Source organism: Pinus tabuliformis, chromosome 6, assembly GCF_031772625.1.
Source record: "Pinus tabuliformis cultivar Carrire ecotype Pingquan chromosome 6, CPIR1, whole genome shotgun sequence".
Lineage (NCBI taxonomy): Eukaryota > Viridiplantae > Streptophyta > Pinopsida > Pinales > Pinaceae > Pinus > Pinus tabuliformis.
In genome coordinates, this window is record NC_142292.1 from 777,346,031 (window position 1) to 777,418,119 (window position 72,089).

The following is a 72,089-nucleotide window of genomic DNA, read 5'->3' on the forward strand; positions in this document are numbered from 1 at the left end:
TGGTGTGACTATCTGTTTTCTTTTGTTCATGCTCATTATTTTATGGTACTGACATGCAAAAATAATTCAAAGAACAAATAAAGAAGATTTATTAAAAGAATTAGATAATACTGATTCACCCCCCCTCTCAGTATTATTTCCAACAATTGGTATCAGAGCAGGTCCTTCAGAGAAGCTTGATCGCTTGAAGGTAGATCGTTCATCATGAGCAACTACGAGAGAGAAGCATCAATCAAGCCACCGGTTTTTGATGGGACAAACTTCAATTATTGGAAGGTAAGAGTTACTGCCTATCTTCAATCTCTTTGTACAGAAGTTTGGGACATTGTAGAGACAGGCTACGCTTTTCCTTCAGCTACTCCTACAGATGCAGCCGAGAAAAAGAAGTATGAAACAAATGCGAAAGCAGTCAGTACTCTATTAGGATGTATATCTCAATCAGAATTCATGAAGGTAATGCACTATAAATCCGCAAAAGAGATATGGGACAAAATTGTCAAGAGCTATGAAGGAGATGAACAGGTAAAGCGTGCTAAACTTCAAACTCTCAGAATTCAGTATGAGACTCTCAAAATGTATAATGATGAAAGTGTGGCTAACTATTTTCTTCGGGTAGATGAGGTTGTTAACTGTATGAAAAATTTGGGTGAAGAAATAAAAGAGGCTATTGTGGTTGAAAAGGTTCTAAGATCATTGTCCCCCAAGTTTGAATCTAAAGTATCTGCAATAGAAGAAAAGGAAAATCTACGAATTCTTACTATGTCTCAGCTACATGGAATTCTAACTGCTTATGAAATGAGAAAGGGAGGTCCATCAGACAGAAGAGAAGCTGCTTTCAAGGCATCAGGCAAAGGAGATTATTATGAAGCGAGCCACGTCCAGAAGAAGAGGAAGAAGAATCAAATTTTGTCAGAAATCTTAAAAGGGGTTCTGGAAGGTTCAGAGGTAAGTTACCTTTTAAATGCTTTGCTTGTGGAAGAGTAGGTCATTATGCTGCAAAATGTCCTTATAAGGATAAAGGAAAGGAACCTGCTAGATGGAACAAGAAACAGAATGCAAATAAGAAAAGCTACTACACTCATGAAGATAGTGATGGTCTATCAAACAGTGATGAAGATGAACAAGGTAATGAATATAAGTTGTTAATGGCATTTGAAGATGATGATTATATGGATGCTATAGATGTGGATAACCTTTATGATGAAATTACTAGACTCAAGAGATGTATAGAAGAAAAGAACATGATCATTGATACTCTACAATTTCAAATTGATGAAAAGGAAAAACATCTTGAAAAATTAGAAGGTGAAATTGTTGGTCTTAGAAAAGAGATTGAGAAAACAAAAGCTATTAATCTCAAGTTTGTCAAAGGATCTGAAACTTTGGATGAGATTATCAATGTGCAGCGGTCTCCACTAAACAAGACAGGTCTGGGCTATAATGGAGAAACTTCTCAAGCATCCACCTCAAAAAGTTATCTTGATGCAGCAAGAAGAAATGAGCAAAAGCACAATGAAGATCATCAGGTAAAGCAGGGACGAATTACAAACAGAAACTATCAGGGGCAATCCATCTTAAGGGTGAACAAAAGCTACAACCAGCCACAGGTAAAATCTTCTCAATTTGGTTCAAGAATAGATGAGAATAGAAATTACAATCAATTGGCTGGTAGATTCGATAACCGCAGAAGTTTCTTCAATGGACAATGCTTTTCTTGCCATAACTTTGGTCACAAAGCAGCTCAATGTGTTGCATATAAAACGATCATGACTATGGAAGCTCAAAAACAAAGAAGTATGACGGGGATTACAAAAAGGACCTATAACAACTTTTCGGTTCTTGAAAATGAAGTTGAATGTTCTATTTGCAATAACTTTGGTCATGAAGACTCGGAATGCAGGAGCAGGTTTCAGCAGAAAAAGGAACAAGCCTCAAGCACCAAAACATGGAGAATAAAGGAACCTCAAACAGAAAGATGTGGGATATCATTTTATGCAGAGGGACAGGAAAATCTATGGTACATTGACAGTGGATGTTCGAAGCATATGACAGGTGATAAAGAAAAACTTGAGTCTTATTCTACTCTAGAAAAGGGAAAGAAAGTCTCTTTTGGAAATGATACTCCTGCAACTATAAAAGGAAAAGGCATTGCTCAGTTAAAAGAAAAGGTCAAGGCTGGAAATGTTTTGTATGTTGATGGATTGAAGCATAATCTTCTAAGTGTCAGCCAGATGTGTGATCAAAGAACCGAGGTTATATTCAGATCAAATGGATGTCTTGTTCGTGATCTTGATACAGGTAAAACAGTGATCAAAGGAAAAAGAACTCCAAATAATCTGTACATATTTGAAGAAGGACAACAACAATGCTATCTGAGCAAGGATGATGAGCATTGGTTATGGCATCGGAGGTTGGGACATCTAAGCTTTTCAAAAATAAGGAAAGCATGCAAATATCAAGCAGTTCGCGATCTTCCAGATATCAAAATTCCTGACAACACCATATGCAAATCATGTCAGTTTGGAAAACAAACCAGAACTAACTTTCCAGAGAAAGAAGGATCGGCTAGCATGCCTCTTGAGCTAGTACATACAGATACATGCGGTCCTTTCAGGAAAAGAACACCTCGAGGAGAAGAATACTTGATATTATTCATTGACGATTTCTCCAGGTTTGTCTGGTTAGGACTTATGAAGCACAAAGATGAAGCATTCGAAAAATTCAAATCCTTCAAAGCCTTGGTTGAAAATGAATCAGGTCACAAAATTAAGTGCCTCAGATCCGACAGAGGTGGGGAATTTACTTCAAATGAATTTTTCGATTTCTGTGAAGAACATGGGATAAGAAGAGAATTCTCTACAGCAAGAACTCCTCAGCAAAATGGAGTTGTGGAAAGAATGAACAGAACAGTCCAACAAATGGCTCGTGCTATGCTTGATGAGTCAGGAACTCCCGCAACTTTCTGGGGTGAAGCTGCACATGCTGCAGTTGTTATTCTCAACAAGACAAATGTCCGGGTGAACAGCACTCAAACTCCTCATGAGCTCTGGAGTGGTAGGACTCCTTCGGTAAAGCACTTCAAAATCTTTGGGAGCAAATGCTATATCAAGAATACTGATGAGCAGCTTGGCAAACTTGAACCTAGAGCAGATGAAGGCATTCTTCTTGGTTACTCTCCACATAGCAAAGCATACAAATGCTACAATAAAAGACTTGGCAGAATTGTTGACAGCATTGATGTAGTGGTTGATGAGAAGGGATACATTCCTAGGCAAGTACATCATGAAGACATCGAAGAAGATGAAGGCTACCCCCAACGACCGAATGATGAAGAAGAAGAACCTCAAGAAGAACCAGAGGAGAAAACAAGAATAGAAGAAAATACTCCATCCAGATATGTTCAGAAGAATCATCCAGAATCTCAGATTATGGGGCAGAAAGAAGCAGGTGCACAAACAAGAAGAACAGTTGCAGAAGCTTCAAGCTATTTGGCATTACTCTCCTCTACTGAACCACAAAATGTGAAAGAGGCATGCAAAGATGAATGTTGGGTGAAAGCAATGGATGAAGAACTTGAGCAGATCGAAAAGAACAACACTTGGGAGCTGGTTCCTAGACCAAAAGATAAGAATGTTATCGGGACAAAATGGGTCTTCAAAAACAAATTGAATGAAAATGGAGAAGTAATTAGAAACAAAGCCAGACTTGTTTGTAAAGGGTATGCGCAGCAAGAAGGAATAGACTTTGAAGAAACCTTTGCTCTTGTTGCAAGACTTGAGGCCATCCGAATGTTCCTTGCTCTCTCAAGTTTTCAAAACTTCAAAGTATTTCAAATGGACGTGAAATCAGCCTTTCTGAATGGAGACTTGGAAGAAGAAGTGTACATTGAACAGCCAGATGGGTTCATTCTTGGAAATGATCCAAATCTTGTATGCAGATTGAAAAAGGCTCTCTATGGTCTCAAACAAGCTCCAAGGGCTTGGTACTACCGTTTGGACAAATATCTTCATCAACAAGGCTTTTCAAAAGGATCGGCAGATAGCAATATTTATATAAAAGTTGAAAATGACAAATTGCTAATACTTGTTGTGTATGTAGATGACATTATTTTTGGGAGCAATGAAGAAGCTATGAGTCAAAACTTTGCCTTGGTCATGCAGAAAGAATTTGAAATGTCCTTGCTAGGAGAACTGACATATTTCCTTGGTTTCCAAATCCAACAAAAAGAAGGAGGAATCTTTTTATCTCAAACCAAGTATCTCAAACAGATTTTGAAGAAATATGGTATGGAAGATGAAAAACCAGTATGTACACCCATGGTCACAGGATGTAGCCTCAGTGCAAATGATGAATCTGCAGCAGTACATCAACCAACCTACAGATCTATGATTGGAAGTTTACTTTATTTGACAGGTACCCGACCAGACATCATGCATGCAGTTGGAATAGTTGGAAGATTTCAGGCAAATCCGAAGGAGACTCATCTTCAGGCAGTGAAGAGAATTTTCAAATATCTTCAAGGGACTCAAAATTATGGCTTATGGTATCCTAGAGATACAGATCTTACACTTCATGCTTATACAGATGCAGATTGGGCCGGAAGCGTGGATGACAGGAAAAGCACAAGTGGTGGTGCGTTCTTTATGGGTTCCAGACTGGTATCTTGGTTCAACAAGAAACAGAGTTCGATTGCCTTGTCTACAGCTGAAGCGGAATATGTTGCTGCTGCATCTTGTTGCACCCAACTCCTTTGGATGATGCAGACTTTGCAGGATTTTCAAATCACTTGTACACCACCAATCCCCATCTTATGTGATAACACAAGTGCAATCAGCATCTCAAAGAATCCTGTTATGCATTCAAAAACCAAGCACATACCAATCAAGTATCATTTTCTCGGGAACAAGTGCTTGAACAGAAGGTCAAGTTGGAGTATGTTCCTTCTAAGGAACAAGTTGCTGATATTCTCACCAAACCATTGCCCAGGGACACTTTTGAATACCTCAGGCAAAAGCTGGGGGTTGTTGATGCATCATCTTATTGCTGAACCTCTTCTGATTGATGGTACAGGTTCAGGGGGAGCATATAATGCATTGTTGGCATTATGGAGGATGTGCAGAAGGAGATCTTGGAAGTAGCTGCAATATGTCTCTATCTCTTTCATGGTGGATTATGGTTCTTCGTTGCAAATCTGGTTCATTTTCAGGGGGAGCATGTTCTTAGGGGGAGCATAACCCTTTGCCCTTGATGTCAAAGGGGAGAATGAAGCTGAAGTTTTGAGGTTGCCATCAAGTCCAAAGGGGGAGATTGTTGGCATTATGGCTAAAGTGTTGTCCTTGATGGCAACCCATTCAGGTGATAGATCACAGTACTTCAAGTCAGCAGCAGAGATTGATGATCAGCTATCAAATATTGAAGAAAATAAGGGGTACGCAGGTAAACTTTACATAAGGTGCGTACACGCAGGTCAGTGTTACATAAAGTGCGTACATACCCGCAGTTATCCCATTCAGCAGGTGCGTACACCCAGTGCACACATTTCAAGGCAAAGAAATTCACATGTGGGGTTTTCTTATGTTTTACTCTTGGTATTTAGCCGACGGTATTGTGTTATTATGGTGTCGGCTCGTGGTATTGATCCATGATTTAAGGAAGAGCTTTCCTATATAAAGCAAAGGAGATCATTTGGCTTGAGCATGTTTTTGTTGAATATCTTATGAGGGCTAGATCTGGTCTAGATCTAAATAAGGCGAATCTACTGATGGACCGAGATCTCTTCGGCGCATGTTCAGATTTGTAGATCTGACTGTCTGGGTTATTTCTGAAGTCTTGAAATCATCTATGCCCGAAGGTACGCAGGTACAGTGAGAGAAAAGTGCGTACATATGCAGGAACGAAGCGTTTCAGGTGCGCCGGTACGCAGGCACAGAAGGGTTTCAGGTGCGCCGGTACGCAGGCACAGAAGGGTTTCAGGTGCGCCGGTACGCAGGCACAGAAGGGTTTCAGGTGCGTCGGTACGCAGGCACAGAAAGGTTGCAGGTGTGCCGGTACGCAGGCACAGAAGGGTTGCAGGTGCGCCGGTACGCAGGCACAGAAGGGTTGCAGGTGCGGAGGTCCACAGGCAGTTCAATGGACTCAGAGCGAGATACGCAGGCTAGCAGTTGAGCAGGGTGCGTACGTAAGCAGGCGAGCAGTTGAGCAGGGTGCGTACTGTAAGCAGGCAAGCAGTTGAGCAGGGTGAGTACTGTAAGTAGGCAAGCAGTTGAGCAGGGTGCTTACGTAAGCAGGCGAGCAGTTGAGCAGGGTGCTTACTTCTCTTAAAATCTTTGTTTATCATTGATGTGTTCTGGGTTTGGTCCTATTCTTGTTGATCTGGTTACTACAGTTGACTGGGTGATTCTCTTATACTTGATGATCATTTGATGCTTATGGATCCAGTTTGAAATTTTATGAAAAGTGGTCCTTGTAAGAAAAGAAGTAGGGGGTTGTAGCTCCCTTCCAGGAGAGACTGGAAAACGAGAGAGAGAGTTGTAGCTCTCTGCAGGTTGCAGCCTGCGTACTGGTAAAGGACTGCACCAGTACAAAACCATTGTAAAAGGAGTTTCTAATTTGAAAGAAGATAGAGACATATTGCAGCAGGTGGTTTTCACCCACATTGGGTTTCCACCTTACATCTTGTGTTCTTTGGTGTGACTATCTGTTTTCTTTTGTTCATGCTCATTATTTTATGGTACTGACATGCAAAAATAATTCAAAGAACAAATAAAGAAGATTTATTAAAAGAATTAGATAATACCGATTCACCCCCCTCTCAGTATTATTTCCAACAATATATATATATATATATATATATATATATATATATATATATATATATATATGCGAATGGAAATTATTTCCTTAAAAAAATATGAGTAATTAATTTATATTTATATATTTATATATAAAAAAATTGAAATACCTTACATATATATGTATTTATCAATTTTAAATTATTTTGAATATGAAATCTAAACCATTAATATTTAAAATCTAAATGAGGAAATGACAATGGGTTGTTTGTGAGACTTAAGAATTAAATGTAAGGAAAAAAACATAACAATTAAAGTATAAAAACAAGGAATAATCTATTTTTTTTAGCAAACTACATTTTATATATATATTTTTTTTGTTGTTTTCTTAGGTATATTTATGTCTTTTTTTTAAACCATGATGAGAATATTGTATTAAATTAAAATCCACACTTAGATCACGACTTGTATAATAGATGAGTATAATGAAAATATTTCAAGGCCAGCTATACCTATAATCTCATGACCTTCTTTATTCTCAATATCTATTAGCCATTTTACTATCCTAAAAGGACATAGGATCTTTGGAGGTGTCGATTCTTCAAAAGACTAGTAGATACAGAGAAATTTACCCTACATATCAAACCCATTGTTAAATAGTTGTAAGGGAAAGAATACAACTTTATTGATGATATCATTTGCAATAGAATCATTCATTCTCAATCCATGAAATAAGATAATAGTAAAGAAGGCTAGCTTCAAATTCTTGATTAAATCAATAAGGCTTCGCAACTTGCAATCATTAGGAAAAGATCCATGAACAAGGTGATGGATAACCAACTGAGAATTTCCCAACACCAATAAATCTTCATTGTTTACTTCTTTTGCCAAAAGGAGCCCTTGTGGTAATCCATATTCTTGTGCTACATTATTTGCACAATTGCCTAACCTCGAACTATATGTAATGTCAATTGAGGTTAAGAATAACTCCTACTCCTGCCACACCCATATATTTACATCTTAAATTCATGAAAGTTCTCAATTTTCAAATGTATATTTTTAAAATTATAATATAAAGTTGTTTTTATTAAAAAAAAAAAATTATAGACAATTTGAAAATTAGTATTTGTTTTTTTGGGGTTAAATTACATTTTTCATAATTAATATTTCATAAAAAAAATTTAAACAAAAATAAGTAATATTCAAATGAAATCTGTGACCGTTTGCAACAAATACACAGGTGATTACATAACTCTACTTCAGTTTAGTCTCATAGACATACTAACCATAAACCCTTTACATTTTCAAAACAAACCCATTGACATAATAGCAGTAAACCCATTACATAGAGAGGTTTTCGATCAAAATGTTACAAAAAGACAAAAACCAAAAGACACTATCTTTTGCATGTCGATCAATCATGTTCAGTAGCAGGTTTGTTGAGGTTTATATCCCTCTTGCCTGTATTCTCCTATACCCAATCAATATCTATGGGTGCATTTCTACCCATCTGGAGGTCCATGATAATTACCCTCAGTGTTATGAAACCAACTCACAAAAAGATAGAAAAGATAGATCAATGCCTTAGAATTCAGCCTCTTCGAGGGGGCAACCTCCTTTACATTACACAAATGAACAATTCTTGGATGATTCAAATGACAAAACTCCTTTCTATATATAGGAGTCTAAGGAGTCACAATATAACCCAGCTGACCTAACAATAATAATATAAAGCCACAAAAATAACAATGGAGGGATTCTATGGGGTACAGTAATAACAATATGGGGACAATAGGGGCACAACAATATTAATAAGGGATACAACTACAATAGTAATGGGGTAATCACTAGTATTATAGGGACCTAACATGCCTCTCTCCTTCAAAAAAGTGTTGTCCTCAACGCTTGAGTAGTTCTGGATGCTTCTATATAAAATTCTCATCCTCCCATGTGGAATCTTCAGCGGATAAGTTCTTCCACTTGATGAGATACTCCGAAATTGATCGATTTCATAGCTGTCAAGTTCTTGTTTCTGTGACTGCTTCCGGTTCCAATATAATTTTTCCTTCCTTGTCAAGTTCTAGAAATTTTGTTTGAACTGGGAGCTCGTTGCCTATAACCTTCTTTAAACATGAAACATGGAAAACTGGGTGCACTCGAGAAGCTGCAGGAAGCTCCAATTTGTATGCCATAGTACCAATCTTTTGCAACACCATGTACAGACCATAATACTTTGGTGATAATTTATTATCCTTCTTAGCTTGCTTGAGGGACATTTGTTTATATGGTTGTAGCCGTAGGAATACCCAATCACCTACATCAAAACTTCTTTCGTTGCGATGTTGATCTGCCTGTTGTTTCATTCTATTATGTGCCAACACGAGGTTATCCTTTAAGAGTTGGAGGACTTGTTGTTGATGTTCAATGTGATGTTCCACTGCTTGAACCTTAGAATTTTCTCTTAAATATGATGTGATGGATGGTGGTTGATATACATAAAGTGCCATAAATGGGGTCATTTTTGTTGTTGTATGGAAGGAAGTGTTATACCACCATTTAGCCAGAGGCAACCATTTGACCCATTGTGTCTGTTTATCAGATACAAAGCACCGAAGATATCCTTCCAAACATTTGTTTACTATCTCAGTTTGCCCTTCAGATTGAGGATGATAAGATGAGCTATGAGCTAACTGAGTACCAAGACAATAAAATAATTCTATCCAAAAATTTCCAGTGAAAATGGGATCTCTATCACTTACAATAATCTTTGGGTTTCCATGTAGCTTTTGAATTGTTTCCATAAATGTAGTAGAAACTGTACTGGCTTTAAATGGATGTGGTAATGCACAAAAGTGTGCATACTTGGTAAGTATGTCAACTACCACCATGATGACACTCTTTCCCTCGGACTTGGGTAAACCTATGATAAAATCCATTGAAACCTCCTCCCAACGTTGGCTTGGAATGGATAAAGGTTGTAATAGACCCGAGGTCTTAATTGTTTCAACTTTATTTTTTTGGAAAACCAAACATTCCGCCACAAACTTTTTAATATTCGATTTAAGACCCTCCTAAGGGAGAAGTGTGCAATTCCATAAAAATCTTTTGTTTGAGTTGGGAATTCTTATAGAGGTATAAGCAATCTTTGTACCATAACGAATCATTTTTCCAGCTAAATGTATCAAATGTACTGGAATCTTGTTGTAACTTTCGAATAAGTTCCCACACTTCTTCATCATTCTTCCATTCCTCCCTTGCTTCGTTTATCCAATCTGGTTGGATAATAGAAATGGCGCACAACAATGCTTCCACATCCTCATCCTTTCTTGAGAGTGCATCTACCACCACATTTTGCTTCCCTTTTTTGTAGATGATTTCAAAGTCATAACCCAACATCTTTGTGACCCACTTTTGTTGCTCTTCAGAGGATAATCTTTGTTCTAAAAAGTATTTAAGGTTATCATGATCCGTTTTTACCTTGAAGTGTCTTCCCATTAGGTAGGGTCGCCATTTCTTAAGTGCATGTAGTATTGCCAACATTTCCTTCTCATAAATAGCTTTGTGTAAAAACTTTCCCTTGTTTGGACGACTTTCAAAAGCAATGGGTCTTTCATCTTGCATTAAAACAACACCAATTCTATTTCCTGAAGCATCACATTCCACAATTAAGGTTTTTGTGAAGTCCGGTGTAGCTAAGACCAGTGCTTGGCACATTGCCTCTTTAAGATGTTCGAAGGCCTTTGTTGCTTTTGGAGTCCATGAAAATGCATCTTTCTTTAATAATGTTGTTAGAGGTCCTGCTATTCTCCCATAATTCTTAACAAACTTGCGATAATACCTTGTCCACCCGAGAAATCCTCGCAGATGCTTTATGGATGTGGGGATTTTCCATTCCTTAATGGCTTTAATTTTGCTAGGGTCTACCTTAACTCCTTCATGAGAAACAATATGACCCAAATATTCCACCTCTTGTACTCCAAAGAAACATTTGGATCTTTTTGCATATAATTGTTTCTCCTCCAATAGTTGTAGCACCCTGTCAACATGTTCAACATGATCCTTCCAAGACTTGCTGTAGATTAGTATATCATCAAAAAATACTAACACAAATTTTCTAAGGAAGGGTCTGAAAATGGAAATCATCAAACCTTGAAATGTAGAAGGTGCATTGGTAAGGCTAAAAGGAATGACCAAAAATTGATAATGACCCTCATGAGTTCTAAATGTTGTTTTCAGAATGTCTGTAGTCTTCATTCTGAATTGATGATATCCTGAACGGAGATCCAACTTGGTGAAGCAAATTGATCCATGCAATTCATCCAATAATTCATCAATGACCGGAATGGGAAACTTATCTTTAATAATGAGCTTGTTGAGCTCCCTATAATCCAGACACATGCGCCATGATCCATCCTTCTTGTGCACCAATACTACTGGAGCAGAGAAAGAACTTTGACTAGGTTGAATTATACCAGCCTCTAGCATTTCTGCAACCATAAGTTCAATTTCACTCTTTTGGGCATAGGGATATCTGTACGGCCTGATGTTTGGAGGAACACTTCATGGAATCAGATGAATAACATGATCATGATCACGAATAGGTGGGAGACCTTTGGGAGTCTCAAATACCTTGGAATGATTGTCCAAGACTTTTTGGAGATCTGACTCCTAGTACAACATCAACACCTCCCATTTGAATGGAAAGCATTGGGCTAGTCAATACATATTCTCCCATGGATAGATTGATATTATGGCACTTTCCAGAGCAATTTATTGTTCCTCCATTTGCAACCATCACTTGACACTCTGGTGCTGGATATAGGAAGCAATTCAATTATTTTGTTATCTTACAATGAATAAAATTGTGGGTACTTCCTAAATCAATCAACACTATTACATTTTTCTTCTTGATTTGTCCTTTTATCTTGATGGTTTGAGGAGTGGTAATTCCAGCCAATGCATTACAAGATATGGTCGAATTCATTTCTTCTTTATCTAGGCTTTGTTCCTAGAGTATATCCTCTTCTTTTGACCTTTCTTGCTCCTTTTCTTATTCCTTTTCACAATCTATGTAGAATAATTTCTTCTCGGCACACTTATGACCTTTAGTGTATTTGCTATCACAACTGTAACAAAGCCCTTTTGCTCTTTTTTCTTCTAATTGGTGTGGTGTCAACCTTATAGGTTATGGAAGACTAGGGGCAACAACACTTCCATCTTTATAGTTGTTAGTGGTATGCTTCCTGGTTGCCATAATTTTGCTTTCCATTTTTCTTGCTAACCTGAATGCCTTCTCTAATGAATCAGGTTCCAAAAGGCGAACATCATGTTGGATATTATCCTTTAAAGTCCCTATGAACACATCAATCCTATGCTCCTTTGGAATATTTCTTACCCTTATGTTCAATTTTTGGAACTCCTCAATGTGCTCCATTATTGAACCCTTTTGTTTGAGACTTATCACTTAGCTAAAAAAAGTGTTTCTTTTTGTATCCTCATAATGTGCTGTCAATTCTTCCGTAAAAATTGCCCAAGTGATAATTTGTTTACGAGAGCAAAGCCATTTATACCATACAAACTGATTTGGTTCCAAATATAAAGTTGCAATACGTACCTTTTGTGTGTTTTGCACATTATTGAGATCAAAAAATTGCTCCATCTGTAATATCCATGTTGCGGGATCCTTGCCATCAAACTTCCTCATATCGATTTTTGGAATATGGTGGGTCTTCGGTCCAACATTAGAGTCTATGAAATCATGATTAACATTTCTTTTGTTCTCATCACGAGTTTCCTTTACTACCCTTTCACCATTAGTAAGCATTTCTTGTAGCAACTTTATCAAATTTGTCTTCAAATCTTCCATGCCTGTCTTCAAATCTATCTTCAAATCGTCCATCTTAGCTTCCATGTCATTCATCTTAGCTTCTATGCCTTTCTTTAAACAATCCATCTTAGCTTCTACATCTTTATTTAAACCATCCATCTTAGATTTTGTTACTTTTTGTGCAAGTGACAAAATTTCATTTGCATTTCAAAATCCTGAAGTGTTGCCACGTCAATAGAATTCCAACTATAATCCATTAACCATATAACAATACCTTCAAAGAGCCTGAAGCGGGAATAAGCGCAAAGGGTGGAATGAGGAGGATAAATAGGAAGGGAGAAATAAGGAATAAGAAGGGGATAAGAATAATAAAGAAAGGGAGGAGGGCTAGGAAACATTAATTCAAAATAATAATAAAAATTCAAAAAAGGAAAAGACTCGAAGAAGAACCAAGAGCCATGAGTCATGGGATATTAAAGGACGAGGACAAATTATTAGTGTCATTGATTTCAAGTTTGGTCTCATCCATTGAGCAGGCTTTGTTCGCTTGTGAATCTACTTCCACATGCTAAATCTAAATATTTGATAGAACTCTTTGGAGTAGAAGAACTTTACCAACCTTCTACTCTTTGGAGCTGAAAAAGGGAATTATCTTTTGGGTTGTTTTTTTAATGAGACACTGAATAGTGAGATGCTAGTTTTCTAGGATAATGATGTATTTAATTTTTTTGTTTTTGGAAATATGTAAGTATTAAAGAAGATCATACATTTCTGTGATCCATAATGAATTAAACAAAGTCTTTCGGTAGAAATCACATGAGAGAATTTTTTGGCCGACGCATTTCAAACCAACGAATGTGGTTCATCATCAGAACTAGATGAAGAGGTAGACCATGGCAAAGGCTTAAATAGAGAGCAATGTAGAGACATAATTTCAAGTAACAGCGATATTTGAACAATAGTATTTAAATTCTAATATTAACTTATTAACATATTAAAAACAAATATCATACATTTTTACTTGATTATTAGTTTTCTTTCCCAAACCCATGCAAATTTAATTTATATTATTCCATCAAGATTAAACAAGAGCCACAACAGTGGCGGAAGTCCCTGCCGAGAAGGGGAAAGACCATTTACTGTTGACTTGGCTGCTTGCTTAGATGTCCTATTCAACATGAGGACCATTTACTTTTGACTTTGCTACATGTAGTCTCTGACATTTGCTTGATCTGCACTTGAACTGGATCTAAAGATTTAGTCAGAGGCAAAGAGCTCTTCTTTGGATTCAAAACTAAAAACTAGATTTAAGTTCTCTCTTTTAAGATTAAAATCCCAAAAGAGTAATCCATATGCCTGTACCAATATAAATCTCTTAGAAAATAAAAAGATATTGTTATTAAATAAATAAATAAATTTAACAATATATTATATAAACATGAATAGAACAGGCCGACTAACGCAAGCGTTGACAGAAATGGAGACGTGCTTGCAACGATTAAATCTAATTCCCTTACATCCTGCCATGATTTCACCCTTAATTTATCGAGTTGAAGATTTCTTTGGGGTTTTTGGACTACTAAATAATTTTCTCGTCCGAATTGTTTGCATTTAAAGATCGATCACTTCAGCTCTCATAAATGTTTGGGCGTTGACTACATCGAGCGATGAGATTCGAATGCATGATCGGCGTGGGAACACAGATCCACAGGAACCAACAAACATTACCGTTGTATGACTGTAAAAAGGCAGGAAAACGCCATCATTGCAATATCTTGCGGTTCTTGGACTACTGTGGAGCCCCTGAAGACGCCTCATGATTCCAGCCTGTGGAGATCATGGATATCGTCTTGGAGTTTTGCAGTTCTCATTGACGTTATGTCTCCATTTCTGATGAAGTTTAGGCTCTCTGTTAAGGAACCATATCCTAATCATGCATAAGAGGCTTTGCGATCGAGTTCCGTTACTGAAAAATGGTGAAGGAAACAGTCAAGGTTGGCTTTAGATTGACCGCAGTGACATGTATTTGTGTGTGGAAGAGCATTTACACAGCATTTTCACAGAATGCAAGTAAGCTCAAAGCCACATGATCTTAGTTAAGTCAAAATTCCAGAATATTTTGAAGGTTTTCAAATTTCAACTTCAGAAGCCGATAGCTTCAAGATTCGACAATTCAAATCATATTTTGATTAAATTCTACTTCTCAAAGTAGTCGAAAGAGGAGTATAACAACATTTTTGGTTTTGCAGAGCCGTTGGCCATCCGGATCAGCTGCGGCTCATGGGAGAACACACATACCCCCCAGATGAATATGCTATGGGTAAAAGACTACGGTTACACAGGCGGCTCGTCCGCAAACGCCACCACCACGAGCTACATCGCTCCTCAGCTCAAGAAACTCCGTTTCTTTAAGCTCTCGGACGGTCCCGAGAACTGCTACAACGTCACTCGTCTACCAAACGGCCATTATTCCGTTAGAATGTTCTTTGGCCTCAACGAAGACGTTTTGGCCAACCGCGAGCCGCTCTTTGACGTCTCCATTGAAGGAACACAGGTTTATTCTTTAAAGCCGGGCTGAAGCATGAACAACGACCAGGCATATGTCGAAGCTTCAGTTTTTGTCTTGGACATTGCTGCCACTGTCTGCTTTCACAGCACCGACCACGGTGATCCTTCAGTAATGAGCATCGAGATTCTTCAGCTTCATCCACAAGCTTATGATTTTGGGGCTGAGTGGGGGGATGCTGCCATATTCAGGACTGCTAAGCGGGTGGACTATGGAGCAGACCAGAGCGTGTACGGCGAGTCCTACGACAAACCAACTTGCGCTGCATATCAACCGTCCTTTGCATCGAACAACTCGAAGCCGATAATAAGACCCCAATTATTTTCCGCACCAAAACTTTGCATAAACTTAGGTTAAAATGCCAATATACCAAAAATATAACGGTCAAACTACTCGGTCAGCGATCAATCGATCGCTAATAGTCCCAGGCAGGGACTAATAAAATACCCCCTCCTACCACCCATATTAATATTTACCAATTTTATTAATAACTTATTTATAAATAAATAATTTTAATATTAATTATAAATTTAAATAGTATTATATTTTATTAATAATTTATTTATAAATAAATTTAAATTAAAAAGTGAATTTCAAAAATACTTAATTTAACTTGACTTATTATTCATTCATATTATTGTAGATAAAACAAACTAATTTATATGAATTTAATAAAAATATGGAAAAATGTTTTATTTATATTTTATATTATTATTTTTAATTTGAAAATATTCTATCCAGAAAATTTAATGTAACAATTTATGATTTATAAAAATAAATTGATGGTATTGTTACGCTAAAGGATTCATAGTTTTATATTCTAAATTTTATGTTTACTGATAATTATAATAATTTATTTGAAATATTATTTATGTTGAAATTATTTTTTTATTTGGTTTTTGGTTAGGATAGTTAAGTTTTTGGTTTATTCTCACAATTTTCAACAATTTTTTTATTCCATTTTCATTTTCTTCTTTTCCATTTATCTCTCTCTTCTCATATCATCTCCTCCCTATTGTAGTGGTGACTAGCCATAGAGCACGATGTTGTTGTGGTAGTGGTGGTTGTGGATTCACATGTTGGTTCACATGCTACTATAGCATTGAATTCTCAACTCAGTTATTTCATCATTATAATTCTCAAGCTATTAATAAAAAACCAACTTTACATGGATTTACATAGATTTCCAGAGTGACCAAGGAGAATGCATCTTCTCCTCAACAAACTACATCATTCAACCATAACAACATAGTCTTGAATCCCACTTAAAACAAAGACTCTATAATCCGGGTTTCATTAGCACCAAGGCTAGAACTAGTCTATAACATTACTCAAAAGACCCACACAAAGATAGCAAACATATTTTCCGAATTCAATCGCTGTCGACGACCTTCAAACTACAGAGGGTCTACCCAAGATACATAAAACCAGATAATTTTTTCACAACCCGTTAACAAAGTAACTAGACCAAGAAAACCAACCAGAGCTTAAATGTTGCAACCGACCATTGATCATACAACAAGAGAACCAAAAGAGATGACACATGCCCAGTAGAGTGGGCCAAGAACCACCACGTAGACCAACATGCAACGAGGAGGCCACAAGAAATGTCAAGCACCTTGCCTAATAAGTCACAAGTCTTCACAAAAATCATCGAACTGCACCTCCACCCACTAAGCTCTCTAATAATTATCAAAAGAAGAAATATTTGTTGGAGCCCTTGCACTAGAACTAGGAGGGTCGATCAGGTCCCCCTCATCTGATTCACATGCTATGTGGCTTTCTACATGTGCGAGGTGAGAGTCAATGATATCCAAACAAAACCGTTGATTCTTGAACATTCTCTTAACGCCCTCCAAGGATGCAAAAGACATTGTATTTCTCCACTTGTTTGTCCCTCAAGGCTAGGCCTAACAAGGTTTTCATTTGCCAATGAAGAGCCACCAAGTTTAACTATTATTTCTTCTTGCCCCTAATATGCTTAGGGTCAAGAACCCAAACCGACATATCCTCTATGAACTTTGAATCAAAGAAGAATTGTCTTTGACCCCGCTTGTGTCTCGAAGTTGCAAATTTCTTTGTGAGTTTCGAACAAAACAATGCTAAAAAGTTTGGCACCTGAATCATAAGCAAATAGAAAGAAAAAAAATACCTATTCTTTTAAACGAAAAATAAAAATAAAAATTATTTTTACAAAATACTATATTAATAATATTTACTATCAAAATCTTGAAATTGTATCCAATAACCTTAAGTAAGTTTAAAAAAAAACTATTCATATATAATTAACAGATAAATATAATATATATACTACATATTGTATATTTACTATGCAAATCTTGAAATTGTATCTGATAACCTTAAGTAGGCTTAAAAAAAAAATATTCATATGTAATTAACACATAGGTATAATATATATACTACATATTGTATACAAGATAAAATATATAATGTATAATGTTCTTGGATGGGATAGTTGAATAATTTAAAACAATTTCCTATTCACAATACTATCATTAACTTGAAATTGTATCCAATAACCTTAAGTATTATAATATTTTTGCTGCTTAAAAAATTATTTATATGTACTCATTAGTAGATAGGTATAATATACATACCACATATTATATACAACATACAGATATACAATTTATAATGTTCTTGCACCGGATAGTTGAATAATTAAATATTGCCCTGCCATGTTACAGACCTAGGTTCGAATCCATGTTGGGACTTCGAGAATTCAAGCGTCTAGGTTCCAATCCAGGCTGGGACTTTGAATAATTAAATATTGCCTTGCCATGTTACAGACCTAGGTTCGAATCCAGGCTGGGGCTTTGAGAATTCAAGTGTATGTCAAGACAGTAGTACGTTAAGATTGCGACACCCCACGTACGCATAGTCGTGTCCGTAGTTCAAAAGAAAAGGTACTATTCACGTGTCAAATTCTTTCTTCATTAAAATTAAAATTTAGAAAAGTGTAATTTCATCGATAGTCGTTGTAGTATAGTGGTGAGTATTCCCGCCTGTCACGCGGGTGACCCGGGTTCGATCCCCGGCAACGGCGTTCGTTTTAATTTCTGGATATTCCTGTTCTTTTTCTATGAACGGCAATAGTCAATTAAGCACTGCAATACTTTTGGATTTCTAACTTATTAATCAATTTCAATTTAAGCAGTACAACACTCCTGGATTTCTAACATGTCGTGCAATATTATCCAAGAAGATGACTATGTTTATGGAAGTAGTAATTGGTGCAGTAGGTGGGTTGATGGTTTGTGTATTAGGTGACCCCGGTTCGATCCCCGACAACGTCGACCGTTTTAATTTATGGATGTTCCTGCACATTTATTATTAACAACAATAGTCAATTTCAATTTAAGCACTGCAATACTTTTGGATTTGTAACTTATTAATCAATTTCAATTTATGCAGTACAACACTCCTGGATTTCTAACCTGCAGTGCAATATTATCCAACAAGGTGACTATGTTTATGGAATTAGTAATGGGTGCAGTAGGTGGATTGATAGTTTGTGTATTTGGTGGTGTGGATGGAAGAGGGGAGGTGGTTGGATTTGTAACTTATTAATCAATTTCAATTTATGCAGTACAACACTCCTCGATTTCTAACTTGCAATGCAATATTATCCAACAAGGTGACTATGTTTTTGGAATTAGTCATGGGTGCAGTAGGTGGATTGATGGTTTGTGTATTTGGTGGTGTGGATGGAAGAGGGGAGGTGGAGAAGGAGAGAGGAGAAGGAGGTATTTTTTTAAGAGGGGAGGTGGAGAAGGAGAGAGGAGAAGGAGGTATTTTTTTTAATAATATATTATGAAGAAGAAGTAAATAAAGAAGATAGATGATATATCACAATACATTATCTTATTTTTTATTATTTTGGGTAATATCAAGATATGGATAATATGATGCATTAATAATGTGATATCATAAGAAAAGTTTGTATAGATCTCTATAAGCTTAAGATCTTGTAATATTAGTCTAAGTTGAATTGGTACCACATGAGGCCAATCATCAATGTACATAACTAATTTATGGCCTCATAATGAAATTATTGATTTGGTTTCTATGGCATGTCATATCTACCAACTTTAAGTGATTTATTATTATCAACCATCTCTACATCAAGCTAGGGAAGAGGCCCCTAACCAACATATGATTCAATATATGCAAAATAGTAGTCAACAATAACTAGAAAATTTAAACAAAATTTTATGATTAGTTACATGTACATTGATTCAATCATACTAAAAAATATGCAAATAGAATAATAAAATAACAATAATATTACCTTTTTTTATATTAATGGTTAAGAGCATGTGTTTCCTCCTAAGAGGTCACGAGTTCAAAACCAGAGGGGGTAGAGTATGCATGCCTTTGTAGACTTAGCAGTCAAATTGTTGCGTGGAGGTGGGTCCCTTGTCCCACAAACAAGGGGGTCTCATACACCAATTTGGTGTCTGGCTTGACTGTGACCTTAAAATTGGATAATAATAATAATAATATGGACGATTGGTTGGAGCATATCATATAATTAGACACTAATTAGTCTATCCTCACATATGGATACTCTCCAGGATTGAGTACATCATCATGTCCTTACTACATAACATAGCCAAAACATCTACACCCACTAGTCTACAAGAGTACTCCTATTGACCCCTTTTAGGCAACATCTACCCCCACATGCATATAGAAACATCAACCATCATTGTAGAAGCGTAACAAATAAATGTCTTTTGAGTCATCAAATGTAGAATTTCCCACTGTAGATCACCTGATAATGCGATATACTAAAGCAAAATACTAGATCTACTTCTACAATCAAACTTTGCAGAAGCTTAATCAATTTGAGCTAGATCAATTAGAACACATATAATAGAGAAGAAGAAATCATACACATAGGGAAAGCCTCAACTAAAAACCCCGCTATCTGTATTATCATACAAGTGGAAATATGTCTAGATTACACAAAGCATTAGCTCACAAGCTATCTTGCTCTCAGTACAATCCCTCTGCTGCTCATAGACATAATAGACAACACATATGCCTTCCTTCAGTCCTCCAAGCCTCCTATTTCATTGCGCAGTTTTCCTTGGGGTCCCATGCTGCCACCTGTGTGAATTGGCCTCATCACACACTCACCAAACCCAAAAGTAACTACGCAATCTCCAAGGAATGAATTCCTTCTCCATGCAAGAGATATCCTCCATGAAATATTCCTGCCACTGATAATACACTGTCCCATCACCTGAAATGTTATTTATAGCAATGTTATTTATAACATTTCTTGTTGCTATTTTCAACACTCCCTCTCAACAAGAAAGGCATTCAACTCGAACCCGATCCTGAACCTTTGGAATGTTTTGCATGCAACACTTCTCCCTAGTGTTGTTGCTCCAACAACTCTAGAAACAAAAAAAATCTCCCAACTGACCTCCCTGTTGGGCTAGAAAAACCCTCTGATGTTGAAGCTCCCTTTGCCGTTGACAAGTGCTCCCTCTGTGACTTCTAAGCTGCTGCAACACTCCATGTATCTTGCACCGTTACACACCTCTTTGTGCCATCCTGCACTGGTGCAACACTCTTGTGCCTCTCACATTGTTGCAGCCTACTAGCTCTGCACTCTCTTGGGATTCCTGCACTATAGCTCTCTCTGCCGCTCCATCTGTCTGTCTCTACTCACTAAGCTAGTCCTGCTACTCCTCATCGAGGCTCCCGTAGCAAGGTATAATCAAAGAGGTTGGGTACCTTAATGATCCTGCTCCTATTCCAGCCTTCTTGGGATTGTCATTCCACATCGCCCCACCTCCGACCTAGAGGTATGGATGCATGTGATCCCTCTGCCCACTTGGCTTGAAATTTCCCCCTACTGGAGGTCTCTACATGAGTGGATGCCTCCACTCAGTCTCCTCTCGACTTCTCCAGTTGTGGCTGCTCACAACCTCCGGAACCTGCTTCACCAATTGTGGCTCCTCCACAATTGTCTAAGACTTCTTCTGATGCTGCATGTTGAGAGGTAATGTACTCTCCCTCTCAACCACCAAGTCTCCAACAGTTGCCTTGCTCCTCAAGGCTTTGCATGCATCTTGAATCTCAAGAGCATACAGGTTCTTGACATGTGAACCGATCTGCTTCACCTGTCTTGTGGTGACGTGTCTAAGGAAAACCTTTCCCTTACTGAAGACTACATCATAGCCTTTGTCTTCCAGCGTTGCGATCGATACCAAGTTTTTCTTCAGTCCTGGCACATACTTCACATCTGTCAAGGTAATGCGAGTTCCATGCTCCCTCTAAAAAACAACTATGCCTACTCCCGAGACACTATACTTCTCATCATTACCCATCGCTATGAGTATCTGGAGATCTTTCTCCTCCAAGGTACTGAACAAACTCTTATCGCCGATCATGTGGAATGAGGCTCCACTGTGAAGAAACCAACCACATCCGACCATGGATGAAACCATGCATGCGAAGATGGTGAAATCCAACTTGAACTGTGAGGCCAGTGCTTCACCTTCTGATCCTTCCTTGGATCCCTTCTTGGATTTCTTCAGTGGACAATTTGTAGCAAAATGGCCCACCTCATGACAATGAAAGCATCGCACTTTTGATTTGTCAAACTTCTTCCCACCATAGGAAGAAATTGATTTGGGATGAGAATCCTTCTCCTTCCCTTTCTTTGCCTTACTCGCTAAGGCGCAGTTTTCTTCATCCTCCTTGGATGAAGAACCATCTCTGGTGCTTCTTCTTATCTCCTCCTGCATTAGATCTAACCAAAGTCATTCCCAATCTAGCAGTTTCTCTCTTCCATTTATCGAGTCTTGGTAGATATGCTAGCTCTTAGGAAGACCAAGGAGTGCAAGACTCACCATGTCATCATCGACTGTCATGATCCCTACACTTCCAAGCTCATCGCTGCAGGTGGTGAGCTTGTTTAGATATGTAGAGATCGTGTTTCCCTTTTCACACTTGATTTTCCGAAGCTTGTCTTTCAGTGCCAACTTCCTCTACTCGCTGCTATTCTGATATAGATCTTTCAATGTTTTCCACATCGAAAATGGTGTCTCCTTCCCATGGAGGCTCGAGACAATGTGGTCTTGAACTCCCTCTAAGAGGATTCTCCTTGCTCTAGCCACACATTTCTTCCATTCTGCCAATTCTGTAGCATTAGCTGCTGCCGACTTGGGGACTTCTTGATCAATGAAGTCCTTTACACCGTTGTCCTCTAATACTGCTTCCATGCGATCCTTTCAGGCTATATAATTCGAGTTGCCATCAAGGGCATACTCAAGTCTTAAACTGTTGAATGCCATTGGTGAAATTGAGATGTGATAAGAACTCGATTTCTATAATTAGGAACTTCAAAATTCGAACTTCTCCCTTCTTTGTATATTGTTCTTCGCTTTGATCACCTTTGCTCTGATACCATGTAGAATTTCCCACTGTAGATCACCTGATAATGCAATATACCAAAGCAAAATACTAGATCTACTTCTACAAACAAACTTTGCAAAAGCTTAATAAATTTGAGCTAGATCAATCAGAACACATATAACAGAGAAGAAGAAATCATACACATGAAACACAAAAGAATACTCTGGGGAAAGCCTCAACTAAAAACCACGCTATCTGTATTATCATACAAGTGGAAATATGTCCAGATTACACAAAGCATTAGCTCACAAGCTATCCTGCTCTCAGTACAATACCTCTGCTGCTCACAGGCAGAATAGACAACACATATGCCTTCTTTTAGTCCTCCAAGCCTCCTATTTCCTTGCGCAGTTTTCCTTGGGGTCCAATGCTGCTACCTGTGTGAATTGGCCTCATCACACACTTACCAAACCCAAAAGTAACTACGCAATCTACAAGGAATGAATTCCCAAGAGATATCCTCCATGGAATATTCCTGCAACTGATAGTACACTGTCCCATCACCTGATCTCAACTGGGTATCTGACTGAACTAACATGCATGAGTTATTTATGAGAGAATATTCAATTATCTGGAGAACACTAGTTGCATGCATGCATGCATTAACTGACTGAACTCACAATTAGTTCCACAAAATGTTGGAACTAATCTAACTAGACTTAACTTAGATAACTGAGCTAACTAATTACAACTCAAAGTACAAACTCATCCTGATCTCCTTTAATCAAGGGATAACTTCCTCAATCAAAGGGATAACTGTTGCATGTCTTCACATAGACTTCATGTTTGAATTTATTTAACTAATTAACTCAAGATGAATTAATTAATTGTTTTACAAACAACTGCTAAGATCAAATTCAAATTTTACTTCTCAATTTTAGTTCAGGGACTAACTAAATTGGAATCTATTTCCATTTTTCATTATTTGTTGCTATGTCCAACACTGGTACCTGAAATGCTATTTATAGCATTTCTTGTTGCTATTTTCAACATCAAAAGCCTCTCAAAATGTAAACAACTCTAAAGCGAAGGGGAAGAGATGCCCCCCTTTCAACATGCTACATGAATGATCTAGATCAATGCAAAGCTATCATAAATAATAATAGACCATTTGATTAGTTCAGAAATACGAAATAGACTATCTACATAGTACATAATAGGGAAACTAATGCATTTTCCATTAATGGCTTGATGTGCTCCTGCCATGATGATAAGAAACACACATCTAATCTTCTCTGACATTGAAGAATGTAATCTCAAATGCTCCCCAATAACCTAGAATTCACCAAGGTCTATAACAACTACATTGACATATCTATGTATATATTGTAGGCTTTTACCATGTACAAATAATTGCTAAAAACAAATTCTTAATAAAACAAAAATGATGCAATAGAAAAAACACACATAAACATAGGGATTTTACCCTGAAAATCCAAATTGGGAAAACCAGAAATATTTTTTGTGTATTCTTCTTTATAATACTAAAATTCTCTCTCTCTCTCTCTCTCTCTCTCTCTCTATATATATATATATATATATATATGGGCATCCAAAAATCTCTCTCTCTCTCTCTCTCTCTCTCTATATATATATATATATATATATATATATATATATAGATATATATGGGCATCCATAAATCGTTAATCTATTTACCCTGGTTTAGATTACCATTGTAGTTAGTCAACCAAAAATACAAAACCATGGGATAAACCACCAAGCACCACAAAACTGCTGAAGGTGAAAATCGTGTGTCAAAAACCACCAAAATCGTACATGAAAAACAACCCCTTTTTTTTTTAATTTCTCCCATGGGTGTTGCTCCAAACCCATATGCAGGGGGCTTCACACCCCCCACTACGCCCAACACAACATACAAAATGTGAGGATAGTCATGCGAGAAATATAACACATGAAATTTGGTGGTGAAATAAAAATCCTCCTATATTAAATTAAATTAACATTTATTATTAAACCTTTTTCATAAAATATCACCTATTATACTAACTATTATGCCAATTTTAAATAAATACCTTGTCATTAATGCAATGCAATTTCATTTGACCATTTGGTTGTGCCACATTTAAAATAACACATTAATAATGATGATTTCATTAATTCTTTGATATACTACCTGCTCCAATAAATTTGATAAATATTATCAATCCATTGTGCAATGTAAATACCATTGCACAATGTCTATGTTGCACTATATTCAAGGCACCATAATTTTTTTTAGTGTAGTAAAGAGTATGTACTACAAACAATAGAGACAATATTCCAATGCACTTATTCATTGATAACCTCAACTTACTTGCGATAATATTATCATGCTCCTACTTGCCAAATCTTGAGGTTAAGTATGTTCTCATGGAGGTGAACACATCCATGAGAACACATAGTATTCGAGAAGAAACTCTCAACATCAAATGTTAACTAAGAAAATTTTCATGCGAAAATATATATTAAGTTTAAAGTGGTAAAAATCTAAATCAAGGTATACTGATAAATTTACTTTCTTTTTTCTATTAAAAAGGAATGATAGTTATTTCAATAAAAAAATCTAGATATAATATAATTTGCAAATTTGCAAAATAAAGATAAATCCATTGCAAAAGAAAATGATTTGGGGTACTCACAAGAGATAGAGAGTAGTAATGCTTGTATGTGTGAAAAGTACTAAATGAAATTTGAAATGAAAATTCAATTTAGTATTTTAAAAAAAATGTTTATATGTAAAAAGTACAACACAAATATTCTTTTTATAAAATATATTAACTTGTTTTTATGTACATGGTAGGGTTACACATTAGTGCAATTAAAACTATTTGGTGCATCAACATATTTTTTATTTTTTAAATGATATCTTTAATAGTAGTGAATATAGTATTGTATGTATTAGTGCATTTATAAGCATCACTGTCATTTTTTTAAGAAATATATTTTTATAATATGCAAGTTTTTATTTGAAAATATAAATAGTGTGCCTTGGATTATGATGGGTCAGTGCATCTTAGTTATTAATAAACATTGGTGTATGCATATGTTTTTTTATGTATTAAGTGGTATTTTTTCAATGCTCGCTAAAACCTTTGCTAATTGGTGTTTTCCTTAAAGTGTTACAAACTAGTTTGTTTTATTCATGATCCTCTTTGGAATCACTGACAATACAACCACAAATGAATAATGCTTATTAAGATAGAATGAATATGTCTCTAAATCCACTGTGGACAATCTATGACTACTTCACCTACCCACAAAATGTACCTAAGGTGTTTTTTTTTTCTTCCATATATCATACATTCATTTATGAAGCCATCTTTTGTGAAATGATATCTCATTGGTAGGCCTTAACAAATGCCCAACTAAGCAGAAACTCATAATTTATAAGATGGAGGAAAATACGATACATTATGAAGTCATTGTGTCCACCTCATCTCCAAATCCAAAAAGGCAAACCTAGCATCTAAAAAGGCCAACCTAACATCTAAAGTTGAATCATTATTCATGACTAGCTTACCAAAGGACCAACATTAGTTTCTCTAAATTGGATCTTGTAACTCTATATTTGTCTTGAACAACTCCTATGAAAGGATAGGTCTTTGAAGTTCTTGGATAGACAACTTATTCAATGTTAGAAGATATTTTGATGAGCTAACAACCTTCATTCCAACCATATGATTTGAGATTAAAATCCCACAAATATTTCCGAAGGAAGATACCTATCATGCTTAATCTAAGAGCTTGATATTGAGGTATTACAACAACACACCTATCTTGAGAATTACAATTCCAAAGCTTGAGAGCGAGGGATTGCAACAATGCATTGATCTTGTATATAATTTCAAAAAAATCTTTATTATAAATATGAAATATAAAGCCATAAAACATTGAATCTACAATTTACTTTTGAAGGTAGGTAAAAAGAAAGCAAATCAATAATCTTTGGCTCCGAGGCCTCCAATTTAATGGTCTCATTAAATGGCTCTATAATATACATCATAAATATAGGAGGTTCCAAAAGGCACAGAGTTAGATGATTTATTGTTAACCACATCTTTAAAAGAAAGAGGCTTTGAGAATGACCAACCACTTTTTCTTACCATGACTCCACATAAACATAATGCCAATATAAGAGTTGAATCTTTGCAAATATGATAATAAAAACTTCTATTAAATCTTTCGTTTGTTTACCCTCACAAAGGAAATCCTTTATTTGTTTACCCTCACAAAGGAAATTTTGTTGGTTAGCAATTTTATTTCTAGCCAGCTTTCAAACTCTACTTTAAATCCACCACATAACTCATAAAATTCATCCAAATTAATAAGATTTTCCAAGAAAAAGACTTGAACATAATTTGAAATTGACCCTTTGTATCAAAAGCCGAATCACAAAATTATTACACAACACTGTCTTCAAGCACTTGTTATGTAATTATTGTGTTAAACACTTGCCATCCAATCTATACTTATGGACATGGATTTAGTCAAACACTTTATGAACATACACTTTATCAAACACTTGAGTATAATAAATTTGTTGAGAACGATATATCTCTCAGGAATAATGCATGAACCCATATAAGTAGAGGGATGAAGAAATAATGCATGAACCCATAGGACATTAGTCTCAAAACATCAAAATATCATGTGTATGTGATAAAAGCCCATTTGAGGTTATAAAATCATGTGAGGAATGTTGGGAAGATTTTTGAGTTTGTTTAGCATGTGGAAATGAATATGCTAGATTTGATATGGATTTGAAAAGTTCGGGAAGATTTTCAACGTGTCGATGTTGGGGAGATTGTTTCAAAGCATTATGGTTCATAGTTCCATTATATTTTGCTAGTCACATTTAAACAAATTTGATATTGACAAAAATGATATAAAATTGTGGGTGGATGAAAATTGACCAGGTTTGTGAATGGTTTTATGTGGTTTTAGCATATAAATAGAATTAATATAACATAATTATGGGTTTTATTTTATTTATTAATATATTATGGAGTTGTTTTTAGTGTGATTTTATGAAATTTTCGGTGTCAGAATCTAGTGGAACAATTTGTGGTGAAATCTTGATTTGTGTTATTTAAATAGTTTTTTTTACTGTATATATGGATTTAACACCCTGAAAAACCCTTAGGGCACTTTTATTGTGCAAGGGTTACCCATCAAACTTGTGATTTCAATGAATTCTTACCAGATTTTAGAGAAATTAGACCAAAAAAATCCACCAGAAAAGCTTCCAAAAAATCGTATTAAAAATAACTCGATATATTATTATGTTTATTCATAAAGGGGTTTTAAAAGTGTGAAAATAAAGTTAATATATTGTAAGTATTTGTTTGAGAGAGTGGTGAAGGGGAATGTAGAGTAAGGAGTGTGAAAAAAGAGTGTTTGGTAAAAATATAAATTATTTTTATTATAAAAATGTATTGAAGAAAATACCTCAATAATTTTTTTAAGTTTTTATGAATATGTAACATTAGAGAACTAAATATTCTTTGACTAATTAAAAACTTCCAAATTATTTTATATAAAATAAATTAATTTAAAAATTTTATATATAAATAAAAAATAAAAATATAATAAATAGATATTTTTTAACTTATTGAATTTATAGATTCACAATTTTATTCTTAATCTTACTTGGGAGAGAATGTTGATCCTTTCCTTTTATATATATTGATAAAAAAAATATATATATTAAATATAAAAAATAAAAATTATATTAAATATAAAATTTCATTGTCATATTTCATATATAATTTAATAATTTTGAAAATTTAAATAATTTAAATTTTATTGATTTAATTATATATACTTCATTTTTAAGAAAATAAAAATTCATTTTTCTTTTTTCAACAAATTTTTTTCAATAAATAATTTGTTTATTTATTTATTGTGATGGGAGGAAATTACAAATCAGCTAGTTCTTTTTCTTTGATGAGAAGAAACCACAAATCAACTAGTTTTGTATTTGGGTGATATGAAGTAGATTTGTTACCACTCAAACTAGTATTTGGGTGATATGAAGTAGATTTGTTACCACTCTAACTTTTAAGTGTCTACATATAAGACATGGATTTGAACTTAAAATATCTTGTTTCATAACATTTTATTTTAATGCACTTGCCATTTGAGCTGTCTAGGCAACTCAATTTGCTAGCGCTGACAATTAAACTGCACCATAAAATCAATTTGCTAGCACTTCCAATTAAACTGTCCCATAAACTCAATTTACTACAATATAAATATAAATATAAATATAAATATATATATATATATATTTTTAATTTTTATTATATATATATTTTTTTCACAGATTTCAAAAATTTACATGTCGGTTTTTGCCGCAACATCAGCGTACACTGATGATATCAGAACAGCAAAGCATTAAATGTTTGCTCTTGCAGGCACTATTAGCCAAATATTGATGATGTCAGTGTTAATTAATTGCGAGGAACATAAAAATTAAAATTTTAATTTATTCCTAAAGAATATTTTAAAAACACTTGATAAACAATAAGTCAGGATGGCCGAGTGGTCTAAGGCGCCAGACTCAAGTTCTGGTCCTCGATTGAGGGCGTGGGTTCAAATCCCACTTCTGACATTTAAGCTTTTATTCTAAGCGCAGATGTATTGCGTGGGTTCAAATCCCCCTTCTGGCAATAAAACTTGTATCCTAGGCGCATATGTATTTTGCTATAAACGATTGTTTTTGGTTTTTGTTATTTGTTATCCTGGTTCTAGAGCTTTGCAATTTCATTTACGCTCGCTGTTTTCATTTGCCTCATAGGTTGCACGTTTCAGTCATTCTGCAGCGAGCGTGGAGAGACCCCTGCTACAGACTGGACGGTGGGTTCAAATCCCACTTCTGACAATAAAACTTGTATCCTAAGCGCATATATATTTTGCTATAAACGGATTGTTTTTGGTTTTTGTTATCCTGGTTCTAGAGCTTTGCAATTTCATTTGCGTTCGCTGTTTTCATTTGCCTCGTAGGTTGCATGTTTCAGTCATTCTGCAGCGAGCGTGGAGAGAACCCTGCTACAGGCTGGACGTTTTGCAGCGTGTTTAAGTTCCGGTTCACAGGTAGCTGTTTCTAAACTCATTCAATTTTTCGCTTTCGTAGACTGAACAATGAAGCTCTGAGATTCTTGAATTATGCGAGGAGATGGTTTACAGTGGCCCGGACCAGCAATTGCTGGTTCTTGTTTTCAATTTTGCCTGCTTTGTCCGCCATAGCGACGGTTTGCAGGCTCACCTGCTCTGGTTTGCTAGAGCTAGGGTTTCATTCGGATCTTGTGAGTATGGACATGTTTTTTTTTTTTTTGGCTTTCATCCTGTTGTCTGTGGTCTTCTTTTGAGGCATGCACAATATGAGGGTTTCTGATGCGTAGTTATGCCGCTCTGAACATATCATAGAGAAAAATTGAGCAAAGCTTGTTTGTTTCAGTCCACACAGAGTCCAATATAGAAGTTAAAAACACTTGATTTGTTATCTTGCTTCTTACATACTTTGACACCTACTCGATCTATGCGTCCTCTTCTCTTGAAATTAAAATACACGAATTGAATTTGATTCGAATTTAATGGGAGATTTGCAATTCGGGAAGCGAGAGCCAGGTTAGCTGGGCAGGTGAACTCGTGCGACTCGACCACGTGACACCTTCTAGCCTTCCAACCCTTTTTGCGATTACCTGCAGAATGGCCAGTGCTAGGGCCGAGTTTCTCTCTTGTGGACTCGACAGTAAAGCTCTACAAGTCTCAAATTGTGCGAGGAAGTAGTTTACAGTGGTCCGTACTAGCAATTGTTGTCCTCGTTGTCAATTTGGCCTGCTTTGACCACCATAGCGACAATTTACAGTGTCACCCGCTAAGCACCATTGATCTGCTTCCCCAAACATTTATAAAAAAACCATTACCAACCACAACCAATTCTCAATCAGGTCATTCATTCTGACATTCGGACCACTGAACAACCAATTCTCAATCAGGTCATTCATTCTGACACTCAGACCACTGAACGCTTAATTGCTAAGCGTTCAGTGGTCTGAGTGTCAGAATGAATGACCTGATTGAGAATTGGTTGTTCAGTGGTCCGAATGTCAGAATGAATGACCTGATTGAGAATTGGTTGTGGTTGGTAATGGTTTTTTTATAAATGTCTGGGGAAGCAGATCAATGGTTTTTAGTGAGATTTTTGGAATTTTTTTGGTTTAATTTTTCTAAAACCTAGCAGAAATTTATTGAAATCATAAGTTTGATGGTATGCCCTGCATAATCAAGTGTTTTAGGAATTTTCAGTGTACTGAATCTATATATGATAAAAAAAAACCAATTTAAATAACACAAATCAAAATTTCACCTCAATTACACCACCAAAAAATCTAAAAAATCACAAAAATCATCTCGTTTAAAAAAAGATTTTCAGTGTACTGAATCTATATATGATAAAAAAAAACCAATTTAAATAACACAAATCAAAATTTCACCTCAATTACACCACCAAAAAATCTAAAAAATCACAAAAATCATCTCGTTTAAAAAAAGACTATATGATTGACCTCAATTTTCCACAAATTTAGCGGACACTGTTTTTAAGACGGTGGTGAAGAAAATTCATAAATGCATTAAAACTTAATTACCGAAATTATTAATGAATTTAATATTGTTTTGAAGACTATAAATTTGGCCCCAACTCTCACTAATATTTGGCGTCCTTTTACCTCCAAAACCCTCTAAGTGTGCCATTTTTCACTTTCAATTGAGTAGGAGAAGTTTCACCACTGTGGCATAGACGGGCTTGCTTCTAGGTAAATATTCATACACTCCTCTCTCCTCCCTTAATCAGTAGAAACAATCATGAAACTTTCAAAGTGCAGGAGTCGTTTGAATTTTTGTGCTTTTAATGCCTTCAATCTGCATAATCACATAGCTCTTGACCTCAAATAAATGCAATAAAATCCAAAATTCGAGTTCCCCCTCGGTTAAAATGTTTACAGTAAATTTAAAACGGCATGCATTGCCATTTGAAACTAATGAATGATTCAATATTTGAAATATGTTGTGTCAAAGTTGGTAACTACGCACTGGTGGATAAATAGATAGAGGTAATTTCAATTGTCGAGGTCTGTGACACTTCTCCTTGTATTGCAGCCCATGGACTAATTCTGTCAAGAAAGGATCTCAAGTGAAGTGTATCGAATTTTGTTGAATCTTGAATTAGTATGCAACTTTTAAGCAAATTGTTGAAACTTATTTCATATGGTTGGTGGAATTTCAATTTTGAGGTTTAAATTTGGGTGAATTTTAAGAGATTTTTGAGGTTTGAGGAATCTCAACGAACTGCATAGTCATTCACCAAGTTCATAAATAAAAAATCATGACTTCTGTGGCAATTCAAATTTTTAATTTGTTTTTGCAGTTTTCTATTATAATAATATTTTTAGTATGCAACTTTTAAGCAAATTGTTGAAACTTATTTCATATGGTTGGTGGAATTTCAATTTTGAGGTTTAAATTTGGGTGAATTTTAAGAGATTTTTGAGGTTTGAGGAATATCAACGAACTGCATAGTCATTCACCAAGTTCATAAATAAAAAATCATGACTTCTGTGGCAATTCAAATTTTTAATTTGTTTTTGCAGTTTTCTATTATAATAATATTTTTTATGTTTGTTGATGTCAATTTCTTAATATTATATTTTATATTTCATTTTAAAGTTAATATATATAAATATATAAAAAATGTATATAAACAAATTTAATGGCGAACCTCATCCAAACTTCATAAAAATTTTTGAACTCTCCAACCTAATCATTGCTCATTGCTGAATCTAAACTCGAACCCGAACCATCTGAATTTAACTGAAAGTCAGAATGGTTTGAACCATGTGAATTTAACTGAAAATTAGGGTGGTTTGGCACAAGCTATTAATGAAGATTGAGATTGACCATACTTTTATAAGGGCAGTTTTGCATAGCAAGAAAATAAATCACAGTATACTTGCAGAATATGCCAGAGTTACCCGAAAAAAAGGAATATGCCATAGTTACCCGAAACGTAGAGCATTTCGAGTACACTTTTTCATGATGACAAGAAAGGCCTACCTTCCATGGTTGTATAATGAACGGATGGTCTTGTTTCATGGCATCACTAACTACTTATATCTAATTAGGCGGCGAAGAAGGTTCATAGATGCATTGAAACTTAATTGCCGAAATTTATATGGTTTTGAAGACTATAAATTTGGGCTCAGCTTTCGGCAATGTTTGGCGCCCTTTTGGATATACCTCCAAAACCCTATAACAGTGCCGGTTTTAACTTTCGATTTAATGATATTGCCCAGGAGGAAGTGACACAACCGTAGCACAGACGAGTTCGTTTCTAGGTAAATGCATATACACTCCTTAATCAGTAGAAACAATCATAAAAATTTTCAGAATACAGGAGTCGTTTATATCTTTTGTGTTTTTACTGCCTTCAATCTGCATAATCATATAGCTCTAGATCTCAAATAAATGAAATCATAAACCAAAATTCCATTTTTCCCCTCATCTAAAACATTTACAGTAAATTTACAGCGACACTCATTGCCATTTGAAAAGCATAAATGATTCAATATTTGAATTATAGTGTGTCAAAATTACTGGAATAGATGGTGAAATCCATATTGCAGAAGGTCACATTAATACGCTTATTTCGCCCACATTAGGGTCACCACGCATTGTTGGATAAATAGATAGATTGTTTAGATTCTCTTCCGGTTTCCATGGACGTTTCGAACCATCCTTGTTGTTTAAAGAATCCTTATGCGCTGGATCCGGAAGAGAATCTAAACAATGATGTAACTCGCAGAAACTTCAAAGACAAAAAATAGATAGATATCACTCCAAAAATCACCAGGGTCCTTGATATTGCTTTCTTGTATTTGAACCCATGAAATAATTCTGTTAAAAAATGAGCTCAACTGAAGTGGATTGAATTTTGCAGAATCTTGAATTGGTTTGCAACCTCTAAGAAATTTGCTGAAACTTAGGGTTGTTTGCCGCAAGCTATTAATGAAAGATAAAGCATGCTTTTAGAAGGGCAGCTTTTTTACAGCAAAAAAAGAATAATATTATCCTTTGCAGAATATGACAGAGTTAAACAGAATATGATCAAATTAAGACAGAACCTATCCGGACCCAGTTCTACCACGTTGATCATTTCCATCTTTTAGTCTATGTCAGCAATTGGAGGCATGAAGTGACTTGTAGACACTTCTGCTGTAAATACCGAGTGATATGTCGGCGAGACAATGTACACTCTTTTGTTCTGTCAAGAAATGCTCTGTTACGTTTGTGTACCCATCCCAGTTGGCTATGCCATGAGACAATCTCCAGTCCTGATCAAACATCTAAGTGCCCATTACTAGATTTCTCTATCTAGACTGGGATGCTACAAGAGGCTCTGCTAATAGAACCTGATCTCCCAGGATTGACCAACTTGGTTGACACGGTCCCAAATGTTCCCAAAGTACAATATTTTTATTGGGCAAGATTCTTCCTTCAACTATTAATATAAATAATAAATATACATAGGGAATTTTGTAAAAAGAAGTGGGGCACAACCATGATCACCACTAGCACTAGCAAAAAATCAAAATCGAATGGGTTTACAAGCCAAAATCACCCGTTAGTCTAAGCAACATGCCTTGCACAAAATGGGGTAAAGTCTCGAGGTAAAATATTATAGTCAATTGGTCCAAGTTCTAGTAAGCACATAATATCTCAAACATGATTACATAGTATTTAGAATAAGCCTAACCTTGAGTGGCAGATGATTGTGGTCCTTGGGGTTCGGCTTTCAACCTTATGCAGCAGGCTTAGGTTCAGTAATGATCGACAGAGGACATTATTAAGCTTGCTGTTGGTGCATTCATGGAGATAACTCATCTTCCAACTCTACTCCTTCTGCTTCAGAGTAGTATCCCAGTTCTTTTCTTCTCATTTTGCATAATGGTGAGTGTTAAGTCGTGAATCCGCACCTACAAATTGCAGTGTGCTCTAGCCTTCTTAATAGAGTTTCTGGCTTTTTAGAAGATCATATTTGCAAGAGGAGATTTTCATATGAATGTCACGGATACTGTTATAAACACAATAATAGTTATAAATAACAATAATTTAATGAATTAATGAACTGTCTAGGGGCATGAACCCTTTCACTTCGTGACCAGTCAATGCTTATAAGCATACGAGGGTGTTGTACCATCATCATTTTATCATTATTCTTATCCAGTAATACATTTATATATCTACAAATATAATTTTATCTTCCATACAAAAGAGATTGTAACAGATACATATCTTAAGGAAGATCATCACCTGCCGTAATTTGCTACTATGAGAGACATGCTCTGACACTGTTTAACCCATTTTTAGTATATTAGCATTTTTGAGGTTGCTTTGTTTCAAATCAAGGTCAAGAACTTATCCGAAATCATTTTAGGCATTGCTGGAAGAGAAAATAAGCTTTTGTTTTGTATATAAAATATTGATGTCAGAGAATAACTATTTGCTCAATTGAGCACTATTCTTCGTCTTATTTTTTAACTGTTTTTGTTATGTATTTAACTCTAAAACTTCAGATCTATCACATAAAATGTAGTGCAAGATTAAATAACACAAGAGAAAATAGATAATCTTTAAGAAAACTCTTTTGATAACAAAAAAATAGAGAGTTATGTTCACTTGCCTTCATGTGGGCAACCTCCTAGAGCAAAGTTCCAAATATAATAATAATTCTTTACAAATTATTACGTGACCTTCTAGTGAATATATAGCTATCAGTAGAGAACCTTAACTACCTACAAGCTTATTTATAATGAGGGCTTGCTATCTATACTATGTTACAAATGCATTCTCTTTGTTCAAGAATGTAGAGCACCTATCAACAATTTTGTACAAAAATTGCTCTATAGTAAATGCTTGGAATCTCGGTGGCAAACTTCAAAACCATGTGCTTCTCTCTGGGATCTCCCTCCATAGCCATGGAACCTGTTTCCTTGGTAAAAGATACCAATGAAGCATTTGACACATTAAATGAAAACAATTAGTCTTCCTGGCAAAACCATTCTCTTTGTTCAAGGATGTAGAAGTCCCGACAACAATTTCGTACCTTGATCATTAGTATATGTCTCTTTGACTCTTGTCCAGTGAGCATAATGTCTAGGATATGGTAAAATATATACATCTTTTTAAATAATTGAAAACCTTGCGACTTTGAATTAGAGACTCATGAGAACATATTATTTCATTACACTATATTTTAAATTATTCTCGCTACTATTGTGTAGATTTAGCACTTTGTATTTAAAATGCAATTATTGATTAAAATCAATGCTTTCTATTTGATTATATTGTTATTCTTTGCTTTTATCTAATCATGTGCAAATAATGGATTCTTCAAATTTTCTTATATCTACTTCTTCAACTTCTTTGTTGCAGAGCCAAGAACTCATTTTCGCACTCTTGGCAAACAAAAAAAAAACTCAATAGACTATTGTCTCGATAGACTCTATGGCAATGGAAAATACTTTTGCATTGGATGATTCAAAACTACAAGAAACCGATCTCAAGTTATCCAAATTCAATCTATATAGATTGGAACATTTCCTCTATTATCTTAACGACCATCTATTTGACTCATTTGTTGTTCTTCTTCACTCTTGCTATACTGTAGTTGAAATATGACAAGAAATCGTAAACCACTCCCAACATTGCTTGTGTCACCAACATGACGTTGCTATTCATTGCATATTGAATTCACTCCCGACTATCTTCAAGACCTTCACCATGTTAATGCTGTTGAAACATACTTGGAAGGATTGTTTACACCTTCAGTTTTTGCTTCGTCTGCAATTAACTTATGGGGAGATGCCTTTTGTATCAAATGGTTCTCTAAATGGTTGTTAGTTCTAGTTAATGTTTGGCTATTCACAAATGGCCAACAATATCTCTGTTTCAATCAAGATACTCATGGCTATCAATATAATATTTTGCTACATAATTAAAACCCTATATGTGGCCATTTTGAACCACTTTTGTTGCATTGCACAACGGACATTCTAGCTCCAATTGCTAAATCAATTACTCCATGCATTTTTCCATACCAATGGCCATCGATACAATTAGACATGTTGTCAATTCCACAAATTCTATTGGAACAAGGCTTCTTGATCTATGGACAATTTGTCAATGACGATCACGACTCTTTGTTTGAATATATTTGTACACTTGCACCATGGTTTGGTATGTTTGCTATGCGAATAACAATTGCACAAACTTTTTATAATTGTTTCATTTGCAATGACATTAGAGCTATTAATTGCTTAGAGGAACACCTGCATAACAGAAACATTGAGCACAAACAATGTACCAATGATTGACAAGGTTATATTATTAACTTATCGATGCCATATGCATATGGACATATAGAAGGAAAATATTTTGCAATACAATGGATATGTGAAAAACTTGATGTTAACAGGAATGCATAGGCAAAAAATATTTTTTTGAGATTCTATTAATCAAACAATTCATCCAAAGTCTTGTACGTTATGCATATACCAATATCCATGTCATGTTCACATTTCCATGCACTTCTGAAAATTAATAGTTTTGAGAATATCGTCCATAGTGTCAATATACAAGCAATGCTCCAAACAATGTCAAAAAGAAAAACTCACAATTCGATGTTAGGTGTGCCTTCTAGACATCTTGTTGACAAAGAATCTATTCTACAATTTCTTGTACCCAATTGAACTATCAATCAAATGACAATAAAGCATCAAGAAAAAGAAAATTCGTTGGAATAGCTAAACATTGCACTTTGTCAAAACAAGATGATCAATCCTTGGCAGTGCACGCACACAACAAAAAACTAGTATCTATCTCTTTTTCCAAGAGCAATACACCCACTTGCATCAATTGAAATTTGCAATGTGGACATAAGGTGCCTTGCTATGCAAAGAACAAAAAAAGCATGTGCAGTCAAATAAAGCAATTAAGACATATTTGCAATCAATACAAGACACACCTACATATGCATGTTGCATTTGTGACAAATTGTACTTTGGAAAAGATATACAACTCATTGAAAAAATCACATTATCGATAATTCACTATCTCATGCTTGCAACAATGATCAAACCAATCAACCTGAATGAACATATTTGCAAATCTTGTATTAATGCAATACTCAATGAGAAGGTACCTACATTTGCATCACCTTTGCATATTTGTTGAACCTAGAATTGATCTTTGATGCATAGTAGACATATTTATAAGAAAGACTAGTGGCACCAAGAATGCTTTTTTCACAAATAAGACAACTTGGTTACAAACAATCACAAATTGGATTAATAAGCACAATTATAAGTGTTCCTGTCAATTTGGATAGAGTTCAAATAACTCTACCTAGAGATATTGATGAGTGCATAACAATTGCAATTATGCTAAAGAGAAAAATGGAGTACATGAATTCTTATTTGTTTGGGAACATTCAGCCCAAAAAAATGATGGTTGCTTTACATGAATTATGTAACACTTCTCTATACAAAAATGAAAAAATTATAATCAATGATGAATGGAGAAAACACTTTGATCAAAGTAAACAACATCATCAGAGCAATAATCAAACAATGGATCAACTGTATTCACCAAATGAAAATGATGATTTAGAGCCAGAAACTGAAACACTTGTGCATGGTTACTTAGAGGCCCACCTTATCCATGATCTTGATACAAGAATGATACAAATTGCACCTTCTGAAAGATTCCAACCCTTGGGCATTTTCCAAGACAAAATTCTCTATTCAAAACTTAACTTCTCGACATTGTTTTATGAATCAAATCGGTTTATTGATGTTATTAATCGCTTCTCCTATTAATAGATTGCATAATGTGAGCTATTGCACATGCCTACTGACTTCTCAACACATATTACAAATATATTTTTTAAAGCAATTTGTATAGTGATAAACTAGGTCTCTAGCTCAACTTAGATCTCTATTCATAAGGGAGAACAAAAGGGACAAAACCTACTTGTTAAAGATGTTATCACATCGACACATTGATTAGATGTTATTTAGCGATTTGTAGTTGGTATTATAGACACAAATTCTTGTCACTATGTACCCTAATTGCAAAAAACAATGAATTGTTTGGTCAAGTGCAAAATTATTTCTTTATCATAGAGTTCCAAAATAGAGGAACATAGCATGACCATGGATTTCTTTGGATTCAAGATGAACTAATATATCAACATTTGCATGATGCTAATGTTATAACTTTCATTGATCATTATTTGACTTTTCATTCATTAATGTTTCCAAATGAAATGATTCAAATTCAATCTCATCAACACACAAAAACTTGGAAAAAGCATAAACATTCTACTTGTAGATTTGGCTTCCCTTTGCCACCAATTGATGAGACTTGTACCTTACAACCTTTATCCAATGAAAACAATGACAATCAAGCAATGAAAAAAAAACTTTATTTTCTTCTACAAAATAAAGCCTATACAAAAAAGATAACATTTGACATTTTTATGGCCGATATTGGCATTACAAAAAATGAATACATGTTGTATCACTCGAGTTATCTTAAAAAAATCCCCTTGTGATGTGTGGATAGATGGATTTGCAAAAAAAATATCGCCATTGTAGCTAACAACATAGATGCTCAATTCATTTTAGAAGCCTATCCCACAACAATGCACTACAACTCCTATATGACAAAGATGGACCACTCAATGACATCTACTTTCAAACAAATTCGAGAAAATTGCATGTGTGATGGAGGCAAAATAATTCAAACTATTCGTAAACTTGGAAATGTAATGTTAAATATGTGACAAATATCAAGTCGAAAGGTAGTCCACATTGTTCTCTCGTTGCCTTTGTACTCATCCTATAGAAAGATAATTTTCATTAACACTGCTTCAGTTGAAAAACAAACATACATGCTAAAATGACCTGTTCTGTTGCAACAAGAGCTCGATAGCTCTGAAGATATTGTCTACATGACAACCATTGATAGGTATGTCACACAACTCATAGAACTTGAGAAAGTTTTCTTAGTAGAATATGCTTCATCTTATTCAACCACAAAAACGACAACTAAGAAAATAAAATGCCCATGTGTCATACAATTCATTCGATACAATGAACACAGGGATCTGGAAAACCATTATAGAGAAAAAATGAGGCTCTACATCCCGTACAAAAAATCTAAATACACATTAAAGGGGCTAGTGAAACATAGATTGAGGCATACTTGTCCCAACAACATATTGTCAATGCCACTGAAAAATTATTTTCTCGTTTAATCTGACCATGGGGTGATATTGAAGTTACTTCTACTACAATTGCATAAAAAATGAGGAGATATTTATGCTTCACTTCCCACTGGAAGATGGAATTAATACTTGTTCCATTGAAAAATATGATATTCAACATAACCTCCAAGAGAAAATGCAATTTAGAAACATTCAAACTGGATATACAAAAACCAATGAATTCATTAAACATCTATTTGTTTTGGACACATTCGCATATCATGAAACTAGGAGACTAGTAAATCAAGAGCAACAATCAATATTAAAACAAATAATACTATGGAAAAAAATAATCTATGAAAGCCTTCTATTTGTTTATCACTGGAGGTGCAAGCATAAGAAAATCATTCATTGAATAAGAACTTTACAATTCACTAGCGCGACTCTATAATAAAGATTTACAAAGTGACTCTTTGAAAAATGGGTCTGATAGTTGCATTTACTAACAAGGCTACATATATTGCAAATAGTGTCACAATCCATTCAACTATGCACTTGCCACTTTCACCACGTGACATGATGCTATTGACTTCTAACACACATGGTATATTGACAAAAGAATATGAACAACTTAAATTTATGCTCATAGAAGAATCTTCATTAATTGGCTCTTGATTGCTATATAACATTGACAAACGACTTTATGAAATCATGCACATTCCAACTACACCATTTGACAATCTTGACATAATACTCTGTGGTGACTTGTCCCAAGCACAACCTATACGTGATTGTTGGATATTTGAGCCCAATTCTGAAAGGAACTACTCCTTACAATTTTGGGAAATACAATGTCAAAACTTATGAACTAAAATGAGTGACGCAACAAGAAAACAAAGACTTTGTGTCCATTTTAAATAGGACATGTTCATATACTCATGATGATTTTGCATTCTTGAACCAACATTATTATAGATTCCCACCAAATGATTTGATGCTTCCATATCTCTTCTACTTAAACAAGAATGTATAGGAAAATAATGAAAGAATGTTGTCTCTCATCAACACAAAAACAATAACATTAAATGCATATGATAGAACAACTAAGTCAATAAATACAAATTGCATATGAATATCAAAATGCAATCGCTAGCTACCATTGTGCTCAAAGAAAACATGCTTGTTGAACTGATTGGTGACAATTACAATATTCAAGATGGCTTAGTCAATGGTGTTGAAGGTATTTTTAGGGCATTCACAACACTTGAGAATGATGCAATTTGAATTGAATTTGCTGATCCATCTGTTGACACTATTTAGCGAAAATAATGGTCCACTTGTTCAAAGATGGAATAATGTCTAATTGGACACTTATTACCAGAGTTTGTAGGCACAATGAATCAAACAACAAAAATAGTTTCACAAGAAAATAATTCCCTATCTAGTTGGCATGTACACGAACCATACATTGATTATAGGGCTTGATAATAGATAGACTAGATTTTGACCCAAGAGGGGTTAGGCAACATGGACTTGTTTACACTGCACTATCACGTGTCAAAGATATTAAATCCTTGTATTTGCTAAACAAATTAGAACATATAAACTTTTCTCTTAATGACAAAGTCATTGTTGAGTTACAAAGACTTAGAGAAAGTGCTTCTTATTAGCGTGAATATAGCTTACATTCAACTAAAACAAATGAATGTTTGACAATATGTTCATTAAACACACACAACTTCTCATTGCATTTTGAGGATATCATTGCTAACTATGATCTACTGAATGCTAATATCCTTTGTTTTCAAGAAACAAGAACAAAATTATCTCCATCAAATCCAATGTTTGCAAAGAAATATCACTACATACATTTATTGCACTTACATGGGATTCTTCCATACTATACAAAAATTATTGTTGTTGACAATCAACACACTTATACAACAGGCCATATTGAATCAATAATTGCAACTTTTCATCTTGAAGAACATGCCATTACACTTGAAAATATATACATTGCACCAAATACAAGCATTAAAGATATAATTTATTTTATCAAGTTTGCTTTAGAGCATGCACCCAAAAAATATCCAATTGTGTGTTAGAAAATAAAAAAGATAGAAATATTTTTTGATTTTGATAATTACTTGTGATATCTTTGAGTTCTTATTAACTTTCTTATATTCTTCTTTTATCTTTGTTTCATCAAGAAATTACCAAAAACAAACCATGTGGATCAAAGACACCAAATGTAGGCACACTGTCAGGGCTAAAATCCCTCTATAGGGGAAAACCCAATCAAACTCTTCTCCGAGCAAATTCAAGTTGAGATAGACCAAGAACCTAGACCCAAAGACCTTCCTCCTCCACCAAGTCAGCGTTCCAATATGATTCAACAACTTTCAGTAAACGCTTCTTGTCCAACAACTACAACCCAACAACAACCTAGAATTTCGGCCTCCGACAGTTCTAGAATTTCGGCCCAGTTTTGGGCCCTCCAACAGCTCAAAAACTTCACACGAGAGAGAGAGAGAGATAATTTCGACTTCTCATGCTTGATGGAGATCTCCTTCCCTTTCTTCTTCTTCCCTTGAATTTCACACTTTTTCTAGCCCCAAAAGTTTCAGATCGAATTTGATGAGTGAGTGCCTTATATAGGAGTTTCTGCCCCTTAGTTAGGCCAACTTGTCCAGTTTGAGGCCTATAAGAGCTAATTTATTAAAATAAATCTCTTTCTTGAAAAATAGAGCCCAAGAAGGGTCTTTTACATTATGACATGGACAATGATACTTAACATAAACCCTAGAAGGCTTCAATGAAGGTTTTGACCTAAAAAAACAATTGGCCTAATAATGAAACCCATGCTTTAATAAGTACCAACATTTTAAAAAAATTATCCACACTTAATTCATTAGAAAATTTAAAGTGTTAAAAATAAGCTCTCTAAACAAAAAGGGTTGATGCTCATCAACACTTTTCAAAATCAAGATGAAAATCACTAACAAAAAAAAATGTTCACACTTGATACATACAAAATTTAAAGTGTCAAAAATTAGCCCTTTAAAAAAATGTGTTGATGCTGCATCAACACTTTTCAAAATCAGCATAAAAATCACTAACATTTAAAAAAATTGTTCATACTTGATAAATAAAAAAATTTAAAGTGCCAAAAATATGCTCCAAAAAAAAGGTGCATTTTGAATCCCCATTTTTCAAAATCAGGTGATTTTTTGCTACCTCAAAAAAATGGGTACTAGGTAATTTTCTTGTTTGATTGGTAACTATAATTCAACATTTCTTGTACAAATTGCCCAACAAAAACTATGTTCTCCGATTCACTGTAGCTACAGCTGAATGACAGTCACATAGAGAATTTTACCAAAATACAACATGAAATGGCATCGAAGAGCACTCCAATCTACTTGTTCAAAAACATTGTGAGAAATGATGTAAAATGCAATTCACCACTGCACTCTAGATCAAAAACTTTTTCCGATCCTTTGAATGACGAGTTTGCAAAAGCACATCTATTATCTTTTGTCAAATCAAGAACACAAGTATCTTTCCAAGTTATTTGTTTGTTCTATTAACAATAATTTTCCTCCGGTATACAAAATATTGCATCTCACACCAAACATATTCCAAACTAACAAAAACAATTTTCTTTCCTCCTTTCTAACAAATTTGCAACAAATGCAAACTACTTGTTCAACCAACCACAACTAAATGCACACTCTGTAACGATAACGCAATATTTAGTTATGAACACAATGTTGAATGCACATTGGAAACAAATGATTGCAAAATTGATTGAATGTTTCAAATGCCACAGTTAACAAAACATTGCCCAGTTATTGTTGAAACAAGTTTCCAGTAATAAATGCATAACATATCATCTGCAATTTTCCTTCGAATAAAACTTTGTATTTGAGTCTTTTTCACTTTAAAAATTAACAACATTATTACTGAAATCAAAGAACTGTGATCGACAAAAAACTACCTCTTGTGTGTATCAAACATATAGATTTTGACAGTTAAGATATTTGTCCTCTTTGCATTTTTCTCTTATACATTTCCCTGACTCATAATTTATAAATTTCTATAGAGACAATAATGTATACCTCTGTTTTTCTTATAGGCTCTTGAATTATAATATACAAGAACATTATGTTCAATATTACATTATTGGTATTTGTTGAAATGTCTACTGTCAAAGAATGTTCTTTGATGATTGGTTTTTTTTTTTTGAACTTTTGAATCAAACATCTTTCCTTTTGCAAATGAAAACAAAAAATCAAATGGACAATATGCAATATGAGAATTCAGATACATAGAAAATTCTTTTTGGCTCTGACATCATTTTGTTAATTAGACCATAGGATCTTAGTTGCACAACAACACAATATAACTCCAAAAAACTTATTATACCATAGTAATGTATGTCAAATTTATGCTTTTCTTTGTTGCAATACTTACCTGAATTTGCATTTGTTGCAAATTGTGAAGCTACCTTGGGTAAAATAACAAAATGGATAACTAGATGTATGCACATTTTTTGATTTCTGAATATACTGAATGAAGTGCACTTCTGCATTCAGAAAGAAGGCTTTGCAGGACAATTGAGACACTTGTGTTATTTTTTTCCCAGATATTAAATCTTCCTAAAAATTATTTTCCTATTGCTTTGACATTGTTCAAGTTGTATCGATTTGTTGATGAGTTTTTTTGTACAATTAGTTTTTTTTTTTTTTTTGTCCCATTACTAATATATGCAATTACAACTTGAGTTGTTTCTCATTATAGACTCTATTATCATTACTACATTACCATGTATTCCATGACAAATTTTCTTGCATTTTTATAGCTAATTAGTCATGGAACTTATAGTCTTGTCTGAGCTACATGAAGCTACAAATGAGCTAGATCTCTCTATTTTTAGTACCTAGAATTATTTTTTACATTGACCTTCATTTATTTCAAACAAAATATTATTCCTTGTTCTAGGATTCTATGTTCTATTCTTTTAGTGGACTCATGGACTATTGATCATTTGGTCCATTTGTGTGCTTCAAATAGGAGCTCTTTGTCAAAAGTGTCATACATGATGGTACTAATTCTAAACATACAATTGCTTCTAAATCTACATGTTAATCAAGTATTGAATATCACAAATATTTTGTATACATGCCTTGTGTTTATGTTTATAGTCCATTTTTGGCCTAGACTTTCATAGCATGTGATGAGGTCACAGATGTGATATATTCATAGAGTATAACATCTTTGTAATGCATGTATTGAAATAATCATGCATATATATAAATCAGGTTTGCTCTTATAAGTGATTCCTAATAGCTTATAGATGTTCTTGCTGAAATTTGTATATTCATGAACCATATCGAAAATATATTATGATTTTTTTTGACCGTAGCATATGCCTTGATAATTCCTTTTGCTTTACATTTTATGAGTTATGGTTATGCATGGAAAAATTTTGTTCTTTTGAAGTTTTGATGTCAACTACCTTGAATCTTTTCGATGACAAGTAGGCAAGATATGTATTTTACTTTAGACGTGATTTGGTGAGTAAAGGAATATTGTTTTCGTAAGATTGTACATATAGTGTCATTATTTGTTCCATATGCGTCATGAGCATTCATGTGAAATGACATGTTTATCTTCAAGTTCATCTTAATATTTTTTAATTTTAGTTATAAGAACACTCTGGAAGGTAAGAAATTTAGAAAACTATATGTAAACATTCTAAAATATTGATCAAATATATATTCGTTGTCAATAGGAGACAAAAATCTAGTGTTAATCAAGATTGGAAATCACATCTCAGGGATACATGACAGACTTAAGCTATATATCAAATATAAAGAAAAAAAGCTTGGAGATACTACACAATATCCTCTTTATTAAAATGACCACCACTCTCTCTTCTTAGGTTTCATTTCTCTTCTCTTTCTCCTCTTCATCTTATTTATACCATGTTGTTTGTGTTGAAGAATGTAACTAGGTCCGGTCTTCATAAACTGTATTTGAAATATATTTATCTAGAGAAATAAAAAGAAATTATTATTCTTATTATTATGACTTATTAAAGCATGGGTTTCATGCTTGAGTCATCATGTTTTAGGTCAAAGTCCCCGTTAAAAAATTCTAGGTTTTATATTAAGTCATTAGAGTCATTGTCCATTTAATGAGACCCTTATTGGGCTTTGAATCATATAAAAAGAATTACTATTGAGTCAAATAAGTCATTTTCCACCTCCACACAAAGTCGGCCCTTACCTGATCAAGTCAGCTTACATGAGTTTAATTCGAACTCCAAAAGATGCTATAAATAAGGGCATTTCGATTCATTTGAAGGATCACTCACACAAGTTCGATATCCATGAAGAGGTAACATAAAAAGTGCGAAGTGCCAATATAAGAAGGAGAATTACTGAAAAAGACAAGATCAAAGTTTTTGGGACATCTCTCTCTCACACGTGTGAATTCACTGGGCTATTTGCTGGAAGGTCGAAGTGCTGCTTCTAAGTCGAAGTTTTGCTGCTACTACTAGGTCGAAGTTCTGCTGCTGCTACTAGTTCGAAATTTCTAGGTTGAAGATCTACTGTTGCATCTAGGTTGAAGTTATTGTTGGAAGGTTATCATTTGCAGAAGAAGGGAAGAGCGGACTTGGTGGTTGGAGGAAGTCTGTGTCAAGAAGTCTTGGATCATCTCGTGAAACTATTGAAGGAAGAGTTGTTGACTGGGTTTTCCCCTAGATAGGGTTTTTTCCCTGGTTGTCCACCTACATCTAATGTCTTTGATCTTCGTGTTATGATTTTGGTAATTGCTTGATGAACTAAGATAAAAAAATACAACAAGAAAGTTAATAAGAACATAAGAATATCACAAGTAATTATCAAGGTAAAGAAAATATTTCTGCCTTTTTGATTTTCCAACATGGTATTAGAGGTAAGGTGAAGAAGAAGGAAAAAATGCACTTTGAAGATCTATTGAGAGGAGAATAAGGAGTTTTAAGAAGTTTTAATAAGGTTCATCAAAAGGATCATATAAGAAGTCAAGCCTACCATCTTCAAGAACAACATCTAATTCAATGAAGGGAGAAAACAAATTAGAAGAAGCATCCAATTACAGGGCATGGAAAAAGAGGATAGATCTCATCCTTGAGAAGAATAAAGTCTTGGATCTAGTTAAAGGAAAGGTAAAGAAGCCCACAAATGAATTAAGTGATGCTGAAAAGACAAAGTTGAGAGAAACATATATTGGCCATGACCCTAATGGTGGATGTAATAAAGGACAAACTCATCCCATATATATCCAACATAGATTCCACTCAAGAGATGTACGAGGCCTTATCTGAATTATTTACAATCAAGAATCTCGATCAAATTGCAAGTCTTAAGAATGAACTAAGAACTATGAAGATGACAAAGGAGGACACTTGTGACATCCTTCTTTGTAAGGATAGCTATAATCAGAGACGGACTCCAGGCAATAAATGAGATAGTACCTGAAAAGGAGCTTGTAATCACTGCACTTCTAGGATTACCAACATCTTGGAGTTGCTTTTCATCAGGTATCAATACTTGGAAGGAAACTCCTACATTCGAATAATTATGGAATGCATGTAGTTAAGAAGAAGTCAGAATTTCATTAGTAAGAAACAAAGAGAATGAAGAGGAGAAAATTTCAAATGCCTATTCCTCTCATTACAAGAACAAAGGAACCTTCAAGAAGTCTAAAGGGTCTAGAAGGAAGGTAGACCTATCCAAGATAGAATGCTACAATTTTCATAAGATGGGTCATTGTAGAAATGATTGTCTTGATAATCCTAGGAATAAAAAGAGAAACATGGGTCAAGCAAATGTTGTCGAAGAAGGATCTCCAAAGAAGAACAAGACCATAGAATAAAAAATAAAGGACTTATACTACTAAGTCCCTCTACTCTAAGTTTTTGAATTGTTTTCCTTTATACTTTGATTTTTAGTAATTATAGGTTTAACATGCTTTGGAAAAACATTTTTGAATTGTTTTGATAAAGTTATATGTATCCCTCGAGATTGGATTGAGAGGGAGCCCTCACCATTTTTCAAAGATAAGTATCTTATTCCTTGTATTATCCTTTTTATATTTGGTTTCCTTCTCTTATCTAAATGAGGTTGTACTAGATGCTAATAACATTTCCTTTCATATTTTCCTTTTTTAGGAAAAGCTTGGTGATATGCTCAAGGGCTATGAAGATGACCTCATAAAACTAAGCATGACAGAAGTTCTATTGGAATTGATGTCATATAAGGTTTGTCTAGAAAACAAATTAAAGGCATGTTTTAGACCATATTCTTTGTTCTATTCATGATAAAGGTATATTAATTCATTCTAATAAATTAGCTTTACATTACTAACAAGTGTTATGTCTAGGACCTTTGAATCATAAAGATTCTTATCTGGGTGATTAATCATTACATTGAATCTAGTCTCATTAAAATCATCATGTTTGTGGAGCCCTTAAAGGTTCTATGTAAAATCCTAACCGAAGGGTATGTTAATGCTAATGCGAAAAACCCTAGTCTACTTACGGTTACTAATGAAATCTAGAAAATACTATTCTTTTGATGTTTGGGGTTTTGGTAATGTCTTGTTTAGGGGTTTGGTATTTTTATGGAAAGACTAGTCCTTTAGGGTTGGATGGTAATGTATTCCTAGAACTTGAGGTTTTGGTAAATTAGGGTTTATGAGCAAAACCCTTATAATATCTAGAGTAAGCTCCTGGGAATGAAACCCTAGGTGTATGTTTGTCTACTTGATCAAAACCATAGTCTAATCAAGATTGCTATATGTACGACTTTAAATGTAATGATATTTTGGGTTTATCTAATATATGTTGTGCATGATTATGAAATCCTAGATATGCATATGTGTTAACCTAATTGTTGATGTTCATAAGTTCTAGGGTTTGTAACTAAGCCCTAGTAGAAGTTTGGTATTCTAGGATATGGTAATATTGTTTCCAATATGATGATAAAATCTAGGGTTCAAAACAAACCCTAGTAGAAGTTGGTCATATCATTGAAACCTTAGATTGTACAGTGCATGGTTTTAAAATTTATTTGTTGACATCTAAGACTTAGTGTCTTTAAGATGGAATCTAGGGTTTGCATTAAATCCTAGTAGAAGTCTAACATATGAATTCTAAAGTTATTGGATGCATTGTAGAGCTATACTTGTTTGAATTTCTTCTAGGGTTTGCAATATATTATGTAGAGTATGTCATATCTCTGGAAGAAATGTTGAGGCCCTAGATATAATGAAACTGATATTTTGATGATGTGATATGGGGGTTATAACATAACCCAAGCAAGAAGTTGAGGTTTAAAAGTATGTGTCTCTTGCTGATTATGAACCTAACTAAGTTTAGGTATTTGATGTCCAAAGTCTAATACTTCCATGATTCTAATATAGTTAAGTTCATGCTTCTATATATGTATTTGGTTGTACTTGCTATCTAAGTTGTGCAGGTACATAATCTTCAAAATCTTCGTAAGTAAAGTTGATTTGATTAATAAGCATGATGAAGGAAATTATATGAATGATGATGATCAAGATGAATATGATAAGAATGGTTGAAGCCATGAAAGATTCTATGATATCATAGAAAGTAGTTGATCTCCCTAAGTTAAGAGGGATCCTGGATAACATAAAGAGTATATATCCCAAGTTGAGAGGGAGGGCATATTATAGTCATGATGGATACCTTGAAGAAGAAATTGGAGAATGAATATTGAGGTGCTGTTGAAAGAAGAAACCAGAATCCGGTTGTAGAATATGTTGTTTCATGTGAAGTAGGAAAGGAAGCTATATGATTGAGGAATCTTCTGCCAAGGTTTGTTTGGAAAGCCACTAAGTCTTACTGTGATAAATTGTGAAGCAACATCAAGATGTCTATAGACCTCAAAGGTTTGTGTTTACTTATGTATTTGAAAGTTTGGTACTGATTGGAGTTGTGATTGTTCAGGTAAATCTCTCGAAGTTTTGGAAGCATGCTTGATGTTACCAATCTGTTTGATCGAGAGAGATTTGATGTGTTGAGGCTTTGTGTGTAATACAGATTTCCTGGGAGGACATCTGGTCGACCTGTGTGTTGATGTGTAGTTCCAAAAGTAGGGAGGATGGCGTTGGTCATAGAGATTTGAACTTGCATTACACACCTAGTTCCCTGGGTTGATGGTTAGAAAGTAAGCCTGATGGTACTTAGAGAGGCTGAGAGCTTTAGTCCATCTTAGTCCCACCCAAATAGATTACCTTGGTCAGGAATTTAGTCCGTGGCATCATGTGTGCCTAAACTCATCATGGTTCATGTGTTTTGAGATCTTCCATGTACTTGTATATGTATTATGAATACCTCCCTAGTTAAGAGGAAGCGTTGAAGAATGTAACTAGGTTCGATCTTCATAAATTGTATTTGAAATATATTTATCAAGAGAAAGAAAAATAAAGTTCTGTTATTATTATTATGACTTATTAAAGCATTGGTTTCATGCTTGGGTCATCATGTTTTAGGTCAAATTACCCATTGAGGACTTCTAGGTTTTATATTAATTCATTAGAGTCATTTTCCATTTAATGAGACCCTTCTTGGGCTTTTGAATCATGCACAAAGAATTATTATTGAGTCAAATAAGTCATTTGTCACCTCCACACCAAGTTGGCCCTTACCTGATCAAGTTAGTCTACATGAGGGTAATTCTCACTCCAAAAGAGGCTATAAATAAGGGTAGTTCGATTCATTTGTAGGATCACTCACACAAGTTCGATATCCAAGAAGAGGCAGCAAAAAAAGTGTGAAGTACCAAAATAAGAAGAAGAATTGCTGAAAAAGACAAGATTGAATTTTTTGGGACATCTCTGTCTCACAAGTGTGAATTAATTGGGCTATTTGCTGGAAGGTCGAAGTGCTGCTTCTAAATTGAAGTTTTGGTGCAGCTACTAGGTCGAAGTTTCTGGGTCAAATTTCTGTCACTGCTACTAGGTCTAAGTTTATGGGTCGAAGATTTGTTGTTGCATCTAGGTCGAAGTTGCAACTAGAAGGTTATCATCTGCAGAAGAAGGGAAGGGCTGAATTGGTGGTTAGAGGAAGTCTGTGTCAATAAGTCTTGGATCATCTCGTGAAACTATTGAAGGAAGAGTTGTTGATTGGGTTTTCCCCTAGATAGGAGTTTTTCCCTGGCTATTCGCTTACATTTGGTGTCTTTGATCTTCGTGTTATGATTTTGGTAATTGTTTGATGAACTAAGATAAAAGAAGAACACAAGAAAGTTAATAAGAACATAAGAATATCACAAGTAATTATCAACATAAATATAAATTTTATGCCTTTCTGATTTTCCAACATTTTAATGCTTTAGATACTTGTGCATGCTAACTCTCATGGAAACAAGTTCAAGTAAGTTGATTTCTTGGATTTGGAGTCAAGGAGAGTTTATGGAATGGATACTCATGGCATGGTTAGTATAAATAATAAAATGAATTCATTTATTTATATTATAATGATCAAAGCTTTGTTACAACTTTGTAATCCATTGTATAGTCCAAAACCAAGAGGTCACTAAATTTGCAAATGACTATTTTGTCCTTATGATTCAAAAGAGCCTTTTTCCAGTTGGGCATCTCAACGACCTTTTTACAATTTTAAGCCTGCATTTTTAATTTATTACATGGCTGTACGACACTTGAAAATTACATTCCTTTTTCTTTTTTAGAGAATGTATCCAATAAATCACACTGATAGAATGTTATCACAAATATTTTTAGGAGAAAGCTTTAGCCTTTTTTCCACTTATCTTAAACAATTTTATGTGTGCCAATATTTTTCTATTCAATTGACAAGATAGTGCTCTACTTCTTTGATTTTGTGCAAAGTGATGCATTGAAATTGGATGATAATGTTGTTTATGTATTTGAGGTATAATGCTCATCAATTTTTCCCTTTCTACAATACTTTGTCTATGTGAAAAGATAAACTCATGAATTCTCGGCAAGCACTTTATTCTTGCATTCTTTATATCTGGTCTTTCTTTTTTATCCCATGAGTCATGCTAGTAGCTAATGCTTTGGATTCTCTTTAGAACATTCCATCAAAGCAACAACCACCAGGCTCTCTAGCATCTTGTAGACCACCAAACCATTTGCATTATCCTAAATCTGTAGCTTCAGAAGTTAATCATGAGAAAAGAGAACAACCTAGTCCAGTTTCAGTTCTTGACTCTTCTTTAAAAATAAAACACCCAACCCGAAAGGTTTCAAGGAAATGAGCTCAAATATTCAAGGTAAAATTTCAACACCACTAAAGGGTCACACAAGTTTACTCTCAAATCGATCTTCTACTTTTTCCAATTGATATTTTTCAAATTATTTTTTCTTATAACAAGTGAATTTACTGAATATAATCTGATTTCCATGTTCATACTGCAAAATTGCACTTACACATTTGATTACTGAAATTTGATGGATCTGAACAACTAATGCATTAGGCTCAAAATGTTGTACAAGGGAATGCAATATATTTCAATGACCATTACAATGGAGAAATCTAATTTTTTAGTGAAAGAACTTGCAACTCTCCATCTAAAGCTGCAATATTACAATCTTCTAGTTTGATTGAGAATGTGAAATTTGAATGTGTAGATTTAGATGGTATCAATTGTCCTCAAGAGAAACAATTGGATTTAATCTATGTCAAGAATGGCCTTGTTGCCAAAACTTCCAATTGGATTTAAAATAAAATGAAAATCATGGCAATATTCTAGAGAAAATTGAAAATTAGATCTAAACACTGAAACATAAATGCATTATGGGGTTAAGTGATGAGAAAACATTATTTAAATGGAGTGTTTAGACCCCCAACAACAAGAGACACACCCGTGACGCGAGACTTTGTTCAAGTACACACTGCCTCCTATCTCTCCTCTCACTTTCATATTTACTAGAGTCATTAGAGAAATTTTGAGGTAAAAAATGGGTCTTAAAATAAAAATGTACAACCAAAATCAACTTTATAAGAATCAATATGATTCAAGATGATCATTTCAACCATGAAGGATGATTCACCATTTCAACTTGTATTTTCAACTTCTCTCCCTACGATTTTACTCAAATTTTAAGTGGGATCATTCGTTGGATGCAAAATTGATGCAGGTCTACCCTGCAAACCCAGAATCTTTACTCTTCTCATGCATATAAAAAATGCATTCCCAAATTCAACATCCCGTCTATGACTCGAAGTCTGGCAATCTCATCATTGTTATATGCGGAAGCTTCTTTTTAAATCCCTCATTATGGTTATAAACCCATTGCACAGCCAAATCATGTAACAAACTCTCAATCCACTCAACGTTCATATATGGCTGGATTTTAAAATCAAATTTCAATAAAAAAGGAATGTGCCCATGCTTTAAAAATTCAACCTGGCAAATTCGTACCCCACACATCGACCTTTGGCTTCTCGTCATCTCCATTGGATGCTCTCTGGCTCTGCACCGAAACAGAGTTTTGTAAACTCACCACAGAATCACTCAGTAGCTAAGACCTTCACTGTTCCACGCCTTCGATTTGACAATCAAACTGGGTTTTAAAACCTCACTGCCCTTTGTTTCAGACCTGTGCTCTACGCATTGGTTTATTCCAACGTTTGGGCAACTGCATCTACAATCATTTGAATGGAGGAAACTGATGGTCAAACTCCATAACGAGCAATCCACAAACGATCGATGGCTATACATACTCATTTATCACAGCAAAGAACCAAACCCCATATCAATCAACACAACAAACAATCGATGGTTATCACCTACACATCGATTTCCTTTTGCCAAAACGATTTTGTTCAGCTTATAACAAGATCGGTCACATATTTTTTAACCAGTGCTATTCTCCGATACACCACCAATTTCGAATGTATAACCACTGACTATACTCACACCAGCAGCGATTCTACGCAGGGGAAAAAAAACACTTACAGTTTACAGATGAAACATATACTGTTAAGAACCGATTCACTCAGAGGTTACTCCTGCGTACATTCCTGAACTAACTCCATGTGCAGAATCATATCACAAAGGTTATTAAAACCAATCATATTCATACAAAATCGAATTCAACAACGTGCATATGACTGAAAAGTCAAATTCTACAGAGATAAAAACAACAATTACAAAGAGCCTCTTGTTCATGGCCAGATATTCAAAATCCATGGCCCTTTCAGTTGTTCATAGTTTTACAGGAAAACCCATGTCTCTTACCTCTCTCCCTGTTCTATTCTACCAAAAAGAAATTATACATCAGTCACACCTAACTACTTCTTTCCACACAAGAAAGAATTAGTTATTCAGTTATAACTCAACATTTAACTAAACTAGACCACTTTTAACTACCTACCCTTATTGAAATTAACACAAATTTAACAACTAAGCCTTCCTCAAGTCTTGCATTTAGCCACAACATGTGACCACCCCGTCACATTGCTGGCCCGTTCTAGATGCTCCTGCATCAGAGTCGCATGGTTGAAAACATTCATGATCTCCTGATCATGTGCTTTCAAAAAGGAAAGAAGAAAGATAAAAATTCCTCCTGGATCCCAGAATTTGTCTTGGAGTTGTCTATATGCTCTGCTCCTTCGTTTAGGCTGCATGTTAGCTGCTTCCTGCTTCGTCTTCCTTCCCTGGTCACAATAGTTTGGAGCTGAAAACACCGTAATAAGTTTGCCGTTGTGTTCAATTTCATCTTCCTCTTTAACTTCATGAGACTTGACCACCTGCGCAAGATTGTTTTCTTGGAAAAACCTTTTGGTCACATCTTCTCCAAAAGACAAACCAACATTCCGTGTGCTGGGTCCATGCCCTTTATGGAGTTGTGGATCACTACAAAGTATTCCACACATCAAGCCCTCTCCAGGTGGCTCGCGGAATCGAACAATTTCTTTGATATCTTCCAGTCTTATGCCATCAACGCTAAAAAGACTATTACGGAAAACAAAAATCTTGTCCTTGAGGACATGAGCCAAAAGTAAACAACAAAATGCTTCAACGAAAAGCTCAACCATACTTCCGCTGTACTTGGACTTGACTTCGCCCTCAAAACTATAAATCTGGTTCTTACTCCTGCTTCCATGATTTCCTCTTGGACACATATACTTGAATACAAATGGCACAAGTACGACTTCAACTGAAAATAAGCCTCGGTCAACAAAATCATCATTAAAAAGATAAGGTTTGTCCTCCGAAGGAAGCCTACTAACCTCAAAGATGTTAAAAAGGTCATAATACTGACCATGGATGTCATCACAAACAGTGAATTGCTTTCCATTCGGAGAAATCGCCTCCAGCAAATCCTTTACTTGCAATACTATTTGAAATGCACAGCTTCTGCGTATACTTTCCTGATTCTTGAAGTCATCCATCTTTATAAATTCCAATGTTACATTTTCTCCTTCTACTCCATGCTATCGCTCCACCTTTATTGAATGAAAATCAATGGGTTCAACAACCGAATGATTCACCAGATCATTCACTAAGATGGTCTCAATAAATCTAATTTTTTTGACCGCTGTTTCGGTCTCTTCAAACTTTTGGGTGGCATCAGGACCATTTGGACAAATTCTTTTAACTTGCTGAAAATCTTTTAATATTTGATTGTTCACCTCTCCTGATGCTGCCAGCCTTTGCCTCCTGATCTGCTGCAACCTCAATTTCTTTATGTTCTCAGTCTCTGTTTCCAGTCGATCTTCTTGCTGGTCGTCTTCATTAATTCTCCCTTCCTGCTCTAGCTGGTTGCTGCTGTCCAGCTGCTTCTTCCTTTGTCTCACACATCTACACTGTGTGTCTCCTTTCAACAGAGTTTCAACTTGCTGTTATGGACTTTTTTCTTTTATCAACACTTCAGTGTGTTGATTTAACTCCAAAGAGTTTTCAAGTTTTCCCTTTGCATCATCTATTCCAATAATGCTTCCTTGGCCTCCCGAAGTGTCATGGACTACATTGACATCGTTCCCACCAGCTCCTACAGAAGTAAATTCAGATTTTCCATTCTGCATATCAACATCATTATTTACTTCTTTGATGGAATTACTAATTACATTTTCTACTCCATGTTTTGAATCCCCACCAATGCTATTTTTCTGTGTAGACATACCGATATCATGTTCTGTTGACCCTACAGAACTGACATTTATACCCTGCTTATCAATCTTATGTTTGCTTTTTACATTTTTGTTATTTTTCTTCTTGCGGACTACAAAAGCACCATCATTACCATCGGCAGAAATTGGAATGCTTAATGGCATACTTGTTTCAAACATAGAACTACCTGACATGTGGAGCTCGTCATTTTGAGTAACCAACTCCACAGAATTTTCTTCTTGAAAACGAATTCTGGGGCGAACCCAAAATCCAGTTTCCCCAATAAAACCATCTTCAGGCCTGTGGGTTATGGGTCCACGCAGCCTATAGGAGTCGCTTCTCAATCTCTTCTTCTTATCTTTACTGGCGCCATGCTTGCTATCAGTGCAACGGGGGTTTTCTTCCAAAACTGCCACGGCGGTTTCCTCAACAACTTTGTCTCCTTTGCCAGTCTTCAATCCCACCTTTGTGCGGCCTCTTGACCCTTTTTTTCAGTCTTGGCCCCTCCATCGTCTTCACTTTCAGTAGACTGTGGTGGCTCTTCGACCTTTTATTCTTCCTTCATTTGACTGCTCAACTGAGTCAAATGTTTCTCAGCACCGACAACAATACCTGCATTCACCAATAAATTGTTAGTTTTAAAGAAATAGGACCTTTCGGTCTCTTTTGATGCTTCAGGCATCAATCTCCCATCATTTACTTTCTGGACTTCAATAGATCTTGCTTCGAATTGTTGGTTGCTTTCGTCTTCATCCTGCTGATTCACAGTTTCTTTAATGTCCCTACAGACACAACTTCCTTGCGGATTCTGATCTTCCATCTCACTGCCAAATAACTTCTGCTCGATTCCTCTGATTTCGACATCATATCTGTTAATGTCGTTTTCTGTACCTACAGTTACATCATTATTTGAAAATTTATGACATTCATTCAACTCCATAAATGTTAAAAATATTTCATCTCTATCATGCATAGTAACTGTAATTTCTCCTGGATCAGATTCTACAGGTTTTCCTCCTCCATCAGGTTCCTTTAGCCACCGTTCCAAAAACTCGATTTCCCTCTGAAATATTTTTAGCACTTCATCACTACCTTCACTCTGGCAATCTTCCTGAGTTATCCTGGTTTCAACATCATTACATCGAAAACTTTCGTCAACAATTTCATTAAACAAATACATTTGTTTACCTCCTTGGAATTTTTCTTCGGCATTTCCACGTTTCTCCTGTTCCATAACAACTTCGAATTTCTGTCTTATTCCCAACAAGAATTCATTTGTGATTTCTTCCTGTTGTGATAAATCATTACCTTCCTTTTCTGAAAGGAATTCCCTACCAGGCTTTACCTCAAACGTTTCATTTTCCTTTGTGACAGTTCCATCAGACTGCTCACCATCTTTTGCACATCCTGCAAACATACATAAACTATGAGAAAATTTGCAAGACTGCATAGCCTCATCTGCTTCTCTCGCCAACACATCTTCAGATGCTTTTGAACTATCCCAATAGTTCATGAGATCCTCCTCTTTGGTCTCTTCACCTAGAATTTCACCCTGTTCTGGGCCACAAATGGAAACATCCATTTTTAACTCAGCCTCTCTGAGTTCTCCACAACTCAACATCTGCTCGAGCTTCCTTAGCTCTTCTGCCAACTGTATGTTTATCAGCGTTCCTCTCTTTGCGTGTAGCTTCTGCCACTTCATCCTCTTTCTCATGGTCCAACCATGTCTTTGGTCTTTCATATTCTCTTGTAACAACTCCATCAATAACTCAAGATGCACTGCTATCTCAGCTTTCTCTTTCTCATACTCTTCATCAGTCAACTGCTGTCTTATGCCACTTACCTTGGCATCTTCTTTCTCCCTCTTTCTACTGTGGCCTCTTTCTGAACCTATGCTCTCTCCTTTATGACTTTCAGTAGTCATCTTCCTCGCCATGAGTTTCTCACCCATGAGTTGCACCAAGCCTCTACAACAGCAAACTCTCCTGCTGCCACTTACCTCACCAATCCTTCCCTCCGGATCTGGTCTTTTGGTAATCACCCGGTCCCCTACTGGAACCTTTTGAGCATTTCTCCACTGCTCCTTCAGGATTCTCTCATCTGCAACTTTATTCAACCTCTGTTGAATCTTCAGGTTCTGCCACATTCACTTAGAATCCTTTGTTGGACTCCTCTATCACTGCTCTACAACTGTGATCTGCTTCTTCCTGCTGAGACTTTCTTCAATCTGCTTGCAACCTGAACTCTGCAAACAACTTTCAAACCAGAGTCAAATATCATCTGACAACTCACCTTCAAGATCCTGTTGATCTTGCTTCACTTCCTCAACTTCACTTGCATATTTGCGCTGCAATCTTCATCAGTTCCAAAATCTGATCTCAACACATGCAATTAATCTAACTGAAAACTTAAATCTCCACACAGAGCTATTCCAGCTCTGATACCACTTGATGCAAGTCTACCCTACAAACCCAGAATCTTTACTCTTCTCATGCATATAAAAAACGCATTCCCAAATTCAACATCCCGTATATGACTCGAAGTCTAGCAATCTCATCATTGTTATATGCGGAAGCTTCTTTTTAAATCCCTCATTATGGTTATAAACCCATTACACAACAAAATCATGTAACAAACTCTCAATCCACTCAACATTCATATATGGCTGGATTTTAAAATCAAAGTTCAATAAAAAAGGAATGTGCCCATGCTTTAAAAAGTCAACCTGGCAAATTCATACCCCACACATCGACCTTTGGCTTCTCGTCATCTCCATTGGACGCTCTCTGGCTCTGCACCGAAACAGAGTTCTGCAAACTCACCACAGAATCGCTCAGTAGCTAAGACCTTCACTGTTCAACGCCTTCGATTTGACAATCAAACTGGGTTTTAAAACCTCACTGTCCTTTGTTTCAGACCTGTGCTCTACGCATTGGTTTATTCCAGCGTTTGGGCAACTGCATCTACAATCATTTGAATGGAGGAAACTGATGGTCAAACTCCATAACGACCAATCCACAAACGATTGATGGCTATACATACTCATTTATCACAGCAAAGAACCAAACCCCATATCAATCAACACAGCAAACAATCGATGGCTATCACCTACACATCGATTTCTTTTTGCCAAAACGATTCTGTTTAGCTTATAACAAAATCGGTCACAGATTTTTTAACCAATGCTATTCTCCGATACACCACCAATTTCGAATGTATAACCACTGACTATACTCACACCAATCAACGATTCTACGCAGGGGAAAAAAAAAACTTACAGTTTACAGATGAAACATATACTGTTAAGAACCGATTCACTCAGAGGTTACTCCTGCGTACATTCCAGAACTAACTCCATGTGCAGAATCACATCACAAAGGTTATTAAAACCAAGCATATTCATACAAAATCGAATTCAACAATGTGCATATGACTCAAAAGTCAAATTCTACAGAGATAAAAACAACAATTACAAAGAGCCTCTTGTTCATGGCCAGATATTCAAAATCCATGGCCCTTTCAGTTGTTCATAGATTTACAGGAAAACCCCTGTCTCCTACCTCTCTCCTCATTCTATTCTACCAAAAAGAAATTATACATCAGTCACACCTAACTACTTCTTTCCACACAAGAAAGAATTAGTTATTCAGTTATAACTCAACATTTAACTAAACTAGACCACTTTTAACTACCTACCCTTATTGAAATTAACACAAATTTAACAACTAAGCCTTCCTCAAGTCTTGCATTTAGCCACAACATGTGACCACCCCGTCACATTGTTGGCCCGGTCTAGATGCTCCTGCATCAAAAATTTAATTCCACATCCTAGGAGTACCCATGTTGCATACTTTCGATGGACCCTGCTACAAAAAAAATGAGAAATACATGGAAAACATGATTGCAATAATGTTTTTTCATGTATTTCTCATTTTTCGTGTCGCAGAGACCATCGAAAGTATGCAACATGGGTATTCCCTGGATGAAAAATTAATTCCACATCCAATGAGTGCTTCCTCTCGAAATTTGAGTAAAATCGTAGGGAGATAAGTTGAAAAAGTAATTTTATTTTTTATTTTTATTTTTATTATTTATTTATTTATTATTATTATTATTATTATTTTTTTTCTAAAATTTGATGATGTAATCTAATCTCATTTTATTATTTCTACTATTATTTTATAATATTCCTTAGGGGGCCCATTTTAGACTTTAAATTTTCTCTAATGGGCCGACAAGCTACAATTTCCTATAAATTTTCTTCCTCTCGCTATTTCTTTATTGTGGAACTCTCATTCAGACAATTTTAGATCTTTGAAATACTATTCAGTTCAGTTTAGGCTTTAGGATAAGATTGGTATGTTGCTAAGAGGTGGGCCATATCATGCACTGGTATTGTAATGCATTGTAATGTTTGGTAGCCTGGTATGGACTCTCAATGTATAACCTTCGATTATTTCTTCTACCCCAGTTCGACTCTTGACCATGTTACACTTCTGGTATCTATCTATTCTACTGTTCTTCCCAATTACTCTACTTTTACTTGTGATTATGTTTTTTTCATTTTATTCCAAGTCTCATTGATGTCGTTGTGTTCTTAGGTGTACCATTTGCTTTCAAGAGCACATATATATTTAGAAAAGTGGATGTGCATATTAACTTTGTTCCTGGGGAGTTTGCTGGCACTGTTGCTGGATTCTATGCAATTTCCACTTGCCATAAATTAAATCAGATTGTATTACATTTCTTAGGCTCTCTAGTTTTTTGAACCCCGATGATTCAATATATACTTGGTGATATAGATGCCTTCCCAAGGCGATTAGCACAATGAATTCAACTTTGAATTTTTGGGAAACACTTTTGGAGAGTCGTACAATGTGCAACCAAATGTTTATTGTAGAGGGGATGGAAAGAGGAAGAAAGATATATTCTTATGGTTCAACCCTACCACAAATTTCCATTCCTGCTCATTTCCTTGGATGATCACATTCACACACATTTCATTCTCCCTTTATGAGCTTACCATATTTTTGTCAACTTGGAAAGGGAAATTACAGTTGGAGATTCATTCATTTTGTAGGTCACGACGAGGAAAATTTTTATGTTTCGGTTGAAGGTAGAAATAACTTGGGTGTAAGGGAAGATATGCACATGAACACTGAAAACTTGGAAGTGTTGCGCAGGGTAGATGAAACTTGTAAAGTGCCATCCATGGCATGGTATTTACCAATTTTGAGAGAATTTCGTGGTTAAAATTTTTGTAGTGTATTTTGACTTTGAAATTAAAACTTTATTTCATGAGTTTATATTCATCTGAATAAAAAATCTTTTAGTAATTTGTGAAATTTAAAACTTTTAACAATTATGTATAATTTTAATAAGAATTAATAAACATGCATTTATGATAACTCATAAACCTCAAAAAAAAAAACTAAAACCTTCATTAATGTTTCAAATTCATATAAGAGAAAAACTAACACATCATGGAACCTAATTTAATTTATATGTATAGACTATGATTCTGAAACTATTGTTCACCTTTTCTTCACTTGCATAACCACAATTCAAGTCTGATCGCTGACCCTGTCTATCTTTAAATTATATGATATAACTTTTTCTTCTATTGAGTAATGTTTAAGATGGGGTTTGGAGGGACGTGGTTTGCAAATTTTCATCCCACTATTTGTCTTATGGGAGATTTGGAAGTCTCGAAATCATGCCATTTTTAGGGGTATTCCACATAATATTTGAAGCACTGTTACAAAGATACAGGATTGGCTTGAATACATGGAACTGTTGAAGGAAAAATACAAGGACCTGTTGGGGAGACTCATGAGTCCTCTGATTTCATTGTTGGCAGGGTTCTTTTATGAAGCAACTCAACAAGGTAGATGTGGCTGTGGAGCTAGTTTACGTATCAACAAAAATTCACTCTACAAGCTGCACTTGTTTGGTAGCCCGGGTACAAACTCAAGAGCTGAATTGGTGGCTCTTTGGGGCCTCCTTTGGTTCAAAAATCGCAGGCCGATCTAACACATCCATGTATACGAGAACTCGAAGACCATCATTGAGGGAATCTCAGGTAAAACAACCTTTGACCCCCAAAGCTTGGAAATTGGCGGCTTCATACAAATGGACTCATTCAAACATTTTAGAGTTTCACATTCAACATATATACTGAGAACCAAATGTGATGGCAAACTCCTTGTCTAAAAAAGGATTTCTGGACACTAAGGGCTACATGTTTTACACTTTCATTTATGAAGGGATTAACAGGGAGGAGGGGAGAATTGCACTCCCATAACGATTTCAATGGATTTTGTAATCAAAATGTGTTGCTACTAAGTTCTTCTTTGTTTTCCTATCTTTGACATTGTGGTTGGCATAACTCACCCCATATCTAATAATGTGTGCTTAGGATTTTTTTTTGAATATGTTTCGTGGGTTAATTTTTGAACACTTGGATGAATACTCTCTTACATGTGCAAGATGGATATTTGGAAATAATTTTGAAATATGTAATTGAATTTTTGTCCTATAACAAATTTCAGTTTAGTTTTTTCCCTCTAAAAAATAATGATTCAAGAAGAACTACTTTTGTTGAGTTTATGGGTACATATATGTCAAATGGTATGATTCAAAATGAAGCCTATTGCATAGAACATTCACAACTACCTTGATGACATAACAATTCATTAGGGGAATTTTGAGGTCTAAAATGAGCCTCCTAAGGAAATTATAAAATAATAGTGGAAATAATAAAATAAGATTAGATTACGTCATCAAATTTTAGAGCGAAAAAAGAAAAAACTATTTTTTCAACTCGTATTTTCAACTTATCTCCCTATGGGTTTACTCACATTTCGAGTGGAAACACTCGTTGGATGTAGAATTTGATGCTTCATTGAAGTAGTACCCATGTTGCATACTTTCGATGGATGCTACTACACGAAAAATGAGAAATACATGAAAAACGTGATTGCAATCACATTTTTTCATGTTTTTCTCATTTTTCGTGTAGCAGGTTCCATCAAAAGTATGCAACATGGGTACTCCTTGGATGAGGAATTAAAATTTTCATCCAACGAGTACTGCCACTTCAAATTTGAGCAAAACTTTAGGGAGATAAGTTGAAAATACGAATTGAAAAACTAGTTTTATTATTTTATTATTTTTTTTAATCTTTTTACTCTTTTACTCCAAAATGGTGAATCATCCCCCATGGTTGACTTAATCATCTTGACTCCTATTGGTTCTTATCTAATTTATTTTGGTTGTACATTTTTCTTAGGAGGCCCATTTTAGACTTCAAAATTCCCCTAATATATATCTCACTAAGAACCAACATGATATTAAACTCCTAACTATTTTGTAGAGTTAAAAAAAAAAAATTTAATATAGAAAAATATTTTATTAAATATTTATGAAATTAACTTGAGCTACTGAATATAAATTAAATAATTTTATAATGAAAAAAATACTTTTGAAAGTATTTTTTTAATTTTTATTATTATTGTGGTATTCCAGCCCTTTTGAGTCACCTGAGCCATTTAAAAGAACAAATACAATATTATCTTGATCAAATAAAATATCATTTTGATCAAATAACATATTTATCTGCACAGATACAAGCTTTTTAAAAGATTAGCGTGATCAAATAAAAGAATTTTCTGCACAACAACCGGCTTTTTAAAGTGGACATACTTTTTAAAATGGACATGTTATTGATTAAAATTATTGTTTTGAATTTGAAAGTGTATACACCATTGTTTAAATTTTGATGTTATTTATTTTTATTGACCTATAAACTATTGATACTAGCAATATCTATTTAAAACAAAATTCAGTTACATAAATACAAAATCTAAGTTTAGATGCACAAAATTATATGTATAAAATATATTTTATATTTTTGCGGAGTAGTGGTGATTTTTTTTTCCAAATTATTTTCGAGCTTTTATATATAAAATAAAAATATTTATAAAATGAAAATATATATAAATGACAATTTTGATTACAAAGCTGATCTATTTTGTCATAAATGGACAATTTCACATTATTTTTGAGTTTTCATAAATACAATGACAATATTTAAAAATGAAAATTATGTTAAAATAGTTGGACAAATCTAGAAATTTTATTGATAATTTTAAAAATCAATTTTAAAATATAAAATATATAAGTTTAGATGATAATTTTAATAATCAATTTCAGAATATAAAATATATAAGCTTAGGTTCATTTTAACTTCGCAGCTACCAATCTTCGAGAGTGATGGAAGCCTAGATCCATCTTAACTTCACATCTACCAATCTTCCAAAGCGTTGGAAGCTTAGATCCATCTCATCTATAAATCTTCGAGAGCGGTTGAAACCTCCTTTACAGTAAAAAGAGATTTGATTTCTCTTGGTGGTTAGTAGATCCAAATTAAGATGAAACTAAGCTACTATAAAAATAATATGAAAATAGTGATTGTCGCAAGTTGAGGGGCCGTAATGCTAGGCCATGTGGACGAAGACATTTTATGGGTTGTTCTTGTCCTCCACTTGGAGGTGTGGTGGTGAAGTTGAATCCCAGTTTCGACCTGGAATTTTCTCCATTACTCCATCAAGAGAACAATAACCAAAAGTAGGCTTCTCAATAAGCAGGTCTTTATTGCCATTGTAATTCTAAGGGGCTACTGTTCCAATTTTGATCATCATTGCATGGGACTGTCACAACACGAAAAGTGGCAATTATAGCAAAATGACCAAGTAGTGAGTCCCGTGACTATTGGTTATGTGAACGCCATGTAGACAATACCATTGCCCTGAGCCACATGTTCCTTAAAATTCCAGACTGTGATGGCGTCTATTGCTGCGGTGCCATTAGGTGTGGCAGTGGCCGTAGCTACATTGCTAGCAGTGGCAGTGACAACCCTCTTGTGGAAAAGTATCAAAATTAAATGAAAGGGTATGAACTTTGAAGTGCTATTCATTAATATTGTTTTGAATTTACTAAAGTTACATTGATCCTAGGTAACTCAATATGTGGGTGCAATTATTTTGTTAGAATTAATTTTTTAATAAATGATAGGAAGGATATCTAAAACAAAGATGGCAAGACACTGAAAAGACATCCAATATGAAGAAGATGGTATTCCTGTCCAATGTTATTATCTCTTGTTGGTAATTTAAAGTGCTACAATGTGTGATGTAAAATTATTTCTTACTATACTTGGAATAAGTGTTGTAGTTTAGGGAGGAAAGACAAACTAAGCATTTTTAAATTTAAACATATCAACTTTTCATTTATTAATGAAATTCTTTCTCCATACAATATTGTAGGTTGGGAAGGAAAAAAAAACTAAATATTTTTAAATTTAAATATATTAAATATTCATTTATTAATAATTTTTTTCCTCTATTTAAATATAAATATTCCTCATATCTCATTTAAACCTTTTCCACAAAGAGCTATCTCACCTCTCACTAACTTGTTTTTTTTTGTGGGAGATTAAGATGATTTTTAATTACTTTGATATGTAATAATATATGTGGATACCTTTCCAACGAATTACCATGGGACTAAGTGTTAATGAGACTAAATGTCATCCCATTTATGTTCATCCAAATTATTTAAGAAAGAGACAAAAGAGTGTAGTGTCTCTTTGCGTATTGGTAGTAGTCAAACGACTCAATGAAACAGCGATAGGGATGAGGCAAGCTCTTTATTACATTGTTCATTAGGCAATTTTGCCCATGTTTCTCCATCGATTAAGATTCACTTTTAGGAGATTCTAATCCAGAGGATGTAAGGAATAAAATTTATAGGTCTAAAATGTTGGGCAAAGGGCATTTAAAGTAAAGAGATCCCAAAAAGCCAATGATGTAGAATAACTAAAATCAATTAAAGAATAAACAAATGTATATAATATTTTTACTGAAAAACCAAATCATCATGAATGTATTTTTGAATTATTAGATAAGAGTTAAGATAGATTTAGATTATTTAATTCTTTTTGAAATATATTATATTTCATATGAATACTATGGGTCATTTTTATTTTATTTTTATAAAATTATTTTTATTTTATTTTATTTTAACCAAATTAAAATGTTTAAATTACGCTACATTATATTACATTACAATATCTCTACTATATTGTGCTAGAGAGTATCTCTCGTTACAATTATGGAGATAAAGTGAAATGAGATTTTTCAAATCTATTTTTGTCATAAAAATATTTATGAATGACAATTCTTTTAAAATGTTTGGGGAATTCTAAAATTTTTTATTGATAATATTAATATTCAATTTCCAAATATAAAATTCATTATATATAGCAAGTACAATGAGATTTTCATATCTATGGTCTTATAAATTGATATTTTGTATATTTATATAGTTTTTAATTATTTTAAAAGTTTGAAAAATACAATAAAAATATTCATAAATAATATATATGTTAATTGATTTAATTATTAAGAAAAAATTAATAATCAATTTGAACACAAAATTTATTACAAAGATGGAATAAAATGAAAATTTTCCTTTCCTAATTATATTTACCAAAATAAAGCTTAATACATTTATGTTATCAAGTATTTAGAAAGAAGAATAAAGCTTTATCTTATTAAGTACTTAGAAATAAGAGTTTTTTTTTTTTTTTTTTTCAACTGCCACAAGTAGATTTCCATTAATAAGAGAAAATATACATTGAAGTTACAACTAAATTATCTGGCCTTTGTCAAAATATTTGCCAACATAAAATAGTGGCACATTTTAATGAGGAAAGATAGAATTGTAAAGACTAGATGCCAAACCATTATCCTCCATTAGTACAATGAAAACAAGCCTTTGAATAGGGTGAAAACATTCACATAATCAAATTGAGATATTGTAGAGCGAGAGTCATAATGTCAACTAAACACCAAATCGCCAGAGGAAAGAAATGCATCCTGCCAAACAACTATGGTACCAAACACTTAAGAGAGGAAATGCTCACAAAAAGGAGCCAATAACCAAAGTGCCAGAGAATATAGCTCATCCATAAACAAATTGACCCATGTAACACAAAAATTAACTGCCAAATTATCATTTAAGCCCATAGAAGAGAGGGGGTGCAACATCAACCTCACCCTTAATACAAACATCGCCAATTCATAAACAAGAAAAATCTACTACTAGGCTCTAGGAGTTGAGAAACCAAATAAATGATAGGCCTTACCCATATGCAACACAAACCCCATATCTGCTCCATAACATGCACATGAGAATATACACTTTTAAAGAACCATGTATGAACCGCACATTAAAAAAACCAGTACCCACGACGAGCAAAAAAACCACTATATACTCATCAAGTTAGAATTTGAGAGTCAAAAATCTCCATCGATAACACTATAACAAGATGTGCAAAATAGTGACAAAAAACATTTATCCTTGGAATTTAATCATAATCCGATGAAATGATAGTGAGGTCCTAAACACTATCAACAAGTGGGTCAATATGGTCACCAAGATCACCAGGAGGGTCGGTGAGATATCCAAAGGAAGAATTCGAAACGAGAAAGCTTTCCACCTGAGCCAATTTAGGGTCCACATTATCAAGAAAAAATTGTAGATTTCGCAACATGTGCTTAATATCCTCCAACCCATAAAATAATTATAGTTATCAACCTATTTATCTTTCAATATTAGACATAACAATGTATCCATTTGCTAATTCAAAACCAGGGAGTACAAGAAATGGAGGCTCCTCTTCTAAAATCTACCTAGATTCAGGACCCTTTGCAAATATGTACCTATTGTATGAATCTCAGAATCAGAGTGGTAGTGCTATTCCTCAGTTTCTTTTTCCTCGAGTAAAATAATTTCTCTCCTTACTTCAAGAGGAACAATGTCAAAAAATGTTCCAAAAAAGTCAAATGCAAAAGGGGGAGTTCTCTTAAAGCCAACATGACCCATGCCAACCCTGATACTCATCATTCTCTATCGAGGAGGCATGGCAATTATAACAAGAGAGAAAACCAAACAAGTACACGAACCACAACCAAAAAAACAAGAGGACAAAGAAACTATAGACCCTTGATCCCCTGATCATAAGAACAACCAAATTGTCCCCCTAATGCCACACTAGAGGGCCAAATTCGAGAAAATAACCCAATTTAGGTAAACTCAAAGATATAGGACTCTGAAACCCCAAATTCCAAACTAGACTATGATAAAACCCAATATCCCAACACACAATAAGTTCAATTTCTTACCCCACAACACAACGTCTCGCCCAAATTGGGATCCAACAAAATTAAAAGGAGTAGCCCTAAAATAAGTGGTAAGGAAGCCCAAAAACTAATGTCCAAGAGTTCCTAGAGGAGAAACCAACTGAAACCCAACAAAGCCAACACTTTTGACAAGCAATACAACACCCTTATGAATTGTAAAGACACAATTAAACAAAACTAAGATGAAAAATAAATACACCAAGAAAAGGAACCAACTAGAATCCCATAAATCTCGTAGGAGGTGTAACACAATAGAAAACCAAGAAATAATATTACTAAATTTAAGGACACATTGGAGCAAAACAAGAATAACAATAGTCAAAGACAATTGCTCAAACATGAGACAAAATACACCACTGCACCTTAGTAGCTTGCCCAAACAGGACACAATTGAGGGAATGAACACAAACTTTATACGAAAGACTATCGCAACCACATGAAGGAGCAACACATATAACAACAGTGCCAAGCTAGCCTAGGTGAAGGAGGGTGAGGATGCAACCTCACCTCCTTTCTCGTAGGGTACGTACCTCTGCCACCTCAGAACAATAAACTTGCATTTATAATGACTAGACTTGTATTGCGACTTCCAATGTCCTTCATAATGCTATCCCATGCCATAATGAATTATTGACAACTATAGAAAGGGACCTCCTTACATGGAGGCTCCATTATCACTCATATTAACACCCCCATTAGGGGTACTTAGAAAGAAGAGTCAAACTAAGCAATACTTTCATGATGATGATGGTTAACGTCCGCTGAGACCAAATAATGATCTATCGGACCTAAAAGGACAAATTATTTATTTTGATTTAAGATTTTATTCCTATGCTCAAAAAGCTTGGAGAGAAGCCTCCCGAGTTCACTATAATTTTGGCATTGTAAAAGGCTAGGAAGGTCAGTATTGTAACAAAGGTTGTGAAATTGAGATCTAATGTGGTTGTATGCAGGGCACTCTAAGAGGAAGTGGTTTTCATCCTCAATGCTCCTATTCTCACAAATATGGCAGATCCTTTCCATCCATGGCGTTTTAGGAACTACCCAGCGGCCAGTTTCACTATGGAGCTCATGAGAATTCGTTCTAATCTTTGCTATATTAATTTTCTTTTTTGAGCTAGTTAGAATAGAGAGATACTTTTGATCTTCAAGGGTGGGGTTGATGACCTTATTATAATAACTTAATTTTCTTTTAGACGCTAAATCTTTCTCACACCACAATTTTTCTTTGAACTTAGAAGTAACAATATCTTTAATGTTATTTATGTTTTGCAAAGCATCATTCTCATTGATCTCCCAATAGTTTAACCAGGCCCTTGTGTCCTTATGCCATCCTCAGTTAAGCCTTAGGTGATTTTGGCTGGAATTTAAAGCTAGCTTAGGAAGTCTATGATTGTCTATGTTATTGAGCTTGTGCTTGTACATCAGAAACCTGAGCATAGCTAGGCTCTCAATAGAAGAAAGACCTGCTTCTATAAGGAGAATAGGATAGGCTGTATTACTTTTAATTTTCAGGTTATAAGTTATAAAACGCCTCAATCTTCCTCCATGATTCTCTGGAGATGTTGCAGCCCCAAACTTCACAGCCATATAAGATAACAGGAGTGACTAAAGTTTCAAAGAGGAACTTCTTTTTATCCCACATTACGAGGTTTGTTGTTTTACAATTATTTTCAAGACCAAAATAAGCTTTCCATCCCCCATTGATTCTTTTCTCAATGCTATGGTTCCAGTTGAGCTTGTGATGGATATCAACTCCTAGGTACTTGTAAGAATACACTTCCTCCAAGTTATTATTGTCATACGTAAAATTAGCACAAGTGTCCTTCTTAGATTTGATAATCATAACTTTTGTTTTGTCTGTGTTAACAGTCATACCCATGGTAGAGCAGAAATCCTTAAGAAGCACCATCCAACCGAAAAAAATATAATAAAAATATTTAGTGTATTATGTATCAATAATGGGGATTATATAGAACAAAAAAATCCCACCTCCTTATTGTATTTAATGAAAATGATTACAAAGCATATTGAGTTAGATAAGTTTTCCAAAATTTTCATAGAAATCCTCACAACTGGGATCAAATATTATTAATATTTGTGAAAAGTCCCAAAGACTTATGTTATATATATAATGGATTACTAATAAGATTTTTAATTTTTAATTTTTTTTTTTTGGAAACTCTAATAATAACAAGTAAATTTATATAATTCTAGTGATGTTGATTTTCTTTGGCCTACCAAAAGGGAAACTAGAGTAGAGCCAAAATAGAGTTTGAGACACTATCCAAAAATTGACTACGTAAAAACATACATGTAACAGTCTGAGGTTAAAAATCCGTGTAATAATGTTAATAAATGAAAAATAATACCAAGGTCATGGGACACATACTCCAAGCTGAATGTTGGGAAAAAAACATAGTGACGAGGATCACTTATTAATCGCTATGGAAATTGGCAAAGAATGAAAAAGGATTTGGAAAGGAAAATATGCATTAATTGGCATTTTATTTATGAAAATGATGGAAAATATGAGAAAAGGAAGGTGAAAGGTCACATAATTGCATGAGAGGGAAATTGAAGGAAAATGTAGAAAATAGAGGCCTTAATGATATTAGGTTTATGCGGATCAGTTCATAGGTTTTTGTCAGTTCACCTATGGCTCTCTCTTCTATTCCCTCACTCTCTGATACTCTTGGAGAAATTTGGCATTCTTTAGATTTGGAGAAAGAAGGCAAAGGAAGAGCAGAGAAGCATAAGGGGACAATGAGATCAACAACTACAACTGGATTTCTTTGCAGGTATCGAGTTTCATGTATGGTTTCCTTGCCAGTTTGGCATACATGGTACATGCATGTGGTTCTTAGTTATGAGCTATCATTGGCATGGAGGATTGCCTGGATTGAAAGTGATTTTGCATAGCCTTTCCATATCCTGGATAGCCACAATGTTGTGGGTTTTATCTTTTGTTTTCTGTTTGGTGCTCATGTTCCTGATGGTTGTGTGTTGAGTTATTAGTTCATGGAGCCTTGGTTGGAAAAACAGTATGGAAGCCCACTAACATATTGGGTTAAGTTACTAGTCCTAGAAGCCTTGGTTGGAAAAACGCTCTTGAGCCCTTGGTGGGTTGAGTTACTAGTCCTAGAAGCCTTACTTGGACAAACAATCTAGAGCCTTGTGACTATTGTAGGTTTAGCTACTAATCCTAGAGATGGGTTGGAACAAATGCTATGAAGCCTTGGAAAAATTAGGTAGAGGCTGATCTCGTGATGGTTAGTGATGCCCGACCATGAGGTGGAATAACTGGTTGAGGGTTGAGGTGGGTTGGCCTTTGGAAGTCCTGGTTTTGTTTTGTTTTGGTTATTCCATGAGATCCCACATTCATGCTTGGAATATGGTGTAGGGGTGTTTAGCTGAAAGAAATATTTGGTTCATCCCAATCTATGGTCGGGTGGTATGTGGAATAACTTGACTTGGTTGGATTGTGAAGATGTTAATAAGAGTTCTTTCCTCTTATATTTTATGAGCAAATGTTCTTGTTATTATGTGGCTTTAATGGCTGTTCTATCATTGATATTTCTCTAGTTATATGCTGGTTATAAGCATGGTTTATGACAAACTTGAGTTATGGCTCTCATCATGTTTTGGTTAGTAAATGAAATGTT

General features: G+C 34.8%; 1 long non-coding RNA gene, 2 other non-coding genes and 1 pseudogene across 5 annotated transcripts; 3 read left to right on the forward strand and 1 right to left on the reverse strand.

The window, feature by feature from the left end:
• Nucleotides 1–18,179: 18,179 nt before the first annotated feature.
• Nucleotides 18,180–18,251, forward strand: TRNAD-GUC (transfer RNA aspartic acid (anticodon GUC)). Its single transcript has one exon. It is a non-coding gene; the product is annotated as a tRNA-Asp (tRNA).
• Nucleotides 18,252–29,174: 10,923 nt separating this feature from the next.
• Nucleotides 29,175–29,258, forward strand: TRNAL-CAA (transfer RNA leucine (anticodon CAA)). Its single transcript has one exon. It is a non-coding gene; the product is annotated as a tRNA-Leu (tRNA).
• Nucleotides 29,193–37,038, forward strand: LOC149261034 (uncharacterized). 3 transcript variants are annotated; one of them, XR_016258361.1, is made up of 4 exons: nt 29,193–29,291; nt 29,445–29,503; nt 29,665–29,740; nt 36,140–37,038. It is a non-coding gene; the product is annotated as an uncharacterized LOC149261034 (long non-coding RNA). The 3 variants fall into 3 exon arrangements; XR_016258360.1 differs by having other exon boundaries at nt 29,211–29,342; XR_016258362.1 differs by lacking the exon at nt 36,140–37,038 and having other exon boundaries at nt 29,651–30,687.
• Nucleotides 37,039–53,444: 16,406 nt separating this feature from the next.
• Nucleotides 53,445–55,440, reverse strand: LOC149261035 (serine/threonine-protein phosphatase 5 pseudogene; annotated as a pseudogene).
• Between the last annotated feature and the right edge of the window lie 16,649 nt (nt 55,441–72,089).